At 45.7% G+C, this 53078-nt stretch overlaps 1 long non-coding RNA gene and 1 pseudogene across 2 annotated transcripts; both read left to right on the top strand.

Annotated features, from left to right (window-relative positions):
* Positions 1-12223: 12223 nt before the first annotated feature.
* On the top strand, positions 12224-18285 carry LOC147000521 (uncharacterized). Of its 2 annotated transcripts, none has more exons than XR_015045857.1 (3): positions 12224-13418; positions 15988-16079; positions 17606-18285. It is a non-coding gene; the product is annotated as an uncharacterized LOC147000521 (long non-coding RNA). The 2 variants fall into 2 exon arrangements; XR_015045858.1 differs by having other exon boundaries at positions 17679-18285.
* A 4309-nt stretch (positions 18286-22594) lies between these two features.
* LOC147000522 (sperm motility kinase Y-like) lies at positions 22595-36124 on the top strand (annotated as a pseudogene).
* The last annotated feature ends 16954 nt before the right edge of the window (positions 36125-53078 follow it).

Below are 53078 nucleotides of genomic sequence, written 5' to 3' on the forward strand. Positions count from 1 at the left end.
AAACACCCACATCTGTTCATCTGGGCAATCAATTCTCCCCTGGCCCCACTTTCAGTATACCAGACCTGGACACAGGCTCCCTTGGTGCACAGCATGGGGGCCCCAGATAGCTGGCTCCCAGGAAAAGCAGCTGAGCTGCCCTGACATATGCCCACCATTATCATTTAGCATGAAAGATAGGACATGGACGAGTCTAGAAATCAGGAATTTTATAAGTAATATCTAAGGAATGATGTTACATTTCGATTCTTTTTTGCTATCTTTTCCCCTCAGTTGTAGATTCCTCTCAAGTTGCAAACATGTGTGCATTTATGCTAGCTGTCTGTTCGCCTGTGCAGGAGCAGTTAGGTTTGTTTCTGCTTTAGATTCCTTCTCTTTGAGGCTGTCATCTATTTTACAGACATGTTAATTGGACTAAACTCCATCAAAGAGAATCATTGAAATACTGTGAATGTTTATATATATGCAAACCAAAACCTGCAACTAATGTAAATGAGTTGGCTGACTCTGTGTCAACCATCATCTTCAGGACCTTGCCACTGTCCGACTGGATAGGTGGTTCTCAAAGTGTCCACATATTAAGACCTCAAGATCCCCATAAACCAGCATTTTCCTGGTGGTTAGTACCTGAGGGTTCAAATTAGGTGTGGGTGAGAGAACCAGCCAAAGAGCAAGAAATGAACAAATGTGAGGAATGAAATAAATGGTGTATTTTAATCTTCAGAAAGAGTGTCAGGGAAGACTATCCATGATAACCAGGAAGGTTCTTAAAATAGTCTAAAATAGTCTTCTCATTTTTACCATATATGTATACATGTGGGCACCACCTCTGAAGCACTCACACACACCCATGCACACACACATGCAAGCTCACACACATACATATACATGTGTTCACACACGCGTGTGCACACATCTTCTATTCCAAACCCAATCACCCGAAGCCAGCAGCAGCAGAAGAATCCAGCTGTTCTTTCCTAAGCTAAGTATTAAGGCGGCTAAGGGCCCCCAATGGAGGAGCTAGAGAAAGCATCCAAGGAGCTGAAGGGGTCTGCAACCCTATAGGTGGAACAACAATATGAACTAACTAGTACCCCCAGAGCTCGTGTCTCTGCTGCATATGTAGCAGAAGATGGCCTAGTTTGCCATCACTGGGAAGAGAGGCCCCTTGGTCTTGCAAACTTTATATGCCCCAGTACAGGGAAATGCCAGGGCCAAGAAGTGGGAGTGGGTGTGGGTAGGGGTGCAGGGTGGGGAGAGGGTATATGGGACTTTCGGGATAGCATTTGAAATGTAAATAAAGAAAATATCTAATAAAAAAAATTGAAAAAAAGGAGGCTAGCAACATTCCCCTCACTAATTTCTTTTCTTTTAAAAATGACATAATTTTGATTATTTAGGTTAACCCATAATGGTAGCCAGTGTTGGCTACTTTGTGTGTTCTCTTTTCTTCTACGCTTCCAACCCCCAACACTAGATAGGAGAGAAAAAGGATAGAAGAGAAAAAGGATAGGGTGACATCATCAGACTACTTCCTTCTGATTGGGGTGACAAGCTGTCGGGGCAAGTTTGATCTTTGCCATCAGGATATCTAATTTCTTCTTGTTGTTGTTTCTTCTTTGCTCACAACTATTTAAAACCTACAACCAACAGCAACCAGCCTATCAGGGCTCTAGCATTTATAGATCCTTGGAAAAGTCCAGATTCCAAAGTCACACAGTCTCACAAACTGTCTGCAGCTGGTAAGATCAAGTTCCTGCCAGAGCACAAGGCAAATTATAGTCAGCTGCTGTGGACACTCTGAAGCAGCCCATATCCCATACCTGGGATTAAAATGAAAACATATTCCTATAACAGTTCTGGGGCTTTCAAAGAAGCCAAAATTATCACTATACACAATGAGGTTTTATTGCCATCACTAAATGATTCAAAATAAGTATTTAAAATGTGTTTCAATATCTAATATGGTAAATAGGGCAGATAGACAGAATTCACACAACCAAATGATCTCTAGGGTCCTCAACAGTTCCCACCACCCCATAGGGCAACGAGTGATCTCAGGGGACACTAAAGTCAGAGGTTCCAAGCTTGTCGCTGTGTTTTAGTCTGTCTTCATCATGTGTAGGAAGGGCAGGTGAAGTTTGAGGAGCCTGTACTGGCTGGGCCAGGGCATGAGACAGGACTTCAGCAGGGTGGACCAGCCATGCTCTCTTGTTACAGTTAAGAGTTTAGGCCCTGGAGGCCCTCACAAGTCAGCTCTTCCTCATGAGCCAATGGATGAGAAAGCAGTACCAGACAGAGTCATTCAGGGTGCCATTTCAGGAGGAGAAAAGTCTCAAGTGCATCTTCAGAGTTCAGGTTTGGGTATAAACAGAAAACAAGAGTTAAGCAGAAAGCCGGGCATGGTGATGCACGCCTTTAGTCCCAGCACTTGGGAGGCAGAGGCAGGCAGATTTCTGAGTTCGAGGCCAGCCTGGTCTACAGAGTGAGTTCCAGGACAGCCAGGGCTACACAGAGAAACCCTGTCTTGAAAAAAACCAAAAAAAAAAAAAAAAAATCAATCAAACAAACAAACAAACAAACAAACAAAAAAAGAGGCAGAGCTAAGCAGCCAGGCGTGATTCTGCACAGCACTGTCATTGAGAAGTCACACACCCTGTGAAATCTTCCTGGGGGCAAGCCCCTCCTCTGGTTGACACTGGGGCTCTACCCTTCCTCTCTCAGCACTGGGAACATCCCTGAGGCTGCTGTGGGACAGGTGCCTCTCTTTAGAATATCTTTACTCCCCCAGAACTGCTTCTGCCTCTCAGTCTTGTTACCTCGAATCTTCATTTAGCAAATAGGCCTAAAAAGCACTCAGTGCAGGCTTTAACTGCAGAACTTGGAGGGGCAAGGAGAGGGAGATCTCTGTCAATTCAAGGCCAGCCTGAGCTACATAGAGAGACCGTGCCTCAAAACCCCAAAACCACTGTGGACACGTAGGGACCAGGGTGCTCCTCTGTCTGTCCCGGGTCCTGTTTGATAACCAGTGACTGCCGGTCTGGCAGTCTGAAGCTAGCTCTTCAGGTGTTTGTAGCACAACACAGACCTCCTCCCTTCCCACTCCCTCAGATGTGATGAACAGGTCCCCCCTTGTCTTTTTTGTCTTAACTCATGTGTGCTTTAATTTTTCCAATGCATAAACCAATAAGAATGTTTATGCATTGGAATAACACAGATGTTAGCCTTAGCTGTCTCGTCACTGAAAGGCTTATGGATCGAGGGAATTGCATAGAAATAACATGTTTCTAATCTTTCCTGCCTTTGGAACCAAAGCAGTGGTTTGGGGAGACATTGCCGCCTCTCCAGACAGGGAGATATTGCTTCTTCTAGATTCTCCCTTTTCCTTTCTTATTCTGGAGCGCTGACATTTAAAAATGAAGCTGTAATTCATGCTTCATGTCACTCAAGGCATTGCATGAGGGAGGGGTGGAGGGGCTGTGCTAAGTAAGGAAGCATCGGGCACGTCCTCAGCTTCTCATGCTGATCCAAAGCACTGGGTATTCTCCACTATGTTAACAATATTAAAAAAATTACACAACCAAATCAAATCATGCTCACTCACATGTCTGGCATGCTATCTATGACAACTGTAGCCTTCAAAAGAAAACTGTACTTCCCCCATCCACTGGAATACTGAGAGGAGCTTGAGTCAGACTTTGAGAGAAGCCGGAGCAGACACACCTAGTCACTGTGTGCCCGCAGCCTCCTCTGGTTCTGTGATTAAACCCACTCAGGTCATGATAGCTCTGTAACTCTCATGGTGGCTCTTCGTCTTGCTGTGAGGCTCCTCAGGCATGCCTCCTCAAATCTGTCTCACTGAGGTTCCAGTCATGTGTGGATGGTGGGATGGAACCCCCCCATCATTACAGGGGTTCTTGTTGGACATCAGTCTGTGGTGACACGCAGATGGAGGGTTAAGGAGTTGCAGTGGGAAAATGACAGCACACACTTAGGGAGGTGGCATGTGGGCTAACAAGTCTCTTCAGAGGTGGAGAACAATAATGACGACAATCATCCATCATGGGGCTCCACACTTACTCATTATTGCTTTTAACACACACATCTCCTTCTTTTGTCTTCATTACACGTAAGATCAAATGCTCCATCCTGTTCTCTTCAACATCACCACTCTGGATAGCATCAACATAGCTCCAAGATCTAGACCTAGCCATGGCCTGGCTCTGTGCTCTGACGAGATGCATGCTTGCAGGAGAGACCCACTGATCTAGACTGCCACAGCGCTAGGTTCGGAGCTTATCTTGCTGCCTACAGCAGTGGCCTATGGCCAAGTCACTTCTCACCGCTTAGTCTCCTGTACCTCATTTATACATGGCAGCTGTGAAGGTTTGCTCCAACCCAGCCAGGGTGCTCGCTGAAACTCCCCAGCTGGTGCTGCTGGACTGAGATGAAAAGGAATTTGAGTACCTGGCTAGGTGTCAGTGTCCACCACAATCTGTGCTTTGATGGGGTCCTGTGGCTTCAGTTCTTGCATTTCTTCGAACTGCTCAGGTTGAGTTCAGAATTGACCATTGAGTCAACTCCTGCACACAATAGCTCATCAGCAAACTGGAGAACAGCTCGCCTGAGCCCAGGAGAAAGGACTCCACACAGCACAGAGGCATCCCCGGCAGATTCGCAGAAACAAGGTGTGTGAAGACAGGCGGGTGGCTTTGTGACAGAGTGACTAGAAAGCCCCTGGATACCCGAAGCATGATTCCCTGAGATGGCTGGCAACTCTCTCCAGCCTGGGAAAGAAGTGTCCAAACTCCTAACAGCCTGCTCTGCTCTGCTGTACTGACGAACTCCATGCTTCCCTGGGTCCCTCTCTTCCCTCAAGAAGCACAGCCTTATTGAACTTCCTCTGGATGGTGTTACACTGATGTTAGATTCCATACCTGGGGCAAATGGCTAACATGCGTACTTAATGTATCAAGTAGATCTGGCTGCCAGGCTCTCCCCACATCCCCCAGTCCCTCCCTGTTACAGGGTCCTCCTGGCTAGAATACCCTCCTACCCTAAACTCCTAGGATCTGGGTTACCCTTCCCTATATAATCCAGGCACTGGGTTACCTGGCTCCTTTTTGTCTACCCTCCTTTGGACCTCTTGGCTGCTGCACCTGGTTCCCCCCCTTCCCTTTCTTTCCTCCCCTCCTCACATGGCTCAGGGTCATGTCCACTGGTGCTCTCCCAGATGTTCCTGCCCCTGGCTATGCTCTCCCACATATGTACAGTATCTCCTACACCATACCTAGGAGCAGTCATGTTCTTTCTATTTCTTTTCCTTTTTTCACTCACTAAAACTCACTAACACAAGCTGAGGTGGCACCTGGTACTGTCACACACCAGCTTTCCCAGGAATCTAGCATGAAGTCCACAGAGCAGGGGCTTTTCCCATGTCACCTTTTCCCAAGTTGAGTGCCCTCTTGCTATCACCTGCAGTGTTGTCAGCTTCCTGGAACTCACCTGCATGGGTTCCTGTGCTACCCATGGTGGGTGGCGGTGGGGGGATGTGACTGGGATATAGAGGGAAAAAATAAGGCCACTGTTCTCCAAGATCCATGACTGGAGAGTTCCAGTTTCACCAGAGCACTTGTTTTTTGTTTTGTTTTGTTTTTTCTTTTTTTTTTCCAAGACAAGGTTTCTCTGTGTAGCCCTGTCTGTCCTGGAACTCACTTTGTAGACCAGGCTGGCCTCGAACTCAGAAATCCACCTTCCTCTGCCTCCCAAGTGCTGGGATTAAAGGCGTGCGCCACCACCGCCCGGCAACCAGAGCGCTTGTTAAGTTCTGGTTCTCTTGCCCAGAAGAGAGGCATTCAGGTGATCTGAAGCCTTGACCCACGTGTGTATGCACTGGCATGATGCCCAGCATGACAATCTGAAACCAGCAGGACACTGTGTTCACATGCTCACATATGTATACAGAGTTGAAAGTGTCAGCATTTATGATGACATTTATGTATATATAGAAACCTAGTGGAGAGAATACTTGGACAAAAGCACTCTGAGGTTGGGTCAGTGACCTCAGGGCTGTGTAGAGGGATGTCCCTGCACCCCCACCCACTGCCGTAGCCTGGGGCTGACAGAGGAAGGTCCTCAGGCTGGGTGGAGATGTTTTTCAGATACTGTAGGTTGCTATAGCAATTAGGAGCACTTCGTTCTGGTTTAAGGGAAAGCTCTAGAGTGGCTCTCGCTTGAATACTATGGGAGTGGTGGTCCTGCAGTAAAGATCTGCACCCTCTGCTGGGCCACCAGGGTGATGAGCTCAGCAAAAAGCTCCCCTTCACATGGTGTAATGGGGGAGATGATGGAAGCAAGAGCTTTTGAAAGATTAAATCACTAGAGATGAATACAATTGGTACAAGGATGTTTAATAAGCTCAAACTTTGTGTCTTTCTTTTGAGATCTGCAGAAGGGATAATGCTGTACCCACTGTATAGACTGTTACATGTGTCATAATTGTCCTTGAGCCGAGTACATGAAGCTACAAATGATCACACGCTTCCATGTGTGCACGTATGCAGATACCCATGTTCACTGACACGCACAAAGGTGTACTTGTGAATATGCATGCAGACACACATGTATACACTAACATTCATGGTCACACATTCAGAAATGTGGATAACAGATATGGGTGTCTACAGCCACAGCTGCATATGCCTAGACACATTCAGGCACGTGTTCTCAAATGCACATGCCTACAGACATCCATGTTCACGTGTGCAGGTCCATGATCAAATCTGCATACACATGCACACACATGAACACTGTGCCCTATGCTGGGCAGTGAGGAAGGGCCAAGCACTTCTCCCATCTGCATCATCTGCTCAGATCTCCACTGTGGCTGCATTTAGCATGAGGGCAGAGGTGTCAGCTGTACTCAGATCTGGCCAAATCTGGCCACAATTCCTCTTTCTCCTCAAGCCGTCTTTTTTTCTTTCTTCCTTCCTTTCTTTCTTTCTTTCTTTCTTTCTTTCTTTCTTTCTTTCTTTCTTTCTTTCTTTCTTAGATTTATTTATTTATTATATGTAAGTACACTGTAGCTATCTTCAGACACTCCAGAAGAGGGCATCAGATTTCGTTACGGATGGTGTGAGCCACCATGTGGTTGCTGGGATTTGAACTCAGGACCTTCAGAAGAGCAGTCGGCTCCCTTAACCACTGAGCCATCTCACCAGCCCTCAAGTCATCTTTTTAAGGAAATGTCTAGAAAGATGGAGCCAAGGAAGAGCTGTCTTAGTGACTCAATGGGAAGGGTTAGATTCATTTTGAACGGAGCGTAACTCTGGAACCACAGATTTAAGTGCTATGACCTGAGGCCTGAGGCTCCTGAGCTAACCTTTCCTTGCTTGATGGGAGCTAGTAAAGAAAGGAAGTCACAGGACCAGATCAGGATCTCCAGAATGGCTGGAGAACAATGAGCCAACAATTGTGTTGGGCAACCTAGGTCACCCTGCCCCTTGGGGACAACTACTATGCCACATTTGGAGACAGACCCAGGGCTCTGGAAGTTCTCTGGGCACTGAGGGCCCCACATGGCCCAGTGATGTCTTTATTTCACTCCACATTCTTATTCTGACTGTATTCTCTCTTCTGTGAATGGCCCCACTCTGTCATCCTGACTCAGAGACTTTACAAATGGAGCCAGTCCATTCTGTATGACCCTACCACTTATGCAGTACCCGGGGCATGTTGCTGGACTGGCATCTCAGGGCATCTGTGCCCCTTGTGTACATCCTACTGAACCCCTTCCCAGTCTGTGTGGACACAGAGAAGACACACAGCCCACATGTAACACGGAGCGTAGTTACATGTGTTACAGGACACAGAAGCTGTGGGTGGGACATAGGCAGAGATTCCAGACAATCAAGCCAATTCCAACACCAAACCAAGAGACAAAAGCAGACCACCATGAGCTGAGAACCTGGATCCTGACCTGTCTGGTGTCTACTCTCAGGATTCTATTACATGATATAGTAAATCCCTTTCCTGCTTGAGCCAACCTAAATGTTTCCATTGTGGCACAGGAAGATGATGTCTGGCCTTTCACTAATGCTCACAGATGTCAATCATGCCATGCTGGCACATAATAAGATGCTACCAGGAAGCCATTGGCTGTTTCTGCTCCTCTAAACACTACCTACCCAAGTCCGACTCATCCCATACAATATCCATCTCCTCTGTAAACCTACAATAGTCACACTTGCATGATACCATGATTAGTAAGGCATTTTTCATTTTCTGAGAATAAAAATAAGCTGTACTTCCCCTCTGTCACTATAGCTAAAGATCACTCTGTGTGTGTGTGTGTGTGTGTGTGTGGTGTGGTGTGTAAATGTGGGGGTGTGTTTACCTGGTCATCTGTGGAAAGTTTGTGCCCATAGAAATCAGGGCGTGACATTTAGAAGCCATCATAACACCAGTACTTTGCTGGAATAGAGATCTCAGGAGGTAAGAGCCTGAGAAGAGGCTACCACTGACCGTGACATCCGTTTCTGTGCTGAGTGGTAGCTGCCCCATCAAAGTCTTGGGTAAGGTAAAAGCCAGAAACTCCCCAGTGTGACTTCCTGTTTCAGGAGGATTGGAATTTTTAGAATCTTGAATTGTGGGTATTTTAATCACAAACTGGCCCACCCACAGGTACAATTCTGTAGGGTATGGCACTGAGGTTTCATGGCTCTCCAGCCTCCAGATGCAGACCGAACATTTCTCCACAGAGATAACCATGCTGCCCCTGGGGTCAGAGCATCTGTGAAGGCACAAGGCTCGGTACAAGTCAGCGCCAGCACAGGGCCAGGTGCCTCAGTCAGCCTTTGCATTCATGCACCGATCCCTGTGGCTAAGAGAAGGGATGTCTGCTGATGTCAAACCAGACACAGCACATCTTCTGTCCCTGTCCACAGGTCTGGGCCCATGCTCACACTTCAGTAGCCCACCTATCAGCTTTCCTCACAAGAGAGTGGAGCAGAGGCAGTGGCCAAGGCTGGCCAGGTACTATCAGGTGTCTGTCTGCCTACTGAGCATGAATGGCTTTTGATTCCTTTTATGTGACTCCCTTCTGAGGGGCCCACCTTGGGCCCACATCCTCTGAGTTATGAGTCACCCTTCTTACAAACAGATGGGATGGGGGCTCCACTTAGGTTGCAGCCACAATTATCAAAATAATTATATGAGGTCCGTACAGCAGTTCATCCCAGGGCAGACTGAAGTAATTGGGTTCCTGAGCCAAGGGTTGGAGTCTGCCTGCTTGGGTTGTTCCTGCCCAGGAACAGCCCCACAGTTCCAGGGAGGATGCTCCCAGCGCAGGACTATTTGATGAGCATCTGAAAACCCCACCAAAAGGCATGGAGTAGCTGACACTCCCTCAATAGGAGCTCCATGTCAGAAGATTCATAACAAGAATATGCTAACATTGTTTATGACTTGGTTCCTTTCTACCAGCCACACCCTAGGCTTCAGGGGTGGGGGAGCGGCTGGAGCTGGTTTGAGGCTTGGAGTTCTCAGCCCTGACCCTATGACAACGGTTCAGATGGTGAGCAACGCTGAGTCCCAATGCTGAAGACACGGTGCCCACCTCTGTCACCACCCTCCCCTGTAATGCAGTCCCCCCACCTCGTGTGGGTGGCAGACAAAAACTCCCCAAAAGCAGCAGAGGCCCAGAGAGGACTGCATCAATTCACACACCCTGCAACTCTGGAGCCCTCGATGTCACCTGGGACGGAGCTGTCAGAGTCAAGCTGGGACCCTCCATTGTGTTATTGTCCTGGCAAACACCCGAGACTGTACACACAGGAATTTCCAGTTTCTGTAACAATATCGTCGTGTGTAGACTTGGGCTGGGCTGCCAGGGGGACAGAAAGACAAAGCTTGCTTTCTTTCCGTTTTCGCCAATGAGGATTTGGGTGAGAGTCTCATACACAGAGAGCTGCAGCTGCTAGCTCAGGCCAGTTCCTGGAAGGAGAGGGCTTTCCCTAGCCCTTTGTCACCACACCTATAAATGCTTTTTGTCACCGTGGCTGAATACCTGACATAAGCATGAAAGGGAGGAGGCACTCGTATTGCCCCCTTATTTCAGGAGTTCCAGGCTATGGACACGGGGCTCAGCTGCTTCTGGATCTGCCCAAGGTAGAAACATGGTAGGGGTGGGAAGATAAGAAGGGGATGCTCACCTCATGGCTGCCAGGAAGCATAGGTGTGGGGAGCAGAGGAAACCTGCAGAGAAAAGGTCCTGACTGGATGTGTGTTGCTAACACAAGGAAGGCCACAGCCAGGACCCAGCCCCAGCACCACTGACAAGTGGAAAATCCTTTCTCAGACTTCCCTGTGTGAAGGAGTTGAAGGGGATTACAGCCCCACTGGAAGAACTACATTATCAACCAACCAGTTCCCCCGGGAGCTCTCAGGGACTAAGCCATCAACCAAGGAGTACACATGGCTCCAGCTGCACACGTTGTAGAGGATGGCCTTGTCATGCATCAATGGGAGGAGAGGTCCTTGGTCCTATGAAGGCTCTATAGATGCCCCAGGGTAGGGGAACTGAGGGGGAGGAGGTGGAAGTGGGTGGTTGGGTGGGTAGAGGAACATCCTCATAGAAGCAGGGGGAGGGCTGATGGGATAGGGGGTTTCTGGGGGAGGGGGGAGACTGGGAAAGGGGATAATATTTGAAATGTAAATAAAGTATTGAGAGAGAGAGATAGAGATAGAGAGATATCCCTATGTGGATAGTGGCAGTGTATGTGGAAAGTGTCCATCATAGCTTTCTCCCCAACCCCAGATATTTACAGCCTGAAGAGACTGCTTCTACTGAGATTAGCTAAATGCTGCCTCCTTGGTCCAGTGACTACCATAAGCCATGCCTTCTTGTTTATCTGCACGTAATAATCCTGCCTCCCTCTTCAGCTGTATGCAATAACTGCTTAACTCTCCATAATTAACCCACAGAGCTTCCAGAATGCTGTGATTACTGCCAGCCCTTCTGTGTGTCTGTCTGTCTGTCTGACTTTTATTTATGGAGTCCTTTGGCACTCCAGTCAGGTTTGTCCCCAGCACTGGCCTCCCATAGGAGATGTGGCTCCAGTAGAAAACACGGGGTAGGAAGAGGGGCTTCATGGAGCTCAATATGGATCCAGTTAAAAACCTCTCAGTAGCAGAGAAGCAGGAATCTGAGCAAAAATGAACATCTTAGACCTTTCTCCCACGCTATCGACAAACTTGCAAGTTTTAGCAATCTTACCAGAAATCTCATATACAGGAAAAGGGCCTGTGCTAACCCCCCCCCCATACAGCCCTAGTGGCTCCTGGTTTCACCGTATCCAGTTATAACTCCACCTAAAGCACCTTCAGGGCCACCCTGTAATCAAAAGGGGGGAAGCAGGAGAAAAGATTTATTAGCAGCCCTGTGGGGTGTGGCTTGTCACCCACCATATTGGTATATGTGGATAATGCTAAGACACCTCCATGCTGCTCTCACTTGAGGAGGTTCTACCCACACTCACTGAGCATGTCTTTCTTTCTGGATGCCCCTCTTTCTCTTAACCTTCATGCTTAAGCTTATACTACAATATTGTCAATAAAAATTTTAATTCTGCTTCAAAGCAGCTAGGCCCAAAATTCTTTGCTGCATTGAGGCTATGGACCCTGTAGCTTGGCCTGAGGCAAGGTCCCTAAAAGACAAAGGCGACTCTGTAGGGGTAGCATGGAGCTGTGTCTCTGCCCTCGTACTGCTGACATTATAACTCATGCCTCAGTCTTCTGGCTATTGCCTTCTGTTAGCCTGTGCTGTTCTCCCCAATGGAATGTGATGGGCTCCTGTGAGGAGCGGGTGTGGCAGCAGTCCCAAGATGGCGCCCGGGACTGCAGCTAAGTCTTATGACTTGCACCTGACTTCCTCATACACCTGAAAATAAGCCATGACCATTGTGAGAGCTGCCCAGGTGCACCATGATGCTGGCAGTGTAAACAAGTCCATATTTGGTGGAGATGTGCCCCTGCCGCCCTGATTGGCTGAAGCTGCATGCCTGGTGAGGTGACGTGGCCTGCCGTGAGTGGATGGGGGCTGAGAGTATATACGAGTGAGAGGCCCGGGGTTCGGGGGAGAAAAAGATGAAGCTAGAGAGAAGAAGACTGAAGCTTGCTGAATAAACTGCGGTTAGAAGAACTGGTGGTCGTGTAGTTCTTGGACAGGCTCCCACCCAGCAGAGCCCTTGATGCTTCCTTTCAGCACCTTCAGGATCAGTTTGAGGTTGGAGCATCTCCCTCATGCCTCTCCTGCTTTGCTGGCTACAGGCACGACACTCAAGAAGAGAACAAGATATCCAGGTCAAGGAGGGAAGAGTTCAGGACAATCAGACCTCACTAATGCACCATGGGCAAAATGTAAATGGACACCAGGAAAAGATGCCCAGGCACCTCTGTGCAACAGCAGCATGGGCATGGGCCACACTTCAGGGATCAGCATCAGTGATGGAAACTGTCACCATGACAACAGGGGTGTCTGCTCTGACATCTTCACCAAGGACTTACTAGGTTAGCCAGCAGGTCAGTGCTGAACAGCTCCAGCCCAGGTCTCCATTCCCTTTGGGCCAAGGTTAGTGCATGCTCAAATGTGGTTGTTATCCATAAAGGCAGATGCAGGAACGCTTTTGAGACATTTTGAGGGCCTTTTCTGTCATTTCCTCCTTTAGTGTAACCCTATACTTCATACACATATGAGGTCGATAGTGACAATCTCTTGCCATGAAATTCTTCCTTGGAGCACCGTCTGAATAGGTTTTTTAAAATTATGCATGCACTAGCCTTAATCTTGAAGCTGAGCTGATGCTCTCTGCTGAAGAGGATAATCCTTGGGGATTGGCAGTGGTGAAAGTTGACAGGACACAGAGGGAACCTAGGCTGACTTCTAAGGCAGTGGAAATTAATAAAGGGCTGAGGAGGTGGGAGTGCAAACCTCCAGGGAGAGATGAGAATCAGACGAGGTGTCTTTAAGGACAGTGCCTGGCTTGCAGTATGCGAACCTCTAAGTGAAAACATATCCCAGTGATCCGAGAAGAGTGGTTGCCACAGAGACAGATGGGCTTTTGCCAGCCTGAGTCTGATTTGAGCCCTCCAGCATTGTCTTCTGTAGATGGCAGTGATGGGTAGTCTTTATGGGTGCTCCCAGATCACCTGGGAGACAGACCTGTGGGCACCCCATGGGGAGTCTCTTGATTTCATTAACTGAAGTGAGAGCTGTGTGAGATCCAGGACTGCATACAAGAAGAAAGGAGCAAGGCAACTCATTCTCTGATCTCCTCTTCCTGATTAAGAGTGAAGGGTGATCAGCTGCTCCAAGCTCTTACTGCCTTGACCTTCCTACCATGACAGTCCTACATGGAATGGTGAGTGGAAATAAACACTTTCCTCTTTAGTTACTTATATCAGGGTATTTGATCACAGAAATAGAAAAGTAACACATTTAATGACAGCCTTTAAGTCACACAGTTGAAGATGTGCCCCCAGGACCACCTGACTTCGGTCTCACCCGTGAATCAATGTGCCTCATCCAGAACTCTGTGGGACTATGGTTATCTCACAGAGAACATCTACCAGTAACAACAGATAGAAGCCAAGTGTGATGGCATGCTTCTGAGATCCCAGCAGACTGCAGGCTGAGGCAAGAGGGTTGTGAGATTTGAGATCAGCCAGGGTTAAAATGCATGATGTCATCTGAAAAAAGATGATGGGATAATTTAGGCAAAAACAATTGATGGCAAAGCTGCTTTTAATGGAATGCGTCTGTCATTGCCTTCCTCTGGGCACAGGCTTCTCTTACCATCCCTCACTGTGCTGATGTCTCTCTCACAAGTAACCTCAGTTGTGCAAGCATTCTGGCCCCTCCTCCCACTTGTTCCTCTGAATGCCCTTCCCCTCATATCGAAATATTATTACAAAACAATGGCCATGTGGGCCTGACAGGCTTTTATGAATCACTGCTGAGTTTGTCAACAGCCGTGCTGCCCACAACACACCCACAATACTTCCCATTGACCTAATAGCCCTTGGAGTTTTAACTAATGCTGTCTGAATGTTCTCCCAAATGAATTTAATGAGATATTAGAACATTATTAAATACTGTATGTGACTGACACAACTTTCAAGTCCATGAAACAGTAATCATGCAATTATCTTACTCCTTGTAAAGGAAAGCTCTCTCGTGCTCTCTCTCTCTCTCTCTCTCTCTCTCTCTCTCTCTCTCTCTGTGTGTTTTGAGACAGGGTCTCTTACTAAGCTCTGGCTGTCTTGGAACTCACTATGTCGACTAGGCTGACCTCAAACTTACAGAGAACCATTTGCCTCTGCTTCCCAAGCACTGGGGTTAATGGTATGTTCCACGATACCTGACCACTATGACTAGCTAAGGGGAGCATTTTTAACACAGCACTTTATACTTTATCTAAACTATATCAAATAATGTAAAGTCAACCTGATAACAGTTGAATGTTCCGACTCACAGCAATGTGAACCTTGGGACATGTTCACCAGGGCCCTTCCCTTGCTCTTTAATCAAAGAAAAACAGGTATCAACTTTTTTGTATGAGAGAATCAAGGAAACTGAATTATAAATTCACTGTGTTTAAATGCAATTTCTCTCTTTCTCATGACTTCTATTGCTGAGGACTCTTTTAGAGATGGACACAGAGATTCATGGTTGAAAGGTGTGAAGTCTGGGACCATCATCTAGGATGGTGAAGATAGAGGTGGGGATGGGGGTAAAACAGAGAATCCTGGAGAATCCCACACCACACAGCCCCTGTAGCATCCCACACCATAGCACAGGACCCTGGAGGATCCCACGCCACAGAGTAGAATCTACAGCTACTTAGCTGACTTTTGCAAATTCGGAAAAACTGGGTTTTCCTCTCCAAACCAAACAATTCACCACCTAAAAATGCATGAGTCGGGGTTTTGTTCTATTCATCCTGAAGACCCACTCCTATAAGCAATGACTCCACCAACCTCTCCCAAGGACCACCAGGTTAATCTGCTCTCTGGACACCTGTGTCCTTTTTACTTTGTCTTCCATTCTGACTCAGAGACCTCCAGTACATTGCGGAGTCATCTTGCTTGGACACAGATGAGCTTGTGTTTGGGATCCGACTTGAGTGTGTTAAAGACAGTAAAAGTGAAGCCATGCCTGGAGAATCCTGAGCAAGGCCAGGCAGCCTCAGTCTCCCATGGACACGAGTCAATTTCCAGCTCGAAGCTCAGAAGTAGCCCACAAACTTTGTAGTTACACAACTGGGGACTTTCCGAAGTGTCCTGGCAAACCAGGCAGCTGTGTTATTAGAAAAACTCTAGATCTGTGTCATCCCATAATGCCTTCCTCTCATGATCCCTCAGGGCAGCCACCAGCCACTTCTGACTGGAGCTGCTTGCTGTGGCTCTGTTTATCTTTTTAGATACAGCACCAAAGCCTTGAGCTTAACCTCTCAGGAGAAGCCTGTGTGTACCACAGGGAGTGAGTTTCATAAGGAGCCATCAAGTCCCGAGAGAGAAAGCATTTAAACATTGCTTTTAATCGAATGGAGGCCCTACAGAGGTGCTCCATCCATGAGGGCCAAGGATGCTTCTCACGTATTTCATTGGCCGGAGAGGCACATGGAAATCCTGACTGTGGGTATGATGTGACTAACTGCTTTAAGTTTCTGACTCCTCTAAAGATGGACCATGTGTAAATTAGGGCTTCTATTGCTGTGATAAAACACCATGTCTAAAAGCAATGTGTGGGGCAGGGGAAACCGTTCATTTCAGCTCATAGTTTGTAGTGTATTACTGAGTGAGGTCAGGGCAGGAACTCCTGCAGGCAGGGCAGGAACCTGGAGTTAAACTGATGTAGAGGCTGTGGAGGGGAGCTGCTTTCTGGGCTGCTCTTCCTGGACTGCTAGTTTGTTTGCTTGCACACCACAGGTCCACTTGCCCAGGGCTGGAAACACCCAAATTGGGCTGGATCCTCCCAGTCAATCATCAATCAAGAAAATGCCACACAGACTTACCTACAGGTCAGTTCCATGGGGATATTTTCTCATATAAGAATTCTTCTTAGACAACCCAAGCTTGTGTCAAGCTGGTATTAAAAACTAGGCAGCCTGGATGGTGACAGTGTGGACAGTGACATGGAATTGTCAGCCAAGTTAAACCCCTTCCTCCCATGTCACTTCCCGTCCAGATGTTTTACCAAGGCAACATAAATGAAGTTAGGGTGTAGGGCAGAAACTGGTGCTGAAGCAGAACATCACATACTCCGTAAGCTACCAGGTTCATTGCTCCACATAAGTCCTGAAAAAACAGTGCCTACACTCAGCAGAAAGCTCTACATGCCTGCAGCACCACAGCTAGCAACAGTCCCCAACTAAAAACAACCCAATTCCCATCTGTGTGCTGATAAACTATGATGCATCTGTATCGCTGACCCAAATCAACTGGGGAAACAGTGCAGAATCACAGCCACACAGGCCACATGACAATCAACAAAGACGAATGTACTTTGAAGCATAGAAACCTTTAGTGAGCAATTGGACCCTAGGTTTCCTTTTCTCTTTCTTCATTAATGTGTTTATTTACTCACTTTACATCCTGATTACTTCCCCAACTTCAGGCCCCACCATCACAGAGACCCTCCCTCCATCCCTCATCCTCTTCTCCTCTGAGAGGGTAGCCCCCCGCCCCCAGGTATTCCTCCACCCTGGCACAGAAAATCTCTACAGGGTTTGGTTCATCTTCTCCCACTGAGGCCAGACGAGGTGGCCCTGTTGAGGAATAGATTCCACAGACAGACAACAGCTTTAGGGACAGCCCCTGCTCATTGTTGGGGGACCCAAATGGAGACTGAACTACATGTCTGCTACATATGCAGGGAGCTAGGTCCAGCCAGTGTATGTTCTTTGGTTGGTGGTTCAGTCCCTGAGAGCCCCAAGGATCCATGTTAGTTGACTCTGTTGATCATCCTCTGGAGTTCCTATCCCTTTCAGGGCCTTCAATCTTTCCCCAAACTCTTCTATAAGAGTCCCTGAGCTCCATCCGATGTTGGACTGTGGGTCTCTGCACCTAGATTTCCTTTGTACACACTGCCTTCATAAGACCATCTGGAAAATGTTCTCTGATGACACATTACATCCAGAGCTAAGAACAAAGAGGTAGAAAGGGGTAGTGCAGGAGAGTTTCTAGACTAGATTGGGATTTAACGCTAATGGCTTCACTGGAGCTGGAAACTGGGAAAGTGTGGTCAGAAGCCAGTGTCATTTAACCAAAGCTCTTCTACCAGGGCAGGTGCAGGCCTGCTGTGGCTGACCTTGGGTAGAACGGAGGGAGGACATGTGCATAGGAAGGCTTGCTTCCACGCTCATATTTGACAGATATGTAATTCTGAAACCCTTTGTTTGTGGTTCTCTAAGTTCTTGGCTTTAAACACAGGGAGAAGGGTAGGTGGTTGCTCCAGCTGCAGCATCTACATTCAGAGATGCAGGGTGCCCTCCCATGGGGGATCCTGGAACAACTGTTTTTGTCCCATGATATCCTGTCTTCCCAGGGGCTTCTAACCAGACACAATGAGGTGACTGCAAAATTCTGAGCTTCCTTGCCTTGCTTCACTTTTGCCACAGCACAGAAAAGTTGCTATTATCAGAGGACTTCTCATTTCCCTGTGCAAGACAAAGATTTCCAGAAGGCCATGGAAATTCTCAGAGTGAGCCAAAGCCAGCTGCTGAAGCTTGCTTCCATACTTCAGAAGACATGAGGAGTGATGATGGGCAAGAGCTCAAGCCTCCACCTGGGAGGCAAGACACCCTTGTCCTCTTCCCATATTCTCCAAGTGTGCTGCGTCATATGCCTAAATGCACACATGAAGCTTGTAGAACAGCTCTGGTCGTGGACCCTTTGGCAACTATGTCCCATCAGCTAGTGTATGCACCTCTATGGATGCCATGTTCAAGGAAGTGAGGATGCCAATAAAGGCGGCTGGACAGACAAGCCACAGGTTGTGCTGCACACAACGTTCAACCAATGAAGAAACCATCCACACACGGCGTTCAGAAAGGGTGCATGGTCAAGTAGTCAGATGCCAGGGTTCTTGGGTGATGTCGATGATGAGTAAACTGAGGCAGGAGCCCCATCTGCTGGGTCATTTGCCCTCATGTTAACTGTAGGTGAGCTCTGTCCTTTGGGGAAAAGGTTCATGCTACTCAGGAAGCAGGAGAGAGAGAGAGAGAGAGAGAGAGAGAGAGAGAGAGAGAGAGAGAGAGAGAGAGAGAGAGAGAGCAGGAAACAGTGCTGGCCAGTAACACAAATCACTATAGCCCTATAGCCTCACTTCTGCCAGCTAAAAACTTGTCACAGAAATGGTCAACAACTTCCCCAAACAGAACCACAGTGAGAGACATTTCACACTCTAGCCATACAATTCCACAATCCCAGTCCCAGTCTGAAGTCTTCACTGAGCTGTCTCTGTCCCAGTGTGCTGACCTCAAGGCTGGCTAGAATGTGGTCCCTGTGAGGTCTGGGAGAGGGTGACGGACCCCAGGCCTTTCTCTAGAGATGCAGAGAGGTCTGTCAGCCTAGAGAAGTGATCTGAGTTCAACCTCTCAGTTCAGCAGCATGGTTCCATCCATGCCCTTCCTCCCTGTCCTGGCTGCAGCAAGGCTGACAGGTGAAGACAAGCAGGGGCTGGAGAAACAGCTCAGCACTAAGAGAGCTTTCTGCTTTTTCACAGGACTGGAGTTTGGCTACTAGGACCGACATACCCACATTAGGTCATCAGAATGGCTTGTAACCCCAAGGGACTGCCCACCTTGTTCTGGACTCCACAGGCAGTATCACACACACATTCACATACACACACACACACACCATATACACTCACATACAAACACACTATACACACACTACACACACACCCCCATACACACACACATTCTCTCTCTCTCTCTCTCTCTCTCTCTCTTACACACACACACACACACATCCCCACATATCACACAATCATATATACACATATCACACAGACCACATTCACACAGACATACACACACATATATATACACATACATTTACACACACACTCATAAACACTCACATACATTAATACACACCATATACATATACACATATCTTTAAAAACAAAAGAGAAGGAGCAGCATGGATGTGCATGAGGTTCCTACTCCCCACCCTATGTTCCAGGTCTCCAGGTCACCCCATGTCCCCCTGTGAACTCACTTGACTGGTGTACCTTGAGAGGCCAGGTACCCTATTCCCCAGCCTGATTTGGCCTTCAGTTAGGTCCGTGTTCTGCTCTCTCCCAACCTCACTTCCACCCCCTCTCTCACTGCAACTTGCATCCTTATGACAGCTGCTTTTCCAGCAGAGTGCCCACACTGCACCATCTTGGCTCCTTAAGGTACCCATCTTTATGGGGAAAGCAGACACCATGCCCCTCAGAGCCCACCTGTGAGATGGTCTAATTCCCTGCAGTTTCCCAACTTAGAACTCCCAAGCAAGTGTGTTTGTCCGGAGCAAAGGGAGCTTAGCTGGACTCAGTCGGGCATGTGAAGGTACCTGAGAGGAGGTAGATGGCTTTCTTCCAGGTCTGGAAGCCTTCTGGGAAGCATATGTGTATTGTTCATCACCGCCTTACACAATGGAGAGCCCTGGGCCTTGAGATGCTGTAAGAAGATCCCTGGCCCAGTCCCAGACTGGCTCCACAGGAAGTCATCGCCAGCCTCTACTTCTTCCTGCTGGGTTATTTATGTTGGCACCTTCAGCCTCATCTGTCACCCCTCCAGGTGTGCAAAGCCCCTCGAGGTCCTGTGAGCAGAATGGGCCATTATCCCCGACCTCTCTGGTAACACATCTTGTTCAAATAGAAAGACAGTCTTTGATACCCAAAGTTCACAAGCCACTCATTGTTAAACTTAGAGGCTGTCACTGATCACAGGGTGTTGAGTCACATCAGAATAGATCACTTGCAAGCTAGGCCAAAGAGCTGAAGTAAATGAGTGGTACTTAACTAGAGATTTACCAGTAATATTTTTATAAAAATGTTCCAATCGCCCTATTGCTGTGCCTGCAGTAGACCAGGCAGCACAAAATTAGACATAGAGGAGATCAGCTGAGCCTGAGACCAGCTCTGACCTTTCTGATTCTGTTAAGTGGGTTGATGATCCCGCTTCCTAGGGGACCCTAAGGGCTCCAGAGCATTTTATAGATTTAGCAAATGGAAGCCAGGGCCGCAAATGAGTTTGGAAATAGTGACTATTTTCAGGGGGTAGTAGAAGGAAACCTTCAGACAGCAATTTCTCAATCTCTTTGGGAACAAGTCCTTCTCAAAGACTGAAGACAGACCTGATTCTGTTCCCCATGGAAGGAAAAGAAGAAGAATGATGCAGTCACAGCACACTCTCTTCTTTGGATGTTAGACCCTTGCCCTGATCCATGCCAGCTATATGAACCCCTAACACACTGGCTCAGGGAATTCAGAGGGAGCACTAAAGGTCACCCTGATTCTCTAAGTACAGGTTCTCATAGGAAGAGTCCTGCTGAGGGCAGGGAGAGAAATGTCTATGATAGAGGGAGATGACAGCCTATGCATCCAAAAGGGTGACCGAGTGGCCCAAGAAAAGCCAAAAGGAAAAGCAGCAGATGACAGAGTGGCCCAGGAAAAGCAGCAGATGACAGAGTGGTCCTGAAAAAGCTGTAGACTTCCAGTGGAGTCTGGGATGACTCTCCAGAGCCTTTACACAACCCACACATCCGTCCACACTGAGCCAGGTGCAGTGCCTGACTGTGCTGGAACTGCCTATGGAGCTGCTCACAAGCGGACCAGCATGGCACCTACCCTCTCCTGAGCACTTTATTAAGAGAAGTCAAATTTAATGGTGAACAGCATCAAGGAAAGAACAGGAATCCAAGGAAAGTCTTGTAGTAATTGGTTTTACATCAACCTCACATAAGCAAAGGTCATCTTGAAAGAACAGCCTTGGTCGAGAAAATGTCTCTATAAGGATGGCCTGTAGGGTATTCTTTAAAATTCATGCGAGAGGGCTAGCCTGTTATGGGTGCTGACACTCTTGGGCTGGTGGTCTTGGGGTACATATGGGGTGCATAAGAAAGCAGCCTGAGCAAGCTATGGGGCACAAGCCAGTGAGCATCACCCCCCCCCCACCATGGCCTCTGTATCAGCTATCAGCTCCCCTGTTGAGGTTTGTAGTGGGTTTGGCCTAATGGTGTTTGCATTCTTATGTTCATTTGGGTTCCCCAGATTGTTTGCCCTGAGGGAACCTGCCTCCAGTTGGTTCTGATTGGAAAGTAAAGATGCCAGCAGCCAAAGACTGGGCAGGGCAGAAGCAGGACTTTTAGGAGTCCCTGGCTTGGGACAAAGAGAAAGGAAGGAGAGATCTGCCATGCCAAGAGAAGAAGAGGAGAGATGACACAGTGCCCGAGAATAGTGGAAGACAGGGAGTCCTAGCAGGCATGTGAGGGATCTGGGAGAGTGTGGTCTAGTTGGGTAGCCCTCTGGATCAGAGGGACCAAGATAGAATATAGAATTTAGTAAGTGACAATTCAGGATAATCAGCAGGAGGTGGATTAACCACATGGAGGTTAGGAAGTGGCCCAGCTGTTGAGTTGTTTTAATTATCAAAATATAAAAGCTGTGTGTGTATGTGTCTTTCATTCAGGAATGTCAGGCATTGGGGTGGGTAGCAGGAACATGCTGACGGGCTTTATTAAACCTTTGTTTCAACAGAGGTTCCTATCTTGATTCCTGCCCTGGCTTCCTTCCATCATGGAAGTGCAATAAAATAAACCCTTTGCTCTCTAAGTTGCCTTTGGTCATAGATTCTTATCAAAGCAGCAGAAACCCTAACTAAGACAGTGTAGTAGGCAATCTCCACATGCATTTTGAGGGGAATTTGAGACTGCAAAAAAAAAAAATTTGCCCCAGAATTGGCCTGTCCCTTGAGTAATGAATGCACACAGCATCACACACAGGGCCTCAGGACAGACAGTGTCAGGAGACATTCCTGCCTTGAATGCCTACAGTCCCAGCATCCCAATATCATGCAAGACTGCAGTGCAGGGCATGGGGCAGGGGTGGCTATGCTGAGGGAAGCAATGAGCCAGAGAAGAAAAGATGGACAAGAAGTCAGAGTAACAGAGGCATTGTGAGAGGAGAGCAGGAAGGAGTGGGCACTGAATGACCAAGAGGTAGTTTGGAAACTGCTTGGATGGTGAGGTCTCAGCAGGGGCATAGGAAGGTGCCAAGTGATAGATCTCATTGTTGAGGTTCCCTGAGCCCCTTAGCATTCAGAGCTGAAGGTGAGACAGCTTGTAATTGGGGGATACAGCATGGTTGTGGGAGGACAGCATGAGTGTGGTGGGAAAGCATGGGGGTAGGGAGGACAGAATGGGATGGGGGTTGGAGGGCCTCTCAGTAGTCTTCTATTGCTGTGATGAAACACTATGACCAAGGAAACTTGTTAAAGAGTTCTTTGGAGCTTACAGTTCGATGGGGTTAACACCCATGATGGCCCAGCGAAGGCAGAAGGCAGCAGGTATGGTAGCTTTTACAGCTGAGAGCTCACATCTTAAACCTCAAACAGGAAACAGAGAGCAAACTGACAGAAGCACATGACTTTTCAAATCTTAAAGCCCACTCCTCAGCGACATACCCTCCTCCAGCATGGCCACACCTCCCAAACCTACACCAAGAACTCCACCAATTGGGTATCAAATATTATGGGCGGCATCTCATTCTAACTACCACAGGTGTCATGGAGAGTGCATTCTTACAGGGATAACACCAAAACCCTCATTGAGAAGGCACAAACAGGAAGTAGCCACCTTGCCACCTTTTGGTCCAGTACCTCAGCCTGCAGAAGTGGACTGAGGCAGCAGACCCCAGCCCAGATACAGTCTAACCTGTCCTGCTTCTGGCTGCCCAAGGTTGAGCAAAACCCACTCACACAGGAGCCTTCTAGCTTCTGGGTCCTAGACCATGCACCCCATGTCCCTTCCCACTGAACCACTACTCCAGTCCTGGCTTCCAGCTCTCAGTATCGGCCTCTTTCTCATCCCAGAGAAGATGGAAGTGTAGCCTCTCATCTCTATGGCTGGTCCTCTGGACTACAATGGATAAAAGACCATGGGATATGTATTCTGTGGATTCAGGACACATATCATTCTGTGCTAACCTCAACTTTGTGGGAGATGTTCTGTCTCCCAAGGCCTGGCTTTCCTTTCCTACCAGGCAACAGTGACCTTGTGGGAGAATTAGAAGGTATTCCAGCTCCAATACTGGGCCACCTCCCACAACTCTATCTGCAATTGGTACCAGGGCTCAGATTCTACACTGTGGTCTCTCCTGGTTCTTTCTTCTCTTGATGGCCCACAGGTACCTCAGCCTAACCTGGGGCTTCAGACCCTTTCAAGCTCTGAGGTGTTGGTTCAGGATCTCTTCTCTGAGGTTGGTCCTCCATTGCCACCTCCTGTCACAGCATTCTCAGCTTCTGCTGGGATCCTCTTCCCAGACCCTCTGTAAGAGTTCAAGTCTGGCCCTGTGTCTGCCTTGCTGAACAACGGTCAGAGGCTCCTGTGTTTCGGTTGAATGAGACCTGTGCTCCTTGATGCAGGTTGAAGGACCCCTACAGTGTGGGTGTAAGAACGAAATATTGGAATCCAGCCTCTGCTCAGGTCAAAGTATCTACAGCAACCCCTCCCCTCTCACAGATACACAGAGGCACCCTACTGAAAAGAGACTTCCTGGTGTCAGGGTTTCTCACCTGAGGAAAGTGAGTTTACATCAAAGGAGGTATTGGTGACCACACACTCTGGTCCCCACCCCCTTCCCTCTTTCCTACTTGAGAATTAGAGAACTTGGCTGTAGGTCTGTGTTTTGAGACCACCCCAACCTTCAGATAGTTCTGAGACCTCCAATTCTGCCTTGTGGATCTTAGCTTTATTTCTTCTTCTGAGTCCTCACCAATCTGTCTGTCTGTCCATGATATTAATAATTCTTCTAATAAACTCCTTAACACCAACAGTCCACCTCTGTGTCCCTCTTTGACCCATTTCTCTGACCTATCAGTGGGTCCATGGTTACACATCCCATCGTTTACTCGCTGCCCACTGACCCTTGTTGCTAGCCTCCTGCCATCTCAGCCTCTGCCCATACTGATCAAGACCACCTCTCTTTGTTTTTTTTAAAATTAGGTATTTTCCTCATTTACATTTCCAATGCTATCCCAAAAGTCCCCCATACCCTCCTCCCCATTCTCCTACCCACCCACTCCCACTTTTTGGTCCTGGCATTCCCCTGTACTGGGGCATATAAAGTTTGCATGTCCAATGGGCCTCTCTTTCCAGTGATGGCCGACTAGGCCATCTTTTGATACATATGCAGCTAGAGTCAAGAGCTCTGGGGTACTAGTTAGTTCATAATGTTGTTCCACCTATAGGGTTGCAGATCCCTTTAGCTCCTTGGGTACTTTCTCTAGCTCCTCCATTGTGGGCCCTGTGATACATCCAATAGCTGACTGTGAGCATCCACTTATGTGTTTGCTAGGCCCCAGCATAGTCTCACAAGAGACAGCTATATCAGGGTCTTTTCAGCAAAATCTCGCTAGTGTATGCAATGGTGTCAGCGTTTGGAGACTGATTATGGGATGGATCCCTGGAAATGGCAGTCTCTAGATGGCCCATCCTTTTGTCTCAGCTCCAAACTTTGTAACTCCTTCCATGGGTGTTTTGTTCCCAATTCTAAGAAGGGGCAAAGTGTCCCCACTTTGGTCTTTGTTCTTCTTGAGTTTCATGTGTTTTGCGAATTGTAACTTATATCTTGGGTATTCTAAGTTTCTGGGCTAATATCCACTTATCAGTGAGTATATATCATTTGAGTTCTTTTGTGATTGGGTTACCTCACTCAGGATGATGCCCTCCAGGTCCAACCATTTGCCTAGGAATTTCATAAATTCATTCTTTTTAATATCTGAGTGGAAATCTGTGTAAATGTACCACATTTTTTGTATCCATTCCTCTGTTGAGGGACATCTGGGTTCTTTCCAGCTTCTGGCTATTATAAATGAGGCTGCTATGAAAATAGTGGAGCATGTTTCTTTCTTACTAGTTGGAACATCTTCTGGATATATGCCCAGGAGAGGTATTGCGGGATCCTCCGATAGTACTATGTCCAATTTTCTGAGGAACCGCCAGATGATTTCCAGAGTGGTTGTACAAGCTTGCAATCCCACCAACAATGGAGGAGTGTTCCTCTTTCTCCACATCCTCGCCAGCACTGGTGTCACCTGAATTTTTGATCTTAGCTATTCTGACTGGTGTGAGATGGAATCTCAGGATTGTTTTGATTTGCATTTCCCTGATGATTAAGGATGCTGAACATTTTTTTCAGGTGCTTCTCAGCCATTCGGTATTCCTCAGGTGAGAATTCTTTGTTCAGTTCTGAGCCCCATTTTTTTAATGGGGTTATCTGATTTTCTGGAGTCCTCCTTCTTGAGTTCTTTATATATATTGGACATTAGTTCCCTATCTGATTTAGGATAGGTAAAGATCCTTTCCCAATCTGTTGGTGGCCTTTTTGTCTTATTAACGGTGTCTTTTGCCTTGCAGAAGCTTTGCAGTTTCATGAGGTCCCATTTGTCAATTCTTGATCTTACAGCACAAGCCATTGCTGTTCTATTCAGGAATTTTTCCCCTGTGCCCATATCTTCGAGGCTTTTCCCCACTTTCTCCTCTATAAGTTTCAGTGTCTCTGGTTTTATGTGGTGTTCCTTGATCCACTTAGATTTGACCTTAAAACAAGGAGATAGGAATGGGTCAATTCGCCTTCTTCTATATGATAATCACCAGTTGTGCCAGCACCATTTGTTGAAAATGCTGTCTTTTTTTTTCCACTGGATGGTTTTAGCTCCCTTGTCGAAGATCAAGTGACCATAGGTGTGTGGGTTCATTTCTGGGTCTTCAATTCTATTCCATTGGTCTACTTGTCTGTCACTATACCAGTACCATGCAGTTTTTTTTTTTTTATCACAATTGCTCTGTAGTACAGCTTTAGGTCAGGCATGGTGATTCCACCAGAGGTTCTTTTATCCTTAAGAAGAGTTTTTGCTATCCTAGGTTTTTTGTTATTCCAGATGAATTTGCAGATTGCTCTTTCTAATTCATTGAAGAATTGAGTTGGAATTTTGATGGGGATTGCATTGAATCTGTAGATTGCTTTCGGCAAGATAGCCATTTTTACAATGTTGATCCTGCCAATCCATGAGCATGGGAGATCTTTCCATCTTCTGAGATCTTCTTTAATTTCTTTCTTCAGAGACTTGAAGTTCTTATCATACAGATCTTTCACTTCCTTAGTTAGAGTCACACAAAGGTATTTTATATTATTTGTGACTATCGAGAAGGGTGTTGTTTCCCCAATTTCTTTCTTAGCCTGTTTATTCTTTGTGTAGAGAAAGGCCATTGACTTGTTTGAGTTAATTTTATATCCAGCTACTTCATTGAAGTGGTTTATCAGGTTTAGGAGTTCTCTGGTAGAATTTTTAGGGTCACTTATATATACTATCATATCACCTGCAAAAAGTGATATTTTGACTTCTTCTTTTCCAATTTGTATCCCCTTAATCTCCTTTTTTTGTCGAATTGCTCTGGCTAGGACTTCAAGTACAATGTTGAATAGGTTGGGAGAAAGTGGGCAGCCTTGTCTAGTCCCTGATTTTAGTGGGATTGCTTCCAGCTTCTCACCATTTACTTTGATGTTGGCTACTGGTTTGCTGTAGATTGCTTTTATTATGTTTAGGTATGGGCCTTGAATTCCTGATCTTTCCAAGACTTTTATCATGAATGGGTGTTGGATTTTGTCGAATGCTTTCTCCCAGTCTAAGGAGATGATCTTGTGGTTTTTAAGACCACCCCTCTTTGATTTGATGTCTTTCCATTCAACAACCCCTCTGCCCAGACTCAGCTCAGATGCCCTCTGGTGGCCCACTTCTGCTATAAGCCATATCTGCTCATTCCCGTGCGCGCGCACACACACACACACACACACACACACACACACACACACACACACTTAGAGGCATTCTTCTTGCTGTCTGTTCCCTACAACCTGAGCCTTCTCTAGCACTAGCCTGTCCTATTGTGAAGGCCCCACAAGTTTCTACCTGTTTAAAACCTGTACAGATTTTTAAACATTTAGTAACATGTCAATTAGCTTGAGAAATGGGTGACTAGTATGCATTATAACTCTTAAAATTAATACCAAATTATAAAGTCTTCTGTCCAGTCCCACTCAGGACACTGGAGTGGCTTCCTAGGCTTCTGTGAATCAGGAAGAGGAGTAGTGACCAACACCTGTGATGTCTAGGAAGAGAGAGCTCATCTCATGGGGCAGACCAAGACTCTATTCAGACATTTTAGTGCCAATTTGTCAGAATGGCTCAACTTGAGGAAATTAACTCTTATCTTCTCAGAGAGAAAATGGTGTTATTGTGTTGGTATTTACCATGCAGTCTGTAATTAAAACTGTTAGAGGGTAATGCTCCCAGCTCCAAGAAACTCAAGTTTATAAGCTTAGCCACTTTAAAACAAATTTACAGTCAGATGAACATCTGAGCACAGCTAACCAAGGGCTTCCTCTCAATGGGATAAAATCAAGAAGTACCGTCCTGAGTGTAGAAGTCTTTTGAGGCTGAAGAGCAGGAGGACCATGGAAGGGAAGACTGCCCTACAGCTGCTCCAGGAACCACTAGATGTCCTCCCACAGAACCTCACAGTACCTGTGGGCTCATCCACAGACATCTCAAACTCTCCCTGCAGGATAAGCCAAACTGTCACAAAGGGCAAATATGTATAAATTATAAGCCAATGATAACTTGTAGTCAATAAATCCAGAAACAAGAATAATGTAAAAATAGGAAACCAAAATACATTGAAAATGGTTTTTAGCCAAAGGTTTTTAGAGAGAAGAAAACCAGCGAGCCAACCGCTGAGGTGTCAGCTCTTAGATATGCTGCAAGACGCGATGACTTATAGAACTCTGACAGGCACAGGGCGAATATATGCCACTATTAAAGTGTCTCCAGTCCTCAGTATTTCATAACCTCAGATTAAAGCTCTGTCAAAGCTGACCTTACGCAGACTGAACTGTGGGGATATGGTAATCAAGCACCTTGTCATAATGAGGGCCTGCCATTTTGGGTGATATTTTTAACTACAAAAACCAATAATATGCACTATTGTTTATATAATTTGACACCTCAAGTAATGACATCCTATCAGATTCCCTTCAAACAGTAGCCTGCCATCTCTGGGAAGCCAGCCTTCCCATGATGCCTTAGATAAGAGAGGCTGTTATTGTTAATTGCTGGGGAGGCACAGTCCATGTCCAAGTTCAACATGGAAGAATGACAGACAGAAAACACAGCTTCCGCCTTCAGCAGCCCATAATACGTAGGGAGCAAATTCACAGAGGGGGTAACAGATGTATGGTAGAAAGGTAGGGAAATGTAGAGGAAGCATGAGAAGGAAAATTGCTCATCTATAAATTGTTGAACCCAGAAGGCTGTGATGACAGAAAACACTCTTTAGTGTTCATATGTAGTAGGGGTTTAAATTTCTTTCCTCATAAAGATGTGTGTGTGTGCATGTCCACACACATGTCTATTTGTATGCCTGTGTACACTCATGTCCCCCCCAAACATACACATATGGTCAGAAGCAATCCTGAGAACTGGTCCTCCACTTTTCCATTCAGACAAGATCTCTTGTAAGATGCTTGCACACCAGAACATCTGTCCCACAAGTTTCTGTGACTCTCCTGTCTCCCCTGCTCATCCCCCACCCCCACCTCAGGGATGCTGAGTTTATGGACTTTGCTGCTGCACCCAACTTTGATGGGGTTTTCTGGGGATTCAAACTCAAGTCCTCACCTTGAGAGGGAGGTGCTCTGCCTATTTCGGCAGCCCTGTCTCAGCCTTTCTGAGGATGAGATCACTGTCTTCCCTGATCACTTGGTTTAAAAAGACAGCTTTGTCTTAAAAGTTAAACTGTAGCATCAGCTTGAGGCCATTCAGTGAGAATTCTAAGAAAAGGTGACATACAGGGTGTAGAGATGCGGACTTCATAGAAGGAGGCACAGCAAACATTCTAACCAGAGACCAAGGATAGCAAAACATCCTAGAGGTTTTGATTTCTAAAGGCCAGTCTCCACAACCCACCTAAGCCAGAGGCTTGGAGTCCTTCAGTCCACGTCAGAACAGGTCCTATTATTCTGTGGAGTAGTTCCCTCTACAACTCTATTGTATATAGTGAGCTGTGTGTGGTTGTATTGGTTTGTATGTGTGCTGTGTAGATGTGTATGTATCAGTGTGTGAAAGAGTGTGGTTTTTTACAGATTTACTTGTGTGTGAGTGTGTGTATTCCAGTACCTGTGTGTGTGTCAGTGTATGTAGGAGTATGTGAGTTTATAGATATGTGTGTGTGTGTATACCTGTTCCTATGAGATTGTGTGAAGTGTGAATCTGGGTGTGTGTAAGAGTTTGTATGTGTGTGTGTGTGTGCATGCACATGTGCCCATCTCCTTTTGCCCCTTTTATCTGTATTAACTTCACCTCGGTGAAGAGAGTGTAGAGGCCAGAAGTCACCCGGCTGCTTTTCCTAAGGTAGGCCTTATTTTCGAGAAAGGCTCACTCACTGGCCTGGAGCTGACCAAATACCTGGGCTGGCTGACCAGTGGCTCCCAGGAATTTGATATGCCAATCCCATGATTTCAGATTAAAGGCCTGTGTAGACAACTGGCTGTTTATTTATTGACTAATTTATTTTGGTATGAATTCAAGATACAGAATTAGGCCATATATTTGCAAGGCCACTGGCTGTTTGTTTTCTTATTCTTGGTGTTTTGATTCTATCTCCATTTTCAATGTATTTTGGTTTCCTATTTTTACATTATTCTTGTTTCTGGATTTATTGACTACAAGTTATCATTGGCTTATAATTTATACATATTTGCCCTTTGTGACAGTTTGGCTTATCCTGCAGGGAGAGTTTGAGATGTCTGTGGATGAGCCCACAGGTACTGTGAGGTTCTGTGGGGGGACATCTAGTGGTTCCTGGAGCAGCTGCAGCATCCAGGACACATGGAACTACAGTGGAGGTGAGCTATAGGACCAGGTAGCAAAGAGCCTGACCTGGCCAGTGCTAATCTGAATTCCTGGATGCAGGCTGGAATGGTCTCAGGGCTACACAGAAAGCCACTCAAGGACAAACAATGTGTCATTAACACTGTGTGGCCTCATTCTCAGCATCTTGATCAGGTAAAAAGCAGCTGTGGCCTTGGCCACTCAAGTTGAGTCTATGGCATTTTGGAATTGGTTTTAGGTTTAATACTCATGATAATTCACTTTCTTATTGTTTATGGTTGTTTAATTTTAATTTTCAATATTTTGATCTTGGGAAGTATGTTTTTGTTGTGGACGACAAGGTCCTGAAATGAAACGGAATTTTCTCTGAAGTGCTGGGGATATATATCTGTTTTGTCTTATACTAATTCTTTCTCCTCTCATTTATTTCATATGATTTCTTTTCAATCAACATCCACTCATAATATTGATCAGCTGTAGCCCTCCCAGTCCCACTGTCTTATGACTATGTTTTATAGTTTCATCATCTGTATTTAGTATGTGTGTGCTCTTGGCTTTTCTAGTTTGGGGTTGGTGTTTTGGTTGGGTTTTACTTATGATTTTTGACTTTAGCTTTTTCCTTCATATCTTTTTCATAATTTCTATTCTATTTTTCTAGCTTTTGCTAGCTTTTTATTTCAAGCATTTTTTTGCGTGTTTATTTTTAGAAAGCATGTGTAGTAATTTTAGCTTCTATTTCCTTACATATTTTTCATTATTTTGATTCTATTCTTTTTATATTATTTTTCAGTAGCATTAGTGATGATACAATGTCTACACATAGTGAGGAGAAGTTACCCCTCCGGCCCCCACCCCTATCCCCCAGACCAGTATCTCTGAAGAGGGAAACTTCCACTCCTAATACAAAGTCTTTAGGACCATTGGGCACAGGAGTAATGCCAAGGTCCTCCTGGCCCACCACTGGCTCACAGGCATACTCGTGACCATCAAAGTGCTTTTAAAGAAGAAGCAGTGGTACCAGCCTGTGGAAAGCCGTGCAGCGAGCAGCGAGCAATCGCTGTGGAGAGCCGTGCGCGTGCCGTGAGTAATCACCATTATAAGATGGCGCTGGCCTCCGCTGTGACAAACTAGTAAACAAGCCTTGTGCGCAAGTGCGAGAGTGAACTCACTCCTAGTCACTGCCCATTCTCAGGGTGTAATAGTGGTGTGATGGGCGAGCAACGAATCAAGAGCTGTCACGGCACATCAGGTGCTGAAACGTCATGGCTGAGCACTATATAAGGGACTCCATTTTCTGGGGTCGGGATCTTCCTGAGAAGTAAGCAATAAAGCTTTGCCGCAGAAGATTCCGGTTGTCCTGAGTGTGTTCTTGCCGGCGGAGACAAAAGCTCGGGATACGTGGCGCCGAAGACCCGGGGACTTTATACCATCACACCGGTGCAAGGAAGATCCCTCGTTCGCGGGGCGGAATCAGAACTGCGGGACACTACAGCTCTGCAAGGTAAGTATTGTCTTGAAATTTCTCCAGAGTTAGATGCCCTTTTGATTGTTTGCACAGCGATCGCACTTTCCCTTTTGGTTTCGTTTTGCTTCCACCGCTGGAACTGCTGAGTGGTTCCCAGTCGCAGTCAGGCTCGGACAGCACCTGGACAGTGCCTGGACAGTGATTAGTTTCAGTCACGGTCAGGACTGGATAGCGGCAGTATGGGAATTTCTCACTCTGTAGTAGTGGCGTTAAGGTCGGTCCTGAAGCAGTGTGGCCTAAAAATCGCCACTAAGAGTATAGAGGCATTTGTCAGGGAGGTAGACCGTGTGGCACCATGGTATGCTTGCTCAGGTTCGTTAACTGTCACTTCTTGGGATAAACTGAAAGGAGATCTAGTTAGGGAACAGGAGAACGGCAAACTTAAAGCAGGGATCATGCCGTTATGGAAATTGGTCAGATCGTGCTTAACAGATGAGGATTGTCAGCAAATGGTAGAAGCAGGGCAGAAGATTTTGGACGAAATTCAAGACAGTCTATCAGAGGCAGAGTGGGGAGAGAGATTGAAAGTTGGGATGAAACAAGGTGCACCGAAGAATTCAGGCCTTTCCACGGGCCTTGAGCCCGAGGAAAAGAGATATAAAGGAAAGAATGCCTTGGGAGAGATTAAAAAAAGGGATGGAAAGGGAGAGAAGAAGAGAGAAAGAACTGGAGAGGCACATAAGGAAAGGAGCCTCTACCCACCATTAGATGAGTTTAAGGCACTAGCTGTCAGTAGCTCAGAATTGGATAAGGAACTTAGCTCCTCTGAGGAGACAGACTTAGAGAAAGAAAGATACCAGCTAGATGAAAGACGAGCTAATCAGTCACAGAATAACATAAAGAAAGCAAAAGTAGCTAGAGACAAATGTCAAATCACTATGCGATCTTCAGATCTGCAACCTCTGGGTCCTAGTACACCTCCGCCCTACGTGCAGAGGTATCAATCAGACTCATTCATTTCAAAAGAGGAACAGAGAAAAGTGCAGCAAGCGTTCCCAGTCTTTGAAGGCGCAGAGGGCGGACGCGTTCATGCCCCAGTGGAGTATATACAGATTAAAGAATTAGCAGAGTCAGTTCGTAACTATGGGAGTCAATGCCAACTTTACTGTAGCCCAAGTCGAAAGGCTTGCGACTCTGGCAATGACCCCCGGCGATTGGATGACCATAGTAAAAGCCGCATCTCCTAACATGGGAATGTATTTAGAATGGAAAGCTTTGTGGCAAGACTCCTGCCAAGCACAGGCAAGGGCCAATGCCAATGTTGAAGGGGACCAAGGAACATGGACTTTTGAGTTGCTTACAGGTCAGGGACAACACGCTAATAACCAGACAAATTACCATTGGGGAGCTTATGCTCAGATCTCAGCTGCTGCAGTTAAGGCATGGAAGGCACTCTCTAAGAAGGGAGAGGCAAGTGGGCATTTGACCGAGATCACCCAGGGCGCACAGGAGTCATTCTCAGATTTTGTGGCTAGAATGACAGAAGCGGCAGGGAGAATTTTTGGGGATCCAGAGACAGCTATGCCTTTAATTGAACAGTTGATCTATGAACAGGCTACCCAGGAATGCAGGGCGGCTATTACACCTAGAAAGAGCAAGGGACTGCAGGACTGGTTGAAGGTTTGCCGTGAGCTTGGAGGGCCACTCACTAATGCAGGTTTAGCAGCTGCCATTCTACAAGGGCAAAAACGCCCTGACATGGCTGAGCTCAAACTCTGCTATAATTGTGGCAAACCGGGACACTTAAAAAAGGACTGTAGAGCCCTTGTCAAAAGGAGAGCACCAGGACTGTGTACTAAGTGTGGAAAAGGATATCATTGGGCTAGAGATTGTCGTTCAGTCAGGGACATTCGAGGCAGGCCCCTGCAGCCAGGATTCCCTCAAGCAGTAGATAATGAGACCATTCCAAAAAACCAGTACAGGGCCCTCAGGTCTCAGGGCCCGAAAACATATGGGACCTTGACAGGCAAAAGGTGGACCCCACAGTCCGCAGGGCAACAGAAGGATCAGCTGGGTTGGACCTCCGTACCACCACCCGATTCATGCTAATGCCCCAAATGGGGGTACAGCCTATTCCTACTGACTATAAAGGACCTCTGCCATCCGGGAGTGTTGGCCTAATATTGGGCCGGGCCTCCCTTACCTTACAAGGTCTTATTGTTCACCCTGGAGTCGTAGATCAAGACTATGAAGGGGAACTTCAAGTTCTCTGTTCCTGTCCTCAGGGTGTCTTTTCTATTTCACAAGGGGATAGAATAGCTCAGTTAATAATTTTGCCAAGCCTACATGGCTGTTTTCCTTCCTCTGGTGTCCCTTGAGCTACCAGAGGGATTGGTTCTACTGGAAATGATTCTGCTTACTTAGTGATGCCTCTTGACTCCAGGCCATTCTTAGAATTAGTTATAGAAGGAAAACAATTTAAAGGGATTTTAGACACAGGAGCAGATAAAAGTATCCTTTCTTCCCAATGGTGGCCAAAAACTTGGCCCGTTACTCAGTCATCACATTCTTTGCAAGGTTTAGGTTATCAGTCCTGTCCCACTATTAGTTCCCATTCTTTGAGCTGGACAGCTCCTGAAGGTCAAACAGGACGATTCACTCCCTATGTTTTACCACTCCCAGTAAATCTCTGGGGGAGAGACATCTTACAGGCACTAGAACTGACCTTGACTAATGAATACTCGCCACAAGCTGTTCAAATAATGAAGAAAATGGGTTATAAAGAAGGAAGGGGATTAGGGAAAGGAGAGCAGGGTAAACTTGAACCTATCCCTCAAAAAGGTAATAATGGGAGACAACGTTTGGGTTTTTTCTAGGGGCTGTTGAGGGCTCCATGCCCATACCATGGCTTACAGAGGAAGTTGTATGGGTTCCTCAATGGCCTCTCTCCTCTGAAAAGTTAGAAGCAGCTACAAAACTAATTTCTGAACAGCTACGCTTGGGTCATTTAGAGCCCTCTACCTCACCCTGGAATACACCTATTTTCGTAATTAAGAAAAAATCTGGCAAATGGCGCTTATTACATGATCTTAGAGCTATTAATGCACAAATGCGTCTATTTGGACCAGTTCAGCGAAGGCTACCATTGCTTTCTGCCTTACCCAAAAATTGGGAAATTATAATTATAGATATTAAAGATTGCTTTTTCTCTATACCTTTATGCCCTCAAGATAGGCAAAGATTTGCATTTACCATCCCAGCCATTAATCATTTAGAGCCGGATCAAAGATACCAATGGAAGGTCCTACCTCAGGGGATGGCGAATAGTCCCACCATGTGTCAACTGTATGTGCAATTGGCACTTAAGTCAGTTAGAGAGCATTTTCCATCATTACAGGTGATAATTTATATGGATGACATTCTGATTTGCCATAAAAATTCACAATTATTGCAAGATGCATACCCTATATTAATAAAAACGTTAGGGCAATGGGGATTGCAGGTGGCCACTGAAAAGGTGCAAGTTGCTCGAATGGGAGCCTTCCTAGGGTCACTCATTTATCCTGACAAAATTGTTCCTCAAAAATTAGAGATTCGCAAAGATCAACTACATACCTTGAATGATTCCCAAAAATTGCTAGGGGATATTAATTGGCTAAGACCATTTTTGAAAATTCCATCAGCAGAATTAAAGCCCTTATTTGACATATTAGAGGGAGATACCCACATCTCCTCCCACAGAGCACTTACCCCAGCTGCATGTCAAGCTTTACAAACGATAGAAAAGGCCTTACAAGATGCTCAATTACAACGCATTGAGGAGTCAAAGTCATTTGAATTGTGCATATTAAAAACTGCACAGTGTGTTCTTGCCGGCGGGGACAAAAGCTCGGGATACCAGCCAGTAGTGAACAAGACAGATATGATGAGAATTCAACCACCCTAACATCATCTCACTTTTCCAAGTGATTGAGACTAAAACCAAGAGTATACCTTGTCATATAGCAGGTTGAAGGTCAACAGATTCACTAATATTTCTGATAGTCTTGCCAGATAGAGGAGGACGAGTCCCAGGAAATAGTTACACAAATAATAGCAGCTGTGAGCTACTGCCATGAGCATGGTATAGTTCACGGGGACCTGAAGTCAGGTAATTTTATGTTGGATAAGAATGGAAAAGTCAAAGTCATTGACTTTGGCCTTAGTACCCAAGTCGAACAGGGGCCAATGCTGAACCAGCACTGGGGTGCTTACGCTTTTGTTACCCCTGAACTCTTTCTTGGCAAACTTTATGATGTCAAAGGACCACATATGGATCTTAGGAGTAGTCTTACATTTCATGGTAGTCAGAAATGTCCCATTTGACTCTGTCATCATACAACAGTGGATGCCCCGAGTCAGTGGTGGTCCTGTGACAGTGGATGTGATGGGATAGTGGAGGTTCTGGGACAGTGGATGTCTGGAGACAGTGTAGTTGAATCTGGGGCACTGGAGGTCCTGCCTCAGTGGAGATATTGGGACAAGGAAGATCCTGGGACAGAGGATGTCTTGAGACAGTGGAGGTGGTGGAACAGTGGAGGTGATGCCACAATGGAGATGACCCTGGGACACTGGAGATGATGCTCAAACATTTCACAGTGGATGTGCTGAGACAGCACTCAACCTCATTGCTGGAGATGCTGGAAAGGGTTGTCACAGGAAGGAACATGGAACCAGCCTACCCCCAGGTGATGAATTTCCCTTGACCAGGTATTTCTTGAAGACACACAGACTTCAGCATCTTGAGGATGAATCTGCTCCTTAAGGGCAGATTTCTTTTGTACCCACCACTTATGTTGGTGAATACTGAATCCACAGTGTCTCTTCACTGTGGCAGAAGTGAAACATTTCTCACAGACAGGGCTGTGAGGGACAACAGGATATGCACATGGGACCTATGCTACTAGGTGTCTCTTCAACATGCATATTTATAGGCAGAAGATATTCTCTCTTCTTGTTCTGTCTGAGTGGTGGTCGCCCTGAATATTCCTGACAGGAACTTGCCAACTGGGCAAAAGCGATATCCTAGCAAAGGCTTCACTTAAGGCCTTGGATCCACAGACCACTGATTTCTTTGACTTTGAGGAGGGTGAAGGTAGCCCACTTGTAGGAATCTGACAAGTGGGAAGTTCATTGCGGAGACCATTGCAGACCAAAAGGAACAGTCCTAATGCAGGAAAGTGGAGCAGCACTCTGTGACAACAACTACTGTTATTGCAAATATACATATATTGTGTGTATATGATTTTAAAGACATTTCTATTTGAATACGATTTTTGACTAATAGAAATGTAGCACTTCACAGTTGAGGAAGATGTGTTCACACACACTTTCATATTTCACGTGTGAATATGGGGCTGTGTGTGCCCCAACATGGATATGATGGTCAGGGGACAGCATCAGATGTTAATTTCTGCCTCTTCTTTCTTTGAGATGATGCCTCTTTGCTTTTTCCTTGGGATGCCCCCTGATGAGCTAGCTGATGACAAGGTCTCTGGGCCAGTCTCTCTTCTCTGTCTCTTATCTCTCTGTAGAAACACTGGAATTATAGATGGGCTGCCATTGCACTTAATTAGCCGGTGGATTCTGAGGATTCAAACTGGCCCTTCTTCAAACTGAACACCAAGGATTCTTATGCATGGAGACATTTCCCCTTGGCACACAATTGCTTTTTAAAATATTTTGTCTTAGGGTTGCTTGTGATGTTTCTGTATGTATGTCAGCCTGTGCTGGTCATGTCAACCTCCGTGAGATCAAAGCAACCTACATCCTCCTGTTATTTAGGGGCCTTACCACAGCCAGGTCCACATTTCAGCTTTTGGGGGTGACTGCACACACAATGCTTGTCTTTTATGTCTGGATTCTTCTACTGTGTACAGAGTCACTGCTTTCATCCATTCTCTAAGGATAATCAGCTCTCACTTTTATTTTTGTCTAAAAGCAACCCTTTGTGTAGATATTATATTTGCCTGTTCACCTCACCTATTGATACTCTAATTGGCAATCCAATTGATGCTCTTACATCAGCAATATGCAAGAACTCTCCTTTCTCCTCATCTTCAGCAGCATTTGCTTTTTTTTTTTTTTTTTTTTGGTTTTTTGAGACAGTGTTTCTCTGTGTAGCCCTGGCTGTCCCGGAACTCACTCTATAGACCAGGCTGTCCTCGAACTCAGAAATCTGCCTGCCTCTGCCTCCAGAGTGCTGAGATTAAAAGCGCGCACCACCACGGCCCAGCCAGCACTTCCTATTTTTATACCAGGCATTTTATTGCAAGTTAGATAGACTCTAAGAATTTCATTTGGATCTCCATGAAGACTTAAGGACACTGAGCAATTATCCTAATGTTCACAGGCCTCTTGTAAGTCACCTCTTTATTTTTTTTTTTATTTATTTTTTTTTTTTTTGGTTTTTCGAGACAGGGTTTCTCTGTGTAGCCCTGGCTGTCCTGGAGCTCACTTTGTAGACCAGGCTGGCCTCGAACTCAGAAATCCGCCTGCCTCTGCCTCCCGAGTGCTGGGATTAAAGGCGTGCGCCACCACGCCCGGCCTAAGTCACCTCTTTAAAATACTGTATTCACATCACCATTTTGGTTTATTCGTTTGTTTGGTTTGGTTTTTCTAAACAAGGCTTCTCGTGTAGCCCTGACTGTCCCGGAACTTGCTCCATAGACCAGGCTGGCCTTGAACTCAGAGATCTGTCTGCCTCTCCTTCCCAAGTATTGGGATTAAAGCCATGCCCACCACCACCCATGGCCACTGGCCATTTTTAAAAAATTGAGTATCTTGAGTTTTGTTAAGCTTTCTAAATGCCTATGTTCTTCCTCCAGAAGCGCACTCACTGCCTGCGGAGATCTTGGGAAAGTGGTTATGTTTTGCTCGCCAGGATGATATTGTTTCTTAGGAAACTGGGCTTCCCTTTTGGGGTTGTTAGTCTCATTAATAAAGAACTCAAAAGATGACAACTTTATTAGTATTAAAAGGAAAAATGGCTCTTCTCTTAATCTCTTACCCTCTTCCCACTCTGTCCCTTCTCTCTCCATTCCCCTCCCTCCCTCTCTCCACAAGTTTATGGCCAGCCTTTTCTCCTTCCTTCCTCCCTTCCTCCCTCCCTCCTTCTCCCCTCTCCCTTTCTCTGTCTCTACTACTCCTTCAACTCCCCTCCCTAGGCCCTAAATAAACTATTCTATACAAAGAAAAAAAAAAAAAGGAAAAAAAAATGCCAGGGTAGGCAAGAAGGAAATCTCTGTAGCTGCCCACAGGATGGAGACAAGAAAAGGCCATGCTGCTTGAGTTAGGCATGGAGATCAGACATGTGGCAACCAGGCAGCCATGTTGTGAGGAAGTCCAAAGTACCAATGAAAGGGAAGTTAGGTTCTGGCAAGCATCCAAAACAATGACACAGAGAGAAGAGACTCGAAAAAAATAAAAAAAAAAGGGGGGGGGGAGGGAGTTCCCCGAAAAGGAAGACAGAGACAAAGGAACATACAGCAAGCCCATAGTGAATTTCCTAGGGTGTGGGAATCCTTGAAGGGAAAAAGTACTTTATCTCATTAAAGGGTTAATTATTCCTCCCAACTCTTTAGCTTGGCTTAAAATAGACTTAAGGGATGTCCATTGGTCAGGTCATTGATCTGCCTAACTGAACTGACTCTTAGGAGACAGTCAGTTGTTTGTCTCTTCCCACAGTTAGATCCCGTTCTTTGGGTAGGCAGCAACAATTCTTTCTTAATGGGACTCCAACGCTACAGTAACAAGGTAAGAAGACCCAGAACACCACAGAAAGCACATCTTTGGCCAGGATCTGAAAGATATGGAGAGAAAGAAGGAAAAGACACAGAGAAGCAGATGGGCTGGGGTACAGTGCTCTCTGCAAGCTTCTGCAAAAGAGGAGGGGCCCTGGGAAGGAAAAGCCCAGCCTTTCATCCAGAGAGTAATTATTTCTCCCACCTCCCACCCCAGATAAGTAGCTTGAGATGTCAGGTCTGCATCCTCGGCTGGGTGTACAGCTCAGATTCCGATTTTTATTTTTTTTATCAGAGGGAATACAATTTTCTTAATGGACTTCAACAGAACCCTGAAGCTTCTAGTTTTTTTTTTTTTTTATGGTAACCGAAGTTCTTTCCTTCCCAGAAAAAGGAGAAGTGGGGTCCCAAGTCCACAAGGGAGAGGGTGCATCAGCAGACACTCCAACCAGGCAACTGGAGGATAATACTTGAGGACAGAGTTGTGGGAAGGGAAGCTGTCTACAAAGCTGAACAGGCCCTGCCTGGGCCTCTCAGCCTGTAGTTGAGCAGCTTCTCCACGTCCTGGCAAACATTTCCTTCTCTGTACCTTGGCCCATGTGTTCCTCTTTGTAGAGCACCCATTGTTTCCACATAGAGATCTCCGTAAGAGTCTCATTGTGACCAGAGCCAAGGATTCCTCTTTGGATGGTGGTTTAGTCCCTAGTAGCTCTTGTGAATAAATTAAATAACCAATTTAAAAAAATCTCATTGTGACCTCACTTGGTGTGAAGCCCTGACCTTCCAATAAGAACACATTCTAGTTCAACATGGTTAGAGTCAATAAATACATTTGATTTGCAATATTCTATTCTACTCATCTCAAGGTTAACAGACTAGTGAAGCAGGACTGGGTTTTACCTAAACACACACACACACACACACACACACCCCTACACACCTACACACAGACACACAGATACACACTTATACACTTACACATGTGCATACACATGCCCCCATTCACACAGAGACATGAACACACACACACACACACACATGTTGTGGGAAATATTAAAAAGAATGGCAAGTTCTTGAGCTACACCCAAGTACTCTCTGCCCCAGAGGTGGTCTCACTGCCTCTATCTCTAAACTAGCCCCCACAGTGGCTGATAGTGGTTTTCTCAGCCCATACCTTCTCAGCCGTAAAGCCCTTGTGGTCAGCAGTTGGTCCCACATTCCAGTAACCCAGTAAAACAAAACTCTAGCTTATATTTAATCAGTCAGATTTATATATCAATAAATTCTCAATATACAAGATGCCCACACAATAAATTCAGGGTCAATTAACAATGGTACAACTTGCCCATCTAGATTAGACAAGTTACCCCAATTATTCTATCCCTATATGATATGATATCTACCTGTGTGTATTTAAAGCCATGTGGAATCTGAATCATCTGTCCTCCATCTTGTTTCATTCTCCTCTACCTGTCTCCTTCGTCCTTGTCTCTGCCACTCCTCGCTCTGCCTCCCTTTTCCCTGTCCAATCACAGGCTTCTTGTTGTATTAATATTTAAAGTGATTGGATGGGGAAAATACTGCTACATACTTATACATGCATGCACACACAGACACAAACAATCATATTCTCTGCCTCATTTTGCCCATGTAAGGTGGAAATAATTATGTCCTTTTCCAAGTCTAAAGAAAGAGCCATCTGCATGGAAGCAATGCCTTGTACTGCATTTGAGAGCTCCCCACAGCTCTCAAAGGTCATGGCTGCCCAAGGATCTCAAGTCCCAGGCCTGTAAGAAAGGTGGCCAGATCCCAGCTGGCTAACATTTTTGTACATTTGTATGTTAGATCTGCTCCTAACCAGGAGAACCCACATTTGCAGCAGGTCATTTATTTCATTTCCGTGGTGCTGAGGAAAAGAGAGCAGGGACAATAGTCACCTACTACGATCTAGATGGGAGTGTTCAGGGTTTTACAGAACCATTAAGGCACTGCCTGCCATATTTCTCAGTACACTGTGCTCTTTCTACATGATGAATGCAGGTACAAGTTTCTGTTGCTCAGGAACTATGACCTATAACTTTGATACCAGTTATTGACAGAATCCAAGACTTGCCCTTGAATTTCATGGTGCATACTTCATACTACTGAAGGTGTGGGGATTTGAAAGGGACATTATAGGGACTGACACAGGCAAGGGTCTTCTTTGTCAGATATGTACCTGCTGCATAAAATCTGTTGGCCCTCTGGATTTCGGGATGCACTGAGGGAGAATAAGGGGTGAAGCACTGTGTCTGGAACTCCTGGGTTACTTACTGTACTGGGACCTGTGACCCTGCTGAGAAGCATCTAAGGCTATTCTTCCTGTAGCCTTTTCTTTCTGGGATTGGAAGGTCAGTTATCTAATCCTTCCCTGCACAGCATTGCACCTGCCTCACAATGGAGTCTCCATGTCACCTGTGCACCAAATGGCAGGAGAAGGAAGTCCTTAGAATGAAGAGAGGGACTTGAACAGCATGGTCTTCCCCTTGCTCTCCACCTTCAAAGAAGACAGGTTCCAGAGAGATAGAGCTGCATCTGGCTGATGACAGGTGGGAGACTGCAAAGCTGAGGTTTGAGGACAGAGAGAGGGATAGAGGGAGAGGGAGAGGGAGAGGGAGAGGGAGAGAGCATGTGAGCCGAGGGACATTATAATCACACAAGAGTCAGTGAGTGGAACTCCCATTTCTTGCATTCTCTTAAAAATCTCCTCCTATGTACACTTTCTTTTTACAAGCCACCACAGCACTTCTAGAGCCTTCCAAAGACCAAGGAACTTAGAAGAAGAGTTGCTCAAGATAAACTCCAAGAGTGACTGTGAAGTGCTCCTTTCCAAGCATGGTGTTGTGGCAGAGGTATGCACACCCCGCCCAGGGAGGTGGAAATGGCAATAGTGAGATCAAGCCCTGGACCAGCCCTGCTCCTGAGGGGTTCGGGGACATTTAATATTCTCACACTAGAGATAAAGCATCCTCTAAAAAATGCAAGTGAAATTATGAAACACCCACATCTGGTGGCTGAAGGAAGAGAAATTGTTTCCAAAATTGTTTCAGGGCTCAGAGACCCAAGGTCGAGGCCTTCTTTTTTTTTTTTTTAAAGATTTTATTTATTTATTATATGCAAGTACACTGTAGCTATCCCCAGACACTCCAGAAGAAGGCGCAAGATCTCGTCGCAGATGGTTGTGAGCCACCATGTGGTTGCTGGGATTTGAACTCTGGACCTTCGGAAGAGCAGTCGGGTGCTCTTACCCACTGAGCCATCTCACCAGCCTGGTCGAGGCCTTCTTTCTCAGTCTAATTCTTGAGCAAGATGTATGGAGCAGATGGCTGTACAGAAAGTCTGAAAGTGAGTGCGAGGGATATGTGGTTTGTGGGGAGTCGGCTTTTCTAGATTGGCCCACTAGGAGCTTCCAATAGTGAAGCTCATTTGTGGACAGGGACAGAGATTGAGCCCCAATCTTCAAAGGGCAGGAATTAGTGACCTCTCCTTTAGGATGACAAACTAAGGTTACACCTGCATCCTTTGTGTAGCCACCTAATTAAAATACTTCAGTGCCACCTCATCCCTAAAGCACAGTCTTCTCTTAATTTTCCAAGTTGTACCCTGAGAGGAGGCCAAATGCCCAAATCTTGTCTAGCTTCTGTGCTGTGCAGATGCCCTGGGTCAGATAAAGCAGTGTTCACTCAGTCCCTATAACTTCTATGGACCAGTCTGTGTACTCAGCCAAGGAACAGGAGGCTGAGAATAGGAAGAGACCAGACTCATGGTGATAATGAGGCCGGTAACTGGAGCCTGGAGGGCCACATGACAAATTCCAGACTGGCTTTCTTGTCAGTTCCACTAGATGGAGGCCCTGTTCCACACTGCAATATCTGCCTATGCTATCAGCTTCATGACTGAGATGGGATGGTAAGAGCCTCCTCCTCCAAGGGTCATTGTAAGGTGAACAAGTTCATACACATGGGGCCCGTGTGGGAAGTGCTTGATAAATTCGTGCTGTAACTACCACTACCATCAATCATTCCCTACACACATGTGCTATTTTTCCATCACTGTGACCTGAAACTATGGCATTCAACAGAAAATCCAGAAAGAAAAGGAAAGCTAAGGAATTAATTAGGAAAAGGAAATGCTCTTAAACCAATTTCCAAACATGGGAGTGGTGGATCATACCTGTCACATCATCACCCAGCTGACTAACAAATGAGAATTACCAGAGGATCAAGGCCAGTCTGAGCTACAAGGTAAGCTCTGGAATAGCCTAGACGATAGAATGCAGGCCTGCCCCACTAGGGAGATACATCCACTAAATACAGTCATCTCACTGGACATGGGGTATCCTACAGACACATACATCAATGAGATAGAAACATCCCTACTGGATAAATATGTCCCCTTGGGTAGATGTGCCCTTCTAGATAAGCATGTCTGATTGGATGTGTGCCCTACTAGATAGAAATGTTTCATTAAACATTTGTCCCACTAGACACATATGCCTCACTAAGTAGATGTGTCCCAATAGACATGTGTCCCATTGGACACACATGGTCCACTAGATCCACATGTGAGCAGTTGGCATACTTTTTTGCCTGTAGGTTAGCCTGAACTGGCTCATGAAATGATGGTGATTTGTCCTGTGAATAGAATTCCCAATTTGTATTACTTGAGGGAAAGCTGTCCTGACCTTCGTGTCTTGTAATCATAAGACTATAAGATTGTCTCTAGACCACCCCCAAGCACAGTATCTGCAGGGAGCTTTTAGAAGAAGTAGTTAGTGAGTTTCTAACTGAATGGTCAGATCCATGTCCTGACTGATACATGCTCACAGCCATCTATTGGATGGAACACAGGGCCCCTAATGGAGGAGCTAGAGAAAGCACCCAAAGAGCTAAAGGAGTCTGCAACCCTATAGGAGGAACAACGATATGAACTAACCAGTACCCCCCAGAGCTGTGTCTCTAGTTGCATATGTAGCAGACGATGGCCGAGTCAGCCATCAATGGGAAGAGAGGCCCTTGCTCTTGCGGAGATTATATGCCCTAATACAGGGGAATGCCAAGGCCAGGAAGCAGGAGTGGGTAGGTTGGGGAACAGGGCAGGGGGAGGGTACAGGTGGCTTTGGGTATAGCATTTGAAATGTAAATGAAGAAAATATCTAATAAAAAAAGAAAGAAAGTGTTCAAAAAATCCCCCAAAAGGTTAAAATAAGATGGAGACCTCAGCATTGGAGGCCAGAGGCTGTCTCTTAAGAGGCAATGAGGATACTGATGGACCTGGAAGTGGATGGGCTGCTGCCCCTTACTCCTCACCCCAGGGAAGCTCTACCCAGTGGGCAGACCTGCTCCTTAAGACCCCAACCCCAGGGTCCCATTTCTAGCAATGCTGCCAGGACCCACCCTTAACTATGAAAAGCACATTCTCTCCAAATCACACACAGCCCCAAGGACACCGAGGACACCCCATCTAAAAGGATGCACCAAGACAATACTCAGCTGCCATCTGCTTCAGGGGAAAGATGCAGTATCCATGACCACATTTATCCTTGGGCAATAGTTTTTTTTTTTTTTTTTAATCTTAAATTTAGCCCCATTCTACCTGGATTTCTTGGCTTAAAAAAATGGAAACTCGAGGACCACAGGCCTCATCCGGCTGGATCAGCGCCGGGGTAGCGGGAGCGCAGGGTTGCCTGACACCCGCCAGCTACCCACGACCCCCGCCTCAGGATTTTGGGACTGCTGGTGAGTGGAACACAGCTTCTGCTCCAATCCAATTGCGCGGGACCTGAGACTGCATTAGTTAGGGAAGCAGAAACCGGCCTGAGTAGGACCACAGGCCTCATCCGTCTGGATCAGCGCCGGGGTAGCGGGAGCGCAGGGTTGCCTGACACCCGCCAGCTACCCACGACCCCCGCCTCAGGATTTTGGGACTGCTGGTGAGTGGAACACAGCTTCTGCTCCAATCCAATTGCGCGGGACCTGAGACTGCATTAGTTAGGGAAGCAGAAACCGGCCTGAGTAGGGCCACAGGCCTCATCCGGCCGGATCAGCGCCGGGGTAGCGGGAGCGCAGGGTTGCCTGACACCCGCCAGCTACCCACGACCCCCCGCCGCAGGATTTTGGGACTGCTGGTGAGTGGAACACAGCTTCTGCTCCAGTCCAATCACGCGGGACCTGAGACTGCTCTGGTTGGGGAGAGAGAAATCCAGCCTACATAGGGCCACAACCCTCTTCCGGTCAGAAAAGCACCAGGGCAGCTGGGGCGCAGGGTCAGCTGACACTCGCCAGCTACCCACAACACCCACCACAGGATCTTAAGACTTCTGGTGAGTGGAACACAGCTTCTGCTCCAATCCAATTGCGCGGGACCTGAGACTGCATTAGTTAGGGAAGCAGAAACCGGCCTGAGTAGGACCACAGGCCTCATCCGGCCGGATCAGCGAAGGGGTAGCTGGAGCGCAGGGTTGCCTGACACCCGCCAGCTACCCACGACCCCCGCCGCAGGATTTTGGGACTTCTGGTGAGTGGAGCACAGCTTCTGCTCCAATCCAATTGCGCGGGACCTGAGACTACATTAGTTAGGGAAGCAGAAACCAGCCTGAGTAGGACCACAGGCCTCTTCCGGCTGGACCAGCACCGGGGTACCGTCAGCTACCCACGACCCCCGCCGCAGGATTTAGAGACTGCTGGTGAGTGGAACACAGCTTCTGCTCCAATCTTTAAACAGTGACAACGATAACAACTAACCCCAGAGATTACCAGATGGCGAAAGGTAAACGTAATAATCTTACTAACAGAAACCAAGACCACTCACCATCATCAGAACCCAGCACCCCCACTTCGCCCAGTCCAGGGCACCCCAACACACCGGAAAAGCTAGACACGGATTTAAAAGCACATCTCCTGATGATGATAGAGGACTTCAAGAAGGACTTTAATAACACACTTAAAGAAATACAGGAGAACACTGCTAAACAGGCAGAAGACAATAAAGAGGAAGCACAAAAATCCCTTAAAGAATGGCAGGAGAACAATGCTAAAGAGTTACAAATCCTTAAAGAAAAACAGGATAACATAATCAAACAGGTAGAAGTCCTTACAGAAAAACAGGAAAACACATCCAAACAGATGATGGAAATGAACAAAACCATACTAGACCTAAAAAGGGAAGTAGACACAATAAAGAAAACCCAAAAGGAGGCAACACTGGAGATAGAAACCCTAGGAAAGAAATCTGGAACCATAGATATGAGCATCAGCAACAGAATACAAGAGATGGAAGAGAGAATCTCAGGTGCAGAAGATTCCATAGAGAACATCAGCACAACAATCAAGGAAAATGTAAAATGCAAAAAGATCCTAACTCAAAACATCCAAGAAATACAGGACACAATGAGAAGACCAAACCTACGGATAATAGGAGTGGATGAGAATGAAGATTTTCAACTCAAAGGACCAGCAAACATCTTCAACAAAATTATAGAAGAAAACTTCCCAAATCTAAAGAAAGAGATGCCCATGAACATACAAGAAGCCTACAGAACTCCAAATAGACTGGACCAGAAAAGAAATACCTCCCGACACATTATAATCAGAACAACAAATGCTCTAAATAAAGATAGAATACTAAAAGCAGTAAGAGAAAAAGGCCAAGTAACATATAAAGGCAAGCCTATCAGAATTACGCCAGATTTTTCACCAGAGACTATGAAAGCCAGAAGATCCTGGACGGATGTTATACAGACACTAAAAGAACACAAATTCCAGCCCAGGCTACTATACCCAGCCAAACTCTCAATTAACATAGATGGAGAAACCAAAGTATTCCACGACAAAACCAAATTCACACATTATCTCTCCACGAATCCAGCCCTTCAAAGGATAATAACAGAAAAAAACCAATACAAGGACAGGAACCACGCCCTAGAAACAACAAGAAGGTAATCCCTCAACAAACCTAAAAGAAGACAGCCACCAGAACAAAATGCCAACTTTAACAACAAAAATAACAGGAAACAACAATTACTTTTCCTTAATATCTCTTAATATCAATGGACTCAACTCCCCGATAAAAAGACATAGACTAACAAACTGGCTACACAAACAAGACCCAACATTTTGCTGCTTACAGGAAACTCATCTCAGAGAAAAGGATAGACACTATCTCAGAATGAAAGGCTGGAAAACAATTTTCCAAGCAAATGGCATGAAGAAACAAGCTGGAGTAGCCATTCTAATATCTGATAAGATTGACTTCCAACCCAAAGTCATTAAAAAAGACAGGGAGGGACACTTCATACTCATCAAAGGTAAAATCCTCCAAGAGGAACTATCAATCCTGAATATCTATGCTCCAAATACAAAGGCAGCCACATTCATTAAAGAAATTTTAGTAAATCTCAAAGCACACATTGCACCTCATACAATAATAGTGGGAGACTTCAACACACCACTTTCACCAATGGACAGATCATGGAAACAGAAACTAAACAGGGACACAGTGAAACTAAGAGAAATTATGAATCAAATGGATCTGGCAGATATCTACAGAACATTCTATCCTAAAACAAAAGGATATACCTTCTTCTCAGCACCTCATGGTACCTTCTCCAAAATTGACCACATAATTGGTCACAAAGCAGGCCTCAACAGATATAAAAATATTGAAATTGTCCCATGCATCCTATCAGATCACCATGGACTAAGGCTGATCTTCAATAACAAAATAAATGATAGAAAGCCAACCTTCACGTGGAAACTGAACAACACTCTTCTCAATGATACCTTGGTCAAGGAAGGAATAAAGAAAGAAATTAAGGACTTTTTAGAGTTCAATGAAAATGAAGCCACAACATACCCAAACTTATGGGACGCAATGAAAGCATTTCTAAGAGGAAAACTCATAGCTCTGAGTGCCTCCAAAAGGAAACTAGAGAGAGCACACATTAGCAGCTTGACAACACACCTAAAAGCACTAGAACAAAAGGAAGCAAATTCACCCAAGAGGAGTAGACGGCAGGAAATAATCAAACTCAGGGGTGAAATCAACCAAGTGGAAACAAGAAAAACTATTCAAAGAATCAACCAATCAAGGAGCTGGTTCTTTGAGAAAATCAACAAGATAGATAAACCCTTAGCCAGACTCACTAGAGGGCACAGGGAAAGCATCCTAATTAACAAAATCAGAAATGAAAAAGGAGACATAACAACAGATCCTGAAGACATCCAAAACACCATCATATCCTTCTACCAAAGGCTATACTCAACAAAACTGGAGAACCTGGATGAAATGGAGAAGTTCCTAGACAGATACCAGGTACCAAAGTTGAATCAAGATCAGGTTAATGATCTAAACAGCCCTATATCCCCCAAAGAAATAGAAGCAGTCATTAATAGTCTCCCAACTAAAAAAAGCCCAGGACCAGATGGGTTTAGTGCAGAGTTCTATCAGACCTTCAAAGAAGATCTAATCCCAGTTCTTCACAAACTATTCCACAAAATAGAAACAGAAGGTACTCTACCCAACTCATTCTATGAAGCCACAATTACTCTGATACCTAAACCACAAAAAGACCCAACAAAGATAGAAAACTTCAGACCAATATCCCTTATGAATATTGATGCAAAAATCCTCAATAAAGTTCTTGCTAACCGAATCCAAGAACACATCAAAACAATCATCCATCCTGACCAAGTAGGTTTCATCCCAGGGATGCAGGGATGGTTCAATATACGGAAATCCATCAACGTAATCCAGTATATAAACAAACTCAAAGACAAAAACCACATGGTCATCTCGTTAGATGCGGAAAAAGCATTTGACAAGATCCAACACCCATTCATGATAAAAGTCTTGGAAAGATCAGGAATTCAAGGCCCATACCTAAACATGATAAAAGCAATCTACAGCAAACCAGTAGCCAACATCAAAGTAAATGGTCAGAAGCTTGAAGCAATCCCTCTAAAATCAGGGACTAGACAAGGCTGTCCACTTTCTCCATACCTATTCAACATTGTACTTGAAGTCCTAGCCAGAGCAATTCGACAACAAAAGGAGATCAAAGGGATACAAATTGGAAAAGATGAAGTCAAAATATCACTTTTTGCAGATGATATGATAGTATATATAAGTGACCCTAAAAATTCCACCAGAGAACTCCTAAGCCTGATAAACAGCTTCGGTGAAGTAGCTGGATATAAAATTAACTCAAACAAATCAATGGCCTTTCTCTACACAAAGAATAAGCAGGCTGAGAAAGAAATTAGGGAAACAACACCCTTCTCAATAGTCACAAATAATATAAAATATCTTGGCGTGACTCTAACTAAGGAAGTGAAAGATCTGTATAATAAAAACTTCAAGTCCCTGAAGAAAGAAATTATAGAAGATCTCAGAAGATGGAAAGATCTCCCATGCTCATGGATTGGCAGGATCAACATTGTAAAAATGGCTATCTTGCCAAAAGCAATCTACAGATTCAATGCAATCCCCATCAAAATTCCAACTCAATTCTTCAACGAATTAGAAAGTGCAATCTGCAAATTCATCTGGAATAACAAAAAACCTAGGATAGCAAAAACTCTTCTCAAGGATAAAAGAACCTCTGGTGGAATCACCATGCCGGACCTAAAGCTCTACTACAGAGCAATTGTGATAAAAACTGCATGGTACTGGTATAGTGACAGACAAATAGACCAATGGAATAGAATTGAAGACCCAGAAATGAACCCACACACCTATGGTTACTTGATCTTCGACAAGGGAGCTAAAAACATCCAGTGGAAGAAAGACAGCATTTTCAACAAATGGTGCTGGCACAACTGGTTGTTAACATGTAGAAGAATGCGAATCGATCCATTCCTATCTCCTTGTACTAAGGTCAAGTCTAAGTGGATCAAGGAACTTCACATCAAACCAGAGACACTGAAACTTATAGAGGAGAAAGTGGGGAAAAGCCTTGAAGATATGGGCACAGGGGAAAAATTCCTGAATAGAACAGTAATGGCTTGTGCTGTAAGATCGAGAATTGACAAGTGGGACCTCATGAAACTACAAAGCTTCTGCAAGGCTAAAGACACCATCAATAAGACAAAAAAACCACCAACAGATTGGGAAAGGATCTTCACCTATCCTAAATCAGATAAGGGACTAATATCCAATATATATAAAGAACTCAAGAAGGTGGACTCCAGAAAGTCAAATAACCCCATTAAAAAATGGGGCTCAGAACTGAACAAAGAATTCTCACCTGAGGAATACCGAATGGCAGAGAAACACCTGAAAAAATGTTCAACATCCTTAATCATCAGGGAAATGCAAATCAAAACAACCCTGAGATTCCACCTCACACCAGTCAGAATGGCTAAGATCAAAAATTCAGGTGACAGCAGATGCTGGCGAGGATGTGGAGAAAGAGGAACACTCCTCCATTGTTGGTGGGATTGCAAGCTTGTACAACCACTCTGGAAATCAGTCTGGCGGTTCCTCAGAAAATTGGACATAGTACTACCGGAGGATCCAGCAATACCTCTCCTGGGCATATATCCAGAAGATGTCCCAACCGGTAAAAAGGACACATGCTCCACTATGTTCATAGCAGCCCTATTTATAATAGCCAGAAGCTGGAAAGAACCCAGATGTCCCTCAACAGAGGAATGGATACAGAAATTATGGTACATTTACACAATGGAGTACTACTCAGCTATTAAAAAGAATGAATTTATGAAATTCCTAGCCAAATGGATGGACCTGGAGGGCATCATCTTGAGTGAAGTAACACAATCACAAAAGAACTCATACAATATGTATTCATTGATAAGTGGATATTAGCCCAAAACTTAGGATACCCAAGATATAAGATACAATTTGATAAACGCATGAAACTCAAGAAGAATGAAGACCAAAGTGTGGACACTGTGCACCTTCTTAGAATTGGGAACAAAACACCCAGGGAAGGAGTTACAGAGACAAAGTTCGTAGCTGTGATGAAAGGATGGACCATTTAGAGACTGCTGTATCCAGGGATCCATCCCATAATCAGCTTCTAAACGCTGACACCATTCAATACACTAGCAAGATTTTGCTGAAAGGACCCAAATATAGCTGTCTCTTGTGAGACGATGCCGGGGCCTAGCAAACACAGGAGTGGATGTTCACAGTCAGCTATTGGATGTATCACAGGGCTCCCAATGGAGAAGCTAGAGAAAGTACCCAAGGAGCTAAAGGGATCTGCAACCCTATTGTTGGAACAACATGATGTACTAACCAGAACCCCGGAGCTCTTGTCTCTAGCTGCATATGTATCGAAAGATGGCCTAGTCGGCCATCATTGGAAAGAGAGGCCCATTGGACTTGCAAACTTTATATGCCCCAATATAGGGGAATGCCAGGGCCAAAAGAATGGGAATGGGTGGGTAGGGAAGTGGGGGGGCGCTATGGGGGACTTTAGGGATAGCATTGGAAATGTAATTGAGGAAAATATGCAATAAAAATATTAAAAATCAAAAAAAAAAGAAATACAAAAAAAAATGGAAACTCAAAAAGAGGTTTTATGCCTTACTTGAATTTTTTTTTTTTTTTTTTTTTTTTTTTTTTGTGGAATGATGAATGTTGAGATAATATTCAAGCCTGAGTTCATCCATCTCTTGGAGACAAAGCTCATCCCAGCACCTCCATGGTCTTCAGACAGCAGAGTTGATCTCTTGTCGGTTTGACACACAAACACATCACTATTCAACCTTAACCTTTCATTTCCTGTTTATCCCCAAGATCTCATGTTAATATAATTTAAAAAGCAGTCCACTTTGAAAGTCTAAAATTAACCAACACAAGATCATAGCTAGATGCCTCCATACTTAGCTTGCAACATCTGAACAAGAGGTACACCAAACACCTCACCGGAGTTGACTGTGCCTGCCAGACACTGCAGCTGCAGCCTGCATATTGTCTATCTGTGCCACATGCTACACTCAAACTAGGTTTCTGTGGAGGCTTAGAACACTTTGGCCTACCTATGTACTTCAGCCTTGCGTTTCCTATGCTTAGACTTCCCTTCATACTACTACAACTTTGAGAAACATTGGCAACCATTGGGCTCTAAAGTCCTACACCTGTGTGTAGGACTCCCCTTGTTAGCTGGTTGCTCGGCTTGAGTACCCCCACCTTCCTGAAAGAACCCCACCCTCTTTCCTTCTGGCTGTGCTGTCACCTTAGGGGCAGGCTGGTCCCCTCCTTCTCCCCAGTTCCTTTGGTATGTGGTCATGACTATGGGGATATGGTACCATAGTAGACCTGATTGCTCCCTGGGGCCCTGTCACAGATCCAGGAATGAGAGCTCACTTTAGTTCAGCTAGGAAGAGCAGGGTCCCTTGAGCAGCACATGCCAGTTTCCATGGTGAGAGGGAACTCCATCCAGATGCCACTGTGCCACATCCTGAGAGAGGAGAGCTATAGAGAGAGAACATACAAGTCTGTCATTCTCCAATCCAGTTCTGATGACCCCTGGAAGTGCAGATGCCAACACATGGAAAGTATGTCATCACCCCCTTGGGTGCTCTGAGGGAAACGGGGCAG

Source organism: Mus caroli, unplaced genomic scaffold (assembly GCF_978045245.1).
Source record: "Mus caroli unplaced genomic scaffold, Mus_caroli_1 scaffold_18, whole genome shotgun sequence".
NCBI classification, from domain to species: Eukaryota; Metazoa; Chordata; class Mammalia; order Rodentia; family Muridae; genus Mus; species Mus caroli.